We start from the raw sequence: 71,222 nt of genomic DNA, 5'->3' as shown, positions 1-71,222 counted from the left end.
TTACTCCCAGGAGGCTCGGTGCATGTTTCACCTTGTCTTTTTGAATTGAGAACCTCATCAAAAACTTCCTTGAGAGGTCTTCAAAACTGGTGATCGATCTTGGGGGAAGGCTGTCGAACCACTTCATCGCTGCTTTTGATAAGGTGGTCGGAAAAGCCTTGCATCGAGTAGCGTCGGAAGCATCAGCTAAGTACATCCGACTTTTAAAGTTGCTTAGGTGGTGCTTTGGATCCGTAGTTCCATCGTAGAGGTCCATATCGGGGCTTTTGAAGTTTCTCGGAACTTTTGCCCTCATTATGTCCTCGCTGAAAGGATCTTCTTCACCTAAGAGTGACTCTTCTTGGTCGTCGCGGGAATTGTGACTCTTGAGGGAGGATTCCAGCTTTGAGAGTTTCCTTTCTAACTCTTTTCGCCGTTCCATCTCCTCTTTTAGGTACTTCTCTGTTTCCCTTTGTTTCTCCCGCTCTTGTTCTAACTGCTCCAGACGGCTGTGGACTAACCCCATTAGCTCAGTTATGTGGGATGGTCCGCCTTTTTCCGATTCTCGCTCGTCTGAGGGGTTTGCCTTCGGGTTTTTTACCCCGGAGGTGCCTTCTTTCGGCTGATCGTTAATCTCTTGGTGGAGGGTTAAGTCCGCATTGTTATTACCTGCGTCCAGATTCTCTTCTTCGGAATCTGTTTCCGCATGGACTTCTTCGTGGAATCTATCCGCCATCAATGGGTGATCTCTCGGGTCCCCGGCAACGGCGCCAATGTTACGGTGGGTAACCGGAGATTAATTGAATGGATAGCGTTGGTTGGCCCAATGTGTGAAGGAAGAAGTTTCCGTTGAGTAGGCAGCTCGGGAGACTCCGTCCGACTTACGTTCACAAGTGAATGGGGAGTGGTACCTGCAAAGACACTCCGATGCCTAAGTTAGCAAGGGTGTGAGCAGGTCTAGAGAGTATTGGGCTTAGAGATACCTGAGGAGTGTCAGTGTACTTATAGTGGTGAGCCAATAACCACCGTTGGAGTAGTGCCATATCTTTAGGATATTAACCGTCCCATTATCTTAGGGAGGTTAAGATACGGTTTTACGAAGTGGTTAGAGAGATTTTAGGGGCGGTTACTCATTTAAATGAGTGTTTATCTGCCAGCTAATCTCATGTCCGACTTCTTTAGAGTAAGTCGTGGTGAACACCGACTTCTTATGGGAAGGTCGGTGTTCAGCTAGGCTTAATCTATTGGATCAGGCCTTTTGGTTGGACCTCGGCCCTTAACATTGGGCAAGGGTATGAACAATATTATTTGTCCATATATTATTTATTATGTTATTATTGCAAAATACACCAAATTAATCTTTTTAATAATTTTAAAAAATAACATATATATTTAAATATTTTATTCTCTTAAATATTAAAAAAATAATTAAAAAAATAAATTAAAATTCTCAATCACTGCTCATCGTTTATTATTTCTTATCCAAACATTTTTAAAGTGGTACCGACTACCGAGGCTTCTATAATTAATTAATTATAACTTCTATAATTACTAATAATTAGCCAATAGCCACGCTACTAGAAAAGAAAAGGAAAAAAAAAAATTAGAAACACTTGTATAATTTTCTTATTTTGTCAGTAAAATGAAATTTAAAATCGGAAAATAAAACAACAATAATTTTATCGGGCCTGCTACACATACAAGCAACCAAGCAAACAAGTTGGCCCAGCCCAAACACCAAACACGCGCATCAAAGACAGATAAAAATGCCGCGTCCAACTCACGCGCTGAGCAATCGAACGGTTACGTATGGGAGACTCTTCCACTTCTTCCACTTCTTCCATTTCTCAACGCACGTTCAAAACAAAGAAACCCTCTCATTTTCGAGCGAAAATCAACTTTCAAAATATACAAATCGTAGTTCGAAAACTTCATCGAAACACCATCAACCTCTCTGTGAAGAAGAATCTGAAGAAAAAACACACGAAGAATACTCAAGGTAAGTGCATTAAAGTACTGTATATTTCACTTTTCTTCTACGTCGTTCTGCTACGGTTTACTGTTACTGTTGCTTCTTTGCTATACGTCGTTCTTCTGAGTTATACGTCGTTCTTCTAAGTTCTACGTCGTTTACGTTGTTATTCTAAGTTCTCCTGCTATTTTTGTTGATTTTTGGGGGTTTATTCCGTACATTCGGGGGTGTAAACTGCTTAAGCTTGTAATGTGGCTTTATATTGAAGCATGGCTGAGTGATATCTGTCTGATATCTATATGGATGTATCTGAATAATATCTATGGGTGTATCTCACTGTAATGAATGGGTGTATATTGTTTGACATTGTTGGGTGTATCTGAATAATATCTATGGGTGTATCTCACTGTTATGAATGGGTGTATCTTGCGAATATCTGGCAGTCTTGACTCATATATGGCTGTATCTTACTGTTATCAATGGGTGTATCTTAATTGTTATCAATGGGTGTATCTGGGTCATATATATATGGGTGTATATTACTGATGCCTTTGGGTGTATTTTTATTTTCAGAGAAAATGGCAGCAGCAAACCAAACCAAAGACCTCAAATGTGCCACACATCTCCTGAATGATAAGTTCAGGAACATGACTGAGGAGAAGAAGGCCATTGTCAGGGATCTTGGATTCGGTGGGTTGATGCACATCCCACCACTGAGGGTGGATCACCAACTCTTGAGAGAGTTGGCAAAAAACTTCAAAATTGGGGAGAACAAACTGAGGACAGGGTATGGTTCTTTCCATATAACCCCAAAAAAAATTGGTGATGCGCTTGGCATCAATGCAACAGGTAATTAGCTCAAAATTATAGATATATATTAAGTTGTTGCTTGGGTGTATATTAACCTGATGCTTGGGTGTATCTGAACTGACTTGGATGCTTTGTTGTTTTCCTTTTTGTAGGAAATCTGTTTCCTGAGAAAGTTGACTACAAGAAACTTTCTGAATCTGACAAAATAATTTATAAAAGATTCCAGGGTAAGACCCTCAAAAGTCTTACCGATGAGATGATGCAAATCGGCGTTGGCAACGAAGAGGAACGCCTGATGTTCAAGAGGATATTCATCCTCTACATACAGATGGCGTTCCTTTTGCCAACGACGATAAACAAAATATCGCCGGTGCACCTGGTCCCGATTTTTGAGATGGAGGGCATAGAGGACAGAAACTGGGGGGGGCATGTCTTGACCTTTTTGATGAGGGGCATAAAAGACTACCAGGAGAAGAAGAAGAAGGCAATCAATGGCTGCCTCTTCGCCCTCATGGTAATCTACTTTCACCTCTCAAAAAACAAACGCAACAACAGGGGTGAAAGACCACCAAAGCCATGGATTGCCAACTGGAGTAAGGAGCAGTTGGTGAAAAGAATGAATGAAGAGAGAGAGGAAACTTTGGTGAGTAATCATAATAACTTGGTGTACTTTATTTACCCGAATGGTGCTAACTAAAATATCTCATGTTTCAGGGGATTCTGAATTTGGCAGAGACAAAAGAAAAAATGAGAAAAAAGAAAAAAAACAAAAAGAAGAGGAAATAAAAAAAACAAAAAAAAGGAAGGCGAGCTCAACATCGTCTTCGGAGACAGAAACTACCGAGAGTGACACTTCTACCTCTGAGTCTGAGGCTGAAGAAGACTCGGAGGATTCGGGAATTAAACACCCCGGCAAAAAGGGGAAAAAGTAAGTACAATACTTGGGTGTAATTTCTTTATTGGGTTTGGGTGTATTTTGTTTGTCGACGTTGGGTGTATATAGTTTATTAAGCAGGGTGTGTTTCGTTTTGCTGTTTTGTTCTAAATGAGAATTGTTTGCTTTACAGAATGGACTCAAGAAAAAGAAAGCAGAGGGAAGAGGAGTCAGATTCTGATTCAGAATCTGAATCTGAATCAAGTGACGAGTAATGTCCTGAAATTATTACTCCTTTCTTTTGGCTTTGTTATAAAGATTTCGTGTATTAACTGAGGTGTCTTTTATTGACTTATAGGAGCGAAGAATCATCTCCTGCGGAGAAGGAGAAGGAAAAGAAAGAAACAAAAACAACTCCAAAAGAGTAAGCACTTCTTCATTAATATTCTGTGATAAAATTAATTTTTTAATTCTGATTGGTACTGTTTTTTTTCTCCACCCAGAACACCACAAAAAAAGAAAAAAGTAGTTGTTGAGGATTCACCTCCTGAAGAAGATCAATACTTTGACGGGTACAGTACCTCGTAAGCTATACTACGGTGTATCATCGTAATTATCTTTGTTAACGTCTTATTTTATGAATGTAGTGAGACATATGAAATATCGAGTGACGAACTCGATGAATTGCTAGGGGTAAACGTTCAAAAATCTGCTGCAGAGGGGTATGTCTTGCTGTGCTGTGTATTTGAGATTTTGGTGTCTTTTGTTTGCTAATAATTGTATCTTGTTTCGCAGGGACAACCAGGCTGACCTGCGATCGACAGAAGGTCGCAATGTGTCCTCTGAAACGTAAGAAGCTTTATTACTTAATAAATTCTTGTTATCGTGATTTGGATGAATTCTGTGAAACAATATGGGTGTATCTTTATAACTAAGTTGGATGTATATTTGTTTTGAATAACATGAAATCTGTTTAGACTACCGGCTGTCAACTTGGGAAGTGATGATACTTCCTCTCAGAGACGCACAGAACAGAGCAGTGTAAACCAGCCGTCTCAGAGCATGTAATTTCTCTTTCAAATAACCGTTACTTTTCTTCTTCTAATAACTTCTACTTCTAATTCTGTATATATTTTTTTTAGAAAAAAAAGCCCTTTATTATTTTATTCAAGAGAAAAAAGGCAGCAAAAAAAAGCAAAAACTGCAACTATGTAAGTTCTCAAAAAACAAAGTCCGTCTCCTTTTTGAATTGTTCAGGTGTATTTGTTGACCTTCTTTGGGTGTATTTTAGGTTGACTCCGGATGATCCGAATGCGATGGTTGTTAGGGAACAAACGCCGTCGGAAGCGCTTGCAATGTGAGTTATCCAAGAATATTTCAACCTTATAACCTTATTATTTTCAAATACGTTGTTAACCTTTCATTTTTATTCTTGTTTAGAGTCCCGATCCAATTTTTTGTGCCGCCATCCCAGCAAACAACCACTGAGGCAGATTCCGAACCAACCCCTATGCTACAGATTGAAGGGGCTAGAGAAACGTAAGAAAATAGTATTGGGTGTATATTTATTTAGGGTTTGGGTGTATATTTGCTATGAGTTTGGGTGTATACTCTTCCTGATCGATTTTGTGCAACTGTGCAGCACTCCTGAAACCCCCAAACAACATCAAGAAACAACACCCAAGCTTCCCCCAGCTCCAACAAAAATGTAAGTTAATTAGACTAGAATCAATCTTCGCTTGTCATCCGTATATTCTTACTCTTTTTCTTATACATAATGATGCAGTCATCCAGACGCCGAGGAAGCTGCTGCCCTGTTGATGATGGCACGGACAGCAAGCTATGTTCCTAAAACAGATCCGGGGATGCCATCATTCAGCCTCGGATTGACAGATTCAAGCCAGGAGGGGGCGTCGACGCAGGAGACAGAAAGGGAAAAATCTCCAGGAACTGCAACTATGCTAGAACAATTGGACAGTTTGGTCCAAAAGATAGCAGCCAGTGCGTCAAAGGGAAAAGACGAAAGTCCGCAAATTCGGAGGGAGACTGGGGGAGAAAGTTCTGCTAAGTTTGAAACACCGGGGAGAACAAATCAAATTCCGGATGATATGAAAGAAAAGTGCTACATCTGGGGGACGAGAATGAAGGAGGATGCAAAGGGAAACACTAACGAGTTTGAGGAGATATGCACTCTGACTGGCCAAGGAGAATACATTTTGATGAGAACACACCTTGCATCCCTCAAGGCAAAAAGTGATATAGAAAGTCAGGTAATTTTAGACTAACATTAATGTTTTTACACCAAAGTCAACTGCAATATTTATTAATTTAAAATTGATTTCTAGATTGTATCTGCCATCTGCCTCATCCTAAACCAGAAAAAGGAAAAGAGGTTTCATGCACAAATATACTGTCTCCCCCCAGATATTGTGGTAAGTGTTACTTCTACTAACTTTGGGTGTATTTTATGAATGGGTTTGGGTGTATTTTTTTAGCTTAGATTGGGTGTAACTTGTTTATGTTCATGTTTTCATTTCTTGTATTGCAAATCTTGCAGAACATGGCACTTGGTGATCACCCAAACGGGGAATTCATATCTCCGACAACGGACAACGAATTCAGGGTGGAAGCCTACCCCAATTTCATTCCCTTCATAGATAGGAAGAAATTAAGTTCACATCCATATGTAAGTTTTTGTTTCGTAAATTTGTTAGTACGCTTATTTACTTATACGCCAGATAAAATAACAGACTGTTGAAATGTGGCAATCCGTCAGATTTTTGCTCCTGTTTGCCACTGGGGACATTGGTGGTTGTGGCTAATAAATACAAGAACGCGGAAATGTCAAATACTTGACCCCCTACACAAAAAAGCTCCAAGCGATGAGAGAAAGAAGCTTAATAAATTCACTGTAAGTTGCCTCTGTCTTCTTTACTTTAATAGATAGGTCTATTTTGAAATTTGAGTTGGGTGTATATTCCATATTCAATTGGGTGTATCTTGCCCATTGATTCGGGTGTATTATTGACTTCTTTTGGTATTTAAGGGATATGTATTTTCGAGATTGATAGCATATGCTGGCGGGAAACCTCTCGAGAAAGGCGAGAAGGAGAAGGAAATAAAAGCCCCATATGTTAAAATTTCAGGCCAAAAAACAAGGTATAGATTTGTGACTCTGAACCTTAAACTTTACTAAATGAGATTTGTAATTTATTTTCTTCGTTTTCAGCTATGACTGCGCTATTTACGTAATGAAGTGGCTTGAGTTAATAGAGCCGGAAAACATTAAAAAGGGGAAGTATGAATGGGATAACTGGACACAGGTAACTGTCTTTAGAACTATATAACTCTGAATTACTTTACTGAATTAATATTTCTGTTTAAACATAACATACTTTTTAATTGTAGGAGGAGGTGGACCACTACAGAGTAGAATATGCTTCGAGGATACTTTTCAGTGAGTTGAATATACAGAGAGATCAGGCAATTAGAGAGAGTAGTGCTATAAGGCTGTCGAAGCCATCCTCTGTATTATTGAGTCCGTTTTGTCAGATTAATTCTGAGGATATAGAAACTGGGTAGCTTGTAAATTGAACAAAAGATGTAAATGTTTGCCATTCAATTTATTCAATGTATATTTTTTACCATAGTTAAACTATCTGTGCTGCTAAACTGTCTGTGATGTATTCAAAAACTGTATTACAGGTGGTAAAACATAAAGAAAAAATTCAAGGCATACGCATATTATAAATTGTTACACCCAACGATAGTCTAATAATACACCCGAGGTTGAGTAAAAATATACACCCAATTGTCTGTGCTGTATTCAAAATGAATGAATTACATCTACTAAAATATGAAAAAAAAACATCAACTGAAATATACGCCCATAACCTGTGAATTTTTACAGCTCTTGTTCTATATGTATCTATATATGTGTCTATATGTAAATTGTCTATTAACAAAAAATACACCCAAAGGTAACAGGAATTTTACACCCATTCTCCCTATAACTATACACCCAAAGAGTTATCCCCTGCTGCTGGTACCCTGAATTGATAATTTATAACTTGTCCCTGGTATTGGCTGCTACTTGAATGCGGCGCTGATGCAGCATCAAACAGGTTTATCTGAATATAACACTCACGCATTAGCTAAAACAATTAACTAGAAAAATAAACTCAATCGCCACAGATTTAAAGAACATTACATTTACCTCGCTTAAAACTTTTGTCTTCTTCTTCTTTGTGGCATTTGCAATCTGTTTCTCCAGCTTTGAACCTAGCCTGTTTTTTGGACGTCCTCTTGTTCGAATCCTTGGCGGGCTTTGAAGCTCGTTAACGGATTCCAAGTTGGCGTCTTCGTGGGATAAAGAGGATGTCCCATTCCTTTTGGCTTTTACTGCTTCCATCTCGGCCATGACGTTGTCGTACGCACGGTGCAGAATTGCAGTCAGCTCCTCCGATTCGGATGCAAATTCACAGATATTTTGCGAACGGAAAACAAGTTGGTCGAACCTCTTGCTTCTTGGCTCAATTAGTGGCTCGTCGTGGCTGCTCTTGATGTGTGTGTGTCGCCTCTTTACCTTCTTGCTCCATCGTTCCAGTATGTACCTAGGGGACACTTGGCTTACTTGTTCGAAGCTTAACACGCTTAGTGCGTGACGGCACAGTATCCCTCTCGACTCGAATAATAAACATTGGCATTTTACCTCGGCTGCAACTGAGTCGTAGGTAACCGCGAACTTGTCCAATATTGAGCTGGAAACTTGTTCTCCAACTTCGTATACTGAATAGCCTAGAGCAGAATTCTTTAATCTGGTGATGCAATTCGCCTTTGCTCTGAATTGGGCTTGGACTTCCCTAAACTTTGCTTGGGTGTACGCATCTTGAAACTGAGTTTCGATGGGGGATTTGGTTGCACATGGTATGACCGTATGAAAATCTGCAGCATCTGATTCTCTCTCTGCTTGCTCCCTGCTTCCGAGGCAATTATCGTACTGTTTGACGAACTGAATGAGCGAGCTGTTCCGGGTGATGTACTTGTTAAAAAATGAATGCATGCTCTCGCTCCTTTGTGTGCTTCTCATCCCTGCCCAGAAGTGGTGGTCCAGATAGACAGGAACCCATATGTGACGGTCTTCGTACAGATCTGCATAATACACCCAAACACACACATTAAAATACACCCGAGAGTCAGTACAATTTACACCTCTGCTGCAGATTTTAAAAACACATTACCTGAGAGCCACTTGTTGTCGGCAAGACCAAAATTCACCAGAAAATCGTTCCAATTCCTATCGAACGAGTCTTTGTTGTGAGAGTTCCAAACAACATGGCTCATTTCTTGTTCGATATCGGCGTGTCCCTTGTACCCGTTTAATTTGCTTGGAATCTTCTTCATGATGTGCCAAATACACCAGCGGTGAACTGTTGTTGGCATACAGGCCTCTAGAGCCCTTTTCATTGATGCGCACTGATCGGTGAGAAACCCTTTCGGAGCGTTTCCTCCCATGCAACGAAGCCAGCATTGAAATAACCATTTGAATGATTCAATTTCTTCGTTCTTCATCAAAGAGCATCCGAGAAGTGTTGACTGGCCGTGGTGATTCACCCCAACAAAAGAACCACAGACCAAATTATACCTGAAACGAATTGCCATGGTCCAGAATGCAAAATCATTAGGTACACCCGAACAAAATGCTAAGAATACACCCAATGACACGGCCAATATACACCTCTGCTGCAGATTAGTAAAAATAAATTAATTTAGCATCATAAAAAGGGACAGTTTGTTACCTGTTTGTATTGTAGGTGGTGTCGAATGAAATGACGTCTCCGAAATACTCACAGGCCGCTCTGCTTCTTGCGTCGGCCCAAAAGGCGAGCTTAATCGATTGATCCTCCTCGAGTTGGAGCTCGAAAAAGAAATTCGGATTCTTCTCTTTCATCCTTAACAAATATTTCCCGAATTCCTTTGCATCTTCTTGTTCGGAAACATTCCGCACTTCCCTGGTAATGTAATTCCTCACGTCCTTTTCGATGAAATTTAACTCGCGGTGACCCCCGGCAGCCGCAACAAATGATTGGTAGGTTTTGCTTGGTCTGATACCGGCCTCGTCGTTATTCTCTATCGTACGACGAATGGACATGCTTAGTTCCCTGTGCTGTTTGAGCATCTCTGCTTTGCTTGGACAACAGGGGTGTGAATGATCCAGCACAACCTTTGAAATGATCCAAGCACCGACATCCTTCAATGTGTGTATATAAATTCTTGCAGGACAGTTTAAACCGGCTGTCGGATTGGTCTTCTCGGTTGGAGATATTTTAGATTTCCATTTTCCCTCTCTGCTACATGTAATCAGTTGATTCTTAATCTCGTTTCCCTTCCTATTTGTGCAACGAACTTTTGTAGAGAAACCTGCAGCCTTGGCGTAGTTCCTGTAAAATTTTCCGGCATCTTCAAGGGTCCTAAAGGTCATTCCGACCTTCGGAACAAGCTCGTCATCAACAACAGAGAGAGGCTGCACAATAAACCGTGTCAGAACTGTGAATACACCCATAGATATGATACAAAATACACCCAATCATGTCTTATATGATACACCCGAACCGAAACAACTCAACCACAGAATGACCTTTAAAGCCATAAACTGTGAATACACAGACTGCAGAATACATCATCTCAAAAACTAAAAACACACACAATCATGTCTCATATAATACATATAATACAACTGAACAACAACAACTCAATTAAAAATAACAAAAAACCAGTAAAGTGTATATACACCCCACACTAATAGCTAAAATACACCCAAAGCAGATATAGATCTACACCCGAGCGTCTGCTATAAATTCCAGTTAGTTAAACAATGTTCAGCAATTTTTAAACTACACAGTGCTATACAAATTACTGTAAATCAAACCTCAGGAACTTCGTTAGATTCAAATTCATAATCCACATCGCCTGGATTCAGCGCAGAATCTGAGCTTGAAGGATCCATTATCTTCAAAACGAGTTCGAACTTTGATTTCAGAAAACAACAAATCAACAGAGAAAACGAAGCTCGAGTTGCAGAGAGAGAAAAAGAGAACGTAAGCGAAGAACATACCAGTGAGAAAAGAAGAGGAAAAGATCGATGGAGAAGAACGAGCGAAAACGCGCGAGAAGAAGAACAAGCAAATCTCAAAATAACGAAAACGAAGAAGGAAACAAATATTTTAAATTTGGAAGTTAGATATACGCGGCATATTATATAGCGCGTGTAATCAACGTGGCTGGAGAAGCGAGTATTTTAAATTTATCATTTAATAAACTTGTAAAGCATACAAGCCCTAATGGCTTGTATGCAGAGCTTTTCCGTAATTTTATTGTTAGTGATGGTACGAATGGTACCTATTGTCTCTGCCACTATAACTTTATCTATCTCCATGGAGCTTCAGTGCCTCACAGTTCAGAACAACCATCGCCGCCCTGAAACCCTAACCCTAAGACAATATGGGATCAATCAGCATCCTTCTCGTCGGAAAAGTCCTTCCATATCTCGAACAAGAGCTCGACAAGCGCTACAACCTCTTCCGCGCTATCGATCCATCGCAGAGGGCCGCCGTGCTCCGCGACCATGCCTCCTCCATACGCGCCGTCGTAGCCAGCTCCAGCGGCGGACCCGATGCGGCGCTCATCGAGGCGCTGCCCAAGCTGGAGATTGTTTCGAGCTTCAGCGTCGGCGTGGATAGGATCGATCTCCAGAAGTGCAAGGAGAAAGGGGTTAGGGTTACGAACACTCCCGATGTTTTGACCGATGAGGTTGCGGATTTGACGATCGGGTTGATTCTTGCGGTACTGAGGCGGATCTGCGAGTGCGATCGATACGTGAGGAGCGGGAATTGGAAAAAAGGTGACTACAAGTTGACTACTAAGGTAAACGAAGAACACTCAACACTGTGCTTCATTTCCCTTTTTTTGCATTTACCATTGATGAAATGTGATTGTTCTTTTGCATTTAACTTGAAACTTGAGTAAAAACCACTAGGTTAATATTGAATCAGACAATTTAGCTCCGGTGAGTGAAATATGAAAAATCCAGTGAAATTGTCCATAAAAACGTGGATTGAGTTTTCTATTGAATTATTAGGTAGAGACTTAAGCTTATAGTGCTGTATTTTAAGATACACTAACTCCCCTGGTTCAGAGTTCAAACTTCAAACACCAGACTCTTGTTTTATTTTTTCCCCCGCTTGGCTTGTCTCTTCATCCTGGTTTGCGTCTTTAGTAACTGCTGTTTCAATTCATCAAGCTGCTTAGCCCTTTCAATCAGGATCTGATTTACCTCTTCCAGTGTTGATGGAAGCAAATCCCCCTTCTGCAAAGTAGGAGGCGTTATAATTTTAGACCTGAAATTCAGCCCACTTAATCACTTGGGTCATTGTTTAGGCTTCCCATAAGTGAAGCACCCCAATAAGCTTCCAAAAACTTGTTCGCCTCTTTGGTGTGGCATTCCATTTCCATTTGAGGATTGTAGGCTGTGCTGTGCTTCAAAGTAGTCTCAGCCAACCTAGACATCTTTGAAATGATAGATTTGGGGAACTCATGTAGTGATACTACATCCTTGGCACTAAAAGAGTGAGACATCATATTCCGCGAGCCTATCTCTACCTCTACGAGGAGGATATCAACCCCCATCGCATGCTTTCCGTTGAAGTCCATAGAGATATTAGTCCAACTTGAGACGGAATGGAGAGGGGATGCTAGAGGCCTCCAGGTGAAAGTGTTTTGATACTTGTTTCTTTTGACAAGTATCACAGCCCCAGGCATATTACTGAATTGTCCTCTTAATGCCTTCCCTAAACAACCCTCCAGAGATTTGTTTGTGGCTTTGTGCTACTAGTATTTCATACTTGGAAATAAAAGTATTTAACTAATGGAATAAGTTTAGTCTCACAAAAGGGTCTACAATTCTTCATTCTTTGAAACGGTTGCTGTTTGTTGTCCTACATGGTTTTCAGTTTCTTTCTCTTGGTATGTCTCAAAGTATTTGCATATGGCCGAAAGGCAAAAGACAAAAGTTCAAGTGAAGTTTAGCCTTGGAAAATTTGAGAATACTAACTAAGAATTTTATTTTATTTTTGTAAGCAAACGGGGTTAACTCCCAGAAAGAGAGAGCAAAAAAATTACACATCTCGGTGTAAGGTAGCCCCACTAAAATCATCCCCTAAAATTTATCTGAGCACTACAGGGGTGGGGTTGTCAACAAAGTGAAACCCTGGGTGCATAGTGATACTCTCCTTTGCCTTCCAATCTGCTTAATGAGAGACCCAATAAAGGAAGAAGCCCAATAAAGAATTTTGAGGGGTAGGGGTGAAAAACTTAATCCACATCATTAACTGTGAGCCCAAAAGCTTAGTCCAATTATAAAAGAATTCCTCTCGAGACAAAAAAAAAAAAACATGTTTACTCTGTCTGACCCAAAGAAAAAGAGAGCCATAAAACGAAAAAGGATAAAAAAACCCTAAATCTTCAAGCTGCAGCGCCGCCTAACACGAGCTATGCTTCGTGGCGGGGCTATTAAACGTGTAACTTTGAAGTGTTCTGTTATTATAAGTTTATAACTCCTTCATTAATGATTATCGTCATCTCTGTTTATCGTCATCTCTGTTAAAGAAACCAATTTGCTTCTCTCTCTCTCTCTCTCTCTCTCTCTCTCTCTCTCAAACACACACACACACACACACATATGTAGATGACAATATGTAAACATTTAAACGTTACTAGTTTGTTTGTTTTCCATTTTGAAGTGAAATAATGAATAGAAGGTGCTGTGATGATGATATGAAATAATCTCGTTAATCTGAGATTTCTTTTGCTATGAGGAGAACAATTCTATCCATTCATTCTTCTGAGCACCTTTTATTCTGTTATTCTTCATATACTGTTCTCTCCGTCTCCATTAATCTCATCATTCTCATGTATATGTAAACAGTTATATCTTACTTGTTTGTTATTTACTTACATTTTTGAATTGAAACTATAAATAGGAGAAGGTGCTGTGATGATGAGATAAAATAATCTCGTTAATCTGAGATTTCTTTTGCCATGAGGATAATTTTTCTCATCCATTCATTTTTTTGTCTGAGCACCTTAAACAGACTGCCTAACAATTTGTACTATTCATAGCGATCTTAGAGAACAAGACCCGAGCGATCTATCATCATCACATTATAATTTGTTTTATACGTGCACACATACTCTTTTGGGATCCCATTTACTTTTGCAATGGCAAATTTATATTTATTTGTATAATATTACACTTGCAGTTCTCTGGCAAAACCCTCGGCATTCTTGGGTTGGGAAGAATTGGCGCAGCAGTTGCCAAGAGAGCTGAAGGATTCGACTGTTCAATATGTTATTACTCCAGAAATGAAAAACCAGATTCGAAGTACAAGTACTATCCAAGTGTTGTTGAGTTAGCCTCCAACTGTGATGTACTGGTTGTTGCCTGCCCTCTTACGCCGGAAACCCATCACATAATCAACCGGGAGGTGATAAATGCTCTCGGTCCAAAGGGTGTTCTGATCAACATTGGGCGAGGCAAGCACGTTGATGAGCCGGAGCTTGTGTCTGCACTGCTTGAAGGTCGCCTAGGAGGAGCTGGGCTAGATGTGTTCGAGAAAGAGCCTCATGTCCCCGAAGAGCTGTTTGGGCTTGAAAATGTTGTTTTGCTGCCTCATGTTGGAAGCGCCACAGTTGAAACTCGGACTGCAATGGCTGACCTTGTCCTTGACAATCTGGAGGCTCACTTCCTCGGAAAGCCCCTCTTAACCCCATTGGTTTAATTTGATGCCATCTATTGAACTATCAAAATAACTTTGATGCGCCTTCATTTGGCTACAATAATTTTTTCAGACGTTAAACATTGATGATTGTGGGAGCATTGTTGAGCGTATTGCTTGTTACTTCGGGCTGTATGCTCGAGTTTGTTAAGATCGTAGCAATAGAATTCGGAATTCCACTTAGGACTCACTGGTATCTTTTTTATCTTTTATTTCCTGGCTTTTACATACCTTTTTTCTGGTCCAATTATGGGAAAATATTAAATGCTTTTGAATTCAATTTTAGTGTTTGAAACAAAAATAATTAAATTAGTTTAAATAGAATTCTATTTAATTTTATTGTTTTTTTTAAATCAATTTCAATTTAAATAGATCTAATTTAAAATTTCATTCTATTGGGATTTTATTTAAAATTTAAAATATCTTTATAATAAATTACTTCTTTTTTAACCTTCTCTTAAATGCTTTTAACCTTTTAACACAGACTGCTCTTTTCTTTCACTACTTTTGTTCCTTTTCTTTTCTTTTAATTCACTCAATATAATGTATATATATTTTTTGGAAAGTCTACCATCTAAAAAAAAAAGTATTAGATTTTATGTTTAACCACTATTTCTGAACAAGTGAAGTTGTGTCAATCATGACAATAATAAAAAATACACAATTACAATAATAAAAAATACACAATTTTATTTTATTTTAGTGATATTAATTAGTTGTTATAATTTATTGTTTAATAACTAGCTTTTTTTTTTTACTTGCTAGATCGATAGACCTCAATAGTTTATGTTTATTTTTTTGTTATTGGTTGTCATTATAATCAACCACGACAAACTATTTAATTTTTTAATTAATAACAATGTTTTCTAAATTTAATATTTTTAAATTAATACAATTTTTGTTTTTTTAAAAAGGATGAACATATTTTAGTTGAAAAGAAATTTAGTTAAAAAATATAAATTTTTAAATTATTTTATATGATTTAATAAATATGATGTATTAATAAAAGATAAAATTATCTACTATAAAATTTTAATTTATTTGATAAATATTTTAAACAATAAAAATTAATTTAATTTTATAATTTTATTAATTCATTTCAAATACTAAAATTCAATTCTATACCATTAAAAATACTTAAACAAGCTGTGAAAGTTGAAACACATCTAAACACCATTTTCGTAACACATTTAACAGGGTCTAAATTAGAGGCAACCATTTTCAGCTTAAACGTCTTATCTGGGGACTTATTTTCCCAGAAATTATTGGATACAAGTAAAATCTTGTGATCTTATCAAAGGTGTCACCATACATGTTGTTTCTAACATGAATTTGCAAATGTAGTTACAAATTGGGCGTTAATTCTGATATCAACAATCACTTTAATACAACTAGACTGAATTTATTGAAAATCAAAGGGATATTCGCTCTCAAACAAAGATCTCAAGGAAAGAAAAACAACCTCAAGATTTGAAGAAAGAAAGACATTGACGTTGCGGCTACAGTTTACAAAACACCAATTTCTTAGTAACGGAGAATTAAGAGAATCTGGCCATAATGAAAACAAAAAACCAGGGCTATCCAGAACAAAAACCGAAGGAAATTTCAACTTTTCAGCGTTTCATACATAGCCTTCAGTTAAAGTAGGTTTCTTCTCTTCTTCTTCACAGTTTTTCTTCTTATTCTTCTTTGCATCATCGTCAATTCCCAAACCTTGCAATTCATCAATGCAAGGTTCTTCTTCACCTTCCCCCAATTTATCTCCTTCTCCAACCACAATGTCGTCCACAACCTCCTCCACTTCGCAGCTGCTACCACCAGAGACTTTCACCTCATCGCCGCCTTCTTCGCATCCTTTCTCAACGGCACATGCTCCGGGCGGCTCGTTCTCCGGCTCGATCCCAATCACGGCATCGGAGGTTCCCTCGGCTGCGGCTGGCCACGGGTCGTTGACGCAATCTCCGGCAGTCTCGCCATCGTCATCGGAGAAAATCGCGGCGGCGGACTTCACGGCAGCGGCTGCTTTGAGGAATGCTTGGTGGATGGATTCAGGCGGAAGAGCACAATCTTCGAGGCCTGCATCTTCGAGGCGTGGGGGTAGGATCTGGTGCAGTAACCCGTGTTGTTCTTTGGTTGACTCCATTGGAAAATCAGGCTCCAATTCCGAATTAGATTTTTTGTGATTAATTTTGTGAAATGAAACCCTATTTGCTAAATCTCAGGGAGGAAGCGGTTGCTATATTAGGCTCCGGAATGTGGCGGTGAATGGCGATGCTGCTTCTGTGACCATCGAGAAACTTCCATGGGCTTCGTGAATTTGAGCTTTCTGCTGATTTTTTATTTGATTTTTTTTTTTTTGTGCATATCAGGTGGCCTACAATTCACCAGCATCTGCCCCTACTAAAAAAATGTGAGGAGTAAAATTTTTTTTATTAATATTAGTTAACACTTTAAGTTAATATTTTATTTTTATATTATTAAAATTTAAATTTTAAATTTTAATATAAAAATATTTGTATTGGTCAGATATTGAAAAAAAAAAAGGTTGTTGGTTAAATATGACTAAAAAAGACAATTGCTCCAAAGCTTATCTAAATTTAGAGGGTAAATGCATAGTGTAAAATGTTAATTGTGTTGTGTTGTGAATGTGAGCATGTGATTATTGCGATTGGTTATAAAACTAAAAGTCTCATAATGGAATCCATTAGGACACTTTGTAATCTTCGGAGGAAGGAATATCCTGCACAATTTGGAATCTTCCATTTGAATATCAAATGAGGGAACCTTGAAAATTGGAGGAGTGTAAGACAAAAAATAACATGTAGTGATGTATAATGCACAATATGATGATTACTTAGAAGATTAAACGTGCCATAGAATTATATTATTTTACTAATCATATCATAAAACCAACAAAGAACTAAATAGTGGTAGAGACACTATTGGAGGACAAACTTGAATATTATACCAATAAATAATTCATGTAAAACATTCTTTATTTTGTTTATAAGTTAATATATTTGCTCAGTTTTCTCTAATTATTCTTCAACCACCCTTCATCATTTTCTTATCTAATTACAGCCAAATTAACCTTGAATTGAGAAGTTCTCTATTCTGAGTTGTAAATTTGTAATGCAACTAGATACTCAATTTGAATTCGAAACCTCTTGTTAATACTTGAATTGAGAAGTTCTCTATTCTGAGTTGTTTGTAATGCAACTAGATACTCAATTTGAATTCGAAACCTCTTGTTAATAGCTCAGCCAACATTTTCCCAAGTTTGAATGAAAGAGAATGATTGTGCAAAACACTTACATCAAAATTAAAATATTTCACTTCAATATGATAACTCAACAATACACAAATAATATTCAGTATACATGACAGAGAATTTGTTCCTGGTTTTACATTGCTAATGTTGTTTTAGCTGACTAATAATGAATTTGTCAATGTCTTGTACTATGGCACCAAGCAAAGCTGATCCAGATTGAACATTCTACTCTTAACATTCACAGCCTGTGGATCTCTGCTGTCGACCACCACCACCAACATCGATCGAGTCAGGGAGGTACCTGATATAATCAACACAATACACCATACTTAAGTCTTGTGATGATTAAAGTAAGTTGTTTATCTTAAAGGGAAGTGGAATCATAAATCATTTCACCTTCAAATGTACAAGACCCTACAAATCATTAACTAGTAAATATTGAATTTGACAATGCGATATAGCTCTCTTGAATTTTAGGAGGGTTATAACCTTAATGACAAAGATTAGTTTCGAGAAAGCACGGGAGAAGTTCCCGAGGGTGGATATCCAGCCCAATAGGAAATGAAAACAGAAAAATGAATCAATGAACACTCACATTTCTTCTTCAGGTTCGTTCTTGAGTGCATTCTTGGCTATACACTGGAAAGCAGCTTCAACATTAAATCCTTCTTTTGCAGAGGTCTCAAAGTACGGAATGTTTCCCTTGGAAGCACACCATGCCTTTGCTTTCTTCTCAGAGATCTGAAACGAGAAAGACATCATAATAGAGGAACTTACAAATGGGAAGTTTTTGGGAAAATTGCACAGAACTTTTCATAGGAGGCAATAAGTGATAATAATGACAGGAGTAACTTACAACTCGGCTGTTTCCACCATCGACATCTATTTTGTTCCCCAAGACAACAAATGGGAAGTTTTCAGGATCAGATGGACTAGCCTGAAAATGAAATCATTTACTTGAGCTTCTCAATGTTCTTTAACAAAGGGAAGGGCACAACATCAGAGAATGATAAAAGGTCACCTGAATAAGAAACTCTTCTCGCCAGTGATTAAGGTTCTCAAAAGATTTCATGACATTTACATCATATACAAGGACACAACAGTCTGCACCCCGATAGAAAGCCACACCGAGACTCTGAAAGCGCTCTTGACCAGCAGTGTCCCAAATCTATAAGTAAAACGAGATCATCTCAATCTTAAATGATTATATTTATACCTTACCATATTCTTCGAACAAATAGAGGCAGAAATTGAACTTATATCCCGTAGAAAGTACCAGGCACTTGCCAAATTATTATCATAAACCATTCACAATTGTCATCATTTCTTATATCATAGAGATTAACCTCACCACAAGAAACAAAGAATTTCAAGAAAACAGAATATTTCATCTGCTTTCTATTATTTTCTTTAGAATGAGACTGTAAAGATCATCCATCAAAACTCTAATGAACAGAATGGTTAATAACAAGAACAGTTTAAAACATGCTCTAGCTATGTTCAGCAAGATATTACAGAGATATTACAAAATAAAGCGATGATCAGTGTGAAAACTAATTCGGATAATAAACAATCCGATAGTGAAATAGATCAATACAAGAATTGTTTTTCATCTGAAAGGGATTCTTCACCTGCAATGTGAACAACCTATCTTCAAACTGAACTTCCTTGGTTAGAAAATCCGCACCAATGGTAGCCTTATACTGATTACTAAACTTTCGATTCACATACCTACATGCAGAGATGAGAAACGAAAATCATGATCTTGATAATGCAAATCAAACAAACCAGCATTCATCAAGCCATTGCTAAATGTACTATAACAAAATTCTTATGAAAGAAAATGAGTTTCGAGCATACTGATTCATCAATGATGTTTTGCCAACCCTGCCAAAATGAAGGGGAAAAAACAAAACAAAAACCAAATAAATTATCATCAGCAAACAGAGATTGTATGAATAACACAACAAACAATTGCATCTGACTGATATAGTAACCTTTCAAGCATTTGCACGCAAAGACATAATATTAAACTAAGCCCTCTCAGAATATTGCAAAACTATTGAATCATAACAGATTTTTGCTTTCATGTAACACATGTTTTGTAAGAAAGTTCTATGTTTTCAAGAATCCAAGAAACTTTCATACAATTCAAGTCTCATTTCTTCCTCCTCCAATCTTCAGCATCTCATAAACTATATCTTTCATAGTTTTTGCTAACAAACCAAGAAGAAAAAAAATAAACTTTTTCTTAAAAATATACACTTCAAAGAAAAATGCACCACCCCTTTTCAGTTTTTCCTTTCTGGGTATGATATAAAATAAACCAAAATTTAATTAATTAAAAAAGAATTCAAATTTCATATATATACACAAAAAAAAACATGCATTACCCGCTATCGCCAAGGATTATGACCTTTAACAACATGCGCCGTCTTGATGCCATGGATCGAAATACAATCTGTGGAACTTTGTATTCAGCTGGAAAAAAAAATGAGAATTTGGAACACAGAGATTGAGATGTGTTTTGTGTTTGTGGAACAAGAGTTTTTGAAAGACAGGTGGAAGAGAGGAACAGGAATAGAAATTTCAATTTCAATTATAATTACAATTACAATTACTGAATGAAGATGAATAAATAAACTAAACAAAGGGTGACAGCTAAGATAAGAAATAAGAAGAATGCTGTGAGATTGTTTATCGACTCTCTTCTTTTACCAAAATGCCCAAACTTTCCTAATTTAACCTTTTTTATGATTTTTCTGATATCTCTTAACTCATCAGGTCAAAAGCTAATTTGTCATTTAACTGTAATCACATTTGTACTCTTTATTTATACTAATCACATGGCAAGATATGTTGTTCTTAAATCTTAATAATAAAGGAATTAATTAATTAAATGTTCATAGAAGGGCCAACAAAGCATCAAAGGGTGTGCCTTTTTTTTAAGATTGTGATGAAATAAGATCAAATGTTCCATTAGTAGTGATAGGATGCAGGATTGGCATACTAAGAATAGCTTTAATAAATGACTGTAAAACTATAACATAACACTATAAACTACATCATATAACATTAATGAAATCAACTATATAGACCAAGTGACATTATCATATTAAATATTCAACCCAAAGTTTAGTAGTTCAATTTTCTCTCTCTCCATTATGTGAATGACATCGAGTTAAGCCCCACTTTGGTCCCTGAGATTGACGAGTTGCACCGATTTAGTCCTCCAGATCCCAATTGCACCAAATTAGTCCCCCAGATTCGAAAAAATGCACCACGTTAGTCCTTTCCCTATTTTCCGTCACCGGAGGTCTGACGCCGTTAGTGAGTTGGCAAATTTTGCCACGCTGGACACGGTGGAAACGGCGTCGTTTGTATATTGGCGCTAAAATCCCCTTCGAGCGACGTCGTTTCTATGCGATGGAAAACAAAACGTTGGCCTCTCCCTCGTTGTTCTTCACTCTTCGTCTTCAACCCTTCCATGACTGACACAGAGAAAAAACGTCTCTCTTCCGTTACTCACTAAAATCAGGAACGAGTAAGCAATAGGATTCCGGAGACTGCTTGATCACAAGAAAACATTGAACAGTTGTCTGAGGAGGTACTTTGCTGCAACAAGGAGCTTCTGTTTCGTCACCGAGGTTAGTGAAGAATTTAAAAATTTATTTTTTCAAATTTTAGGGAATGCGTTGATGGTTGTTGATCATAGTTTATTGCTTTGTATGTTGTTTTTCCCTAAGGTTTGTAGTGGAATTTGGGGTAGGGTTTTATTTGGATGTTGTCTGCAACTGTTTTTTTGGGGTTTGTCTTCATGCTCTGTTCTGATGGTGGATAAATTTTTTTTATTTTGATATATGTTTCTATAATGTATGAATGTAGTTGATGAGAAAAGTATGTTAAAGGGATCATTGTGTGGAACTGTTGCTGAAAAGAAATTTTTGTTAATCATGCAGATGGATGTGCACTTAGATATAATGTTCCACCATGGGGAAAAGTTTCAGAAAGATGAAAAAGGGATGACCATATATTCTCCTGATAAGAAGGCATGCGTTAGGGACATTGATGTAGATACTTTAGATGTTTTTTGGGTGAGAAATTATTATAAGGAACTAGGATATGATAGGATAGGAGAATGTTGGTGGCATGTGCCAGGGAGGAGTTTAGAAATTGGGTTAAGAGCTCTGAATTGTGATGATGAGCTGAGAGAGATGTGTTTCATGGGTGAAAAGAATGAGGGGCTGATTGATGTTTACTTTGAGCATGCAGTTTCAACACCAGAAATTCTTGAGGAAAATGAGATTGTGGAGTATGTTGAGGGTGACCATGATGATTTGAGAGAGGTTAGTGATGAAGCTGACCATGAACCCCTACAAGATGAAACCCCAAACCCAGCTAATAAACCCACTACCCCTGCTGATGAGACTCCATTCACCAAGAACACTGAACCAATGCATAATACCTCACCACCCAAGACCACAGAACCAACAGATCCTGGTGCTAATAACCCAACAACCCAAAACAGTAATCCTACTACCACACCCAACTCTAATCCTAGCCAAGCTACTACTGCAGAGCCTGTTACCACTACTCCTCCAGTTCCCCCAAAACTGAAACCCAATTCAAATGTCAACCCAAACCTGAAAGCCAATACTACATCATCACATAAGGCCACTGCCAACCCGAAGAATGCCTCTAAGCCCAAGCCCAAGCCCAACAAGAATTCTGTGTCTAAGCCCAAACTAAAGCCAAAGTCCAAAATCAGAGCTAAAGCCTATTGCACAAGGTCTGCTTCACAAGTGAGGACTAGGAAGCAATATGAGAAGAAAAAAGAAGTGCTGAGGTTGTCTTCTTCTGAAGATGAACACACCACAGAGGACAGTTCATATGATCCTGGGAGAGATGATAGCTCAACTGATGATGATGTTGTTAAAAAATGTGAGACCAAGAGGAGAGAGCCTGGCTCGAAGCATGCACCTGCTGAGGGACTAGCAAAGTCTAAGAGGAAGTTTCTTAACGATGATGACGCATTGGTGGTGGATGATGAGGAGTGTGATGTGGAGTTGAGTTTCTTAGAAGTGCCTGTGACCGGAGATGAAAATCTGGACAACTCATATGATCCTGGAGCAGAGTCTGATGGTGCCAACTCTTGGCACTCTGAGGAAATGAAGACTCCTCCTCCTTCGGATGAAGAATTTTCTGAAGAAGAGCCAGATGATGTATTCCCAGTATTTAGAGATGGTATTCGATTCGGGGATTTAAAACTTGAGGTGGGGATGAAATTTAATACAAAGTGGGAGTTCAGAGAGGCAGTGAGAGAGTTTACAATTCAAGAAGGTAGGAGGATTCAGTTTATTAAGAACGATGCTGTGAGATGCAGGGCTGTTTGTAAAGCTGAGGATTGCAAGTGGGTGGTATATGCATCACGAGATCACGAGGAGACATGTTGGCAGATAAAAACCTTCAATGACGACCACACATGTGCTAGAGAGGCCTCCAACCGAGCTGCAAATAGGAACTGGTTGACTAGCAAGTTAGTGAAGAAGGTTAGGAAATATCCTAACTTCAGACAATGTGAGGCAGCTGTATACTTCAAGTCCAAGTGTGATCTTGTGCTGAATAGGAATTCAATTTCTAGAGCCTTGGCAGACGCTAGAGCTGTGGTGTATGGGGATGAGAAGGCCCAGTATGCAATGGTAAGGGACTATGGAGAAACCCTATTGAAGTGTAATCCGGGGTCAACAGTTAGAATAGGGACCATCCCCCAACCAGATGGAAATGTGATCTTTCAGAGGATGTATGTATGTCTTAGTGGGTGCAAGAATGGTTTTAAGGCCGGGTGCAGGCGACTGATTGGTTTAGATGGTGCGTTCCTTAAAACTCAAACTGGAGGCCAGATTCTATCCGCTGTGGGACAGGACGCAAATCATCACATCTATGTTATAGCATGGGCAATTGTGGATGTCGAGAACACGGAGAACTGGAGGTGGTTTCTGGAGCTACTCCATGAGGACCTTGGAGACTATAAAGAAAACAAATGGTGCTTCATGAGCGACATGCAGAAGGTAAATATAAATGGCTATTGTATGCCCTTTCCTAGTAGGTTGTAGTATTAGAATTGGTATAGCATATTGCTAGTTAAAGTAAGTACCTTGAACTGAATTGTATTGCTGTGAACTGAATGAAAAACTGTTTGTGTATAGTATGCTGTGAACTGAATTGTATGCTGTAAACTGAGTTGTATAGAGCTGTGAACTGAATGACTTTAATGTTGTATACTGTTTGAGTATGATGTGAACTATGCTGTTAGGGACTGTTATGTATCACGAGATTTGTAAGTAAGGGACTATTATGTATCACGAGAATTGTATCTGTTTCACATGCAGGGCTTGCTTTCTGCAGTCCAGGAGGTCATGCCTCATGTCCACCATAGGTTCTGCGTGTGGCACCTATGGAGAAATTTTAACAAGCAGTGGAAGGATTTAGAGTTAAGGGGTTTACTTTGGGAATGCGCACGATCAACAACTTATCAAGATTTCTCTGACAATATGAAGAAGATTAAGAAAATTAATGAAGATGCGTGGAGTTACCTGAACAAGTGGCCTATGGAGTCCTGGACAAAGTCAGCATTTAGTCATGCTCCTAAACTGGATAATATCTGCAATAACGCTTGCGAGGTCTTTAATGCAAGAATTAAGGAAGCAAGGGCCAAGCCAATCATCACGCTACTTGAGGAGGTCAGAATGTTTGTTTTGAGAACAATCGCTAAAAACAAAGTTAAGTTGGCTAAGCATGTAGGAAAGCTACCACCAGTGGTTCAAAGTAGGTTGGACAAGATCAGGAAGGAGTCTAAAAGTTGGATGCCAATCTGGACAGGGGATGATGAGTATGAGAAGTTTGAAGTTCATGGTCATCCAACTAACATGGTAGTGGATTTGGGCAAGCGACTCTACACATGTCAATTTTGGATGCTAACAGGTAATTACATACTTTAGTAACCAAGAGAACTTTGTTAAATACTTTAATGACACATTACTTTGTTAATTCCTTCAGGAATGCCCTGTGTGCATGCGTGTGCAGCCCTCGCAAGGGTGAATAAGAGGCCTGAAGATTTCTGCCATAAGTGGCTCACCATGGACGCATATAGAGACACCTATGCACATTACATAAATCCATTGCCTGGACAATCTCTTTGGGAAAAATCTGACCAGAATAGACCACAAGCTCCAAAGAAAAAGAAGAAGCCAGGACCAATAACAAAGAAAAGGAGAAAGGATGCAGATGAGGGTAATGAGGGAAGCAAGAAGTCTAAGGTAACTGGGACTCTAAAGAGACAACTAAAACCGTTTACATGCAAATACTGTCTACAAAAGGGGCACACAAAGAGGGGTTGTCCAAAAAAGAGAGCAGCTGATATTGCTCAAGCTCTTGCTGATGCAGCTGCAGCTGCTGCTAAGACAAAGCCCACTGAACAAGCACATACTGAAGCTCCTCCAGATGCACCTGCTCCGGCTCCTCCAGAAGCACCATCTCAAGCTGCTCCAGAAGCCCCTGCTCAGCCACCTGCACCAGTTGAGATCGACCTCTCCCAGCAAAACTACTCCGATGCACAACAGTCCCAACATAGTCAAGAGGTAGTTGCATTTAGTTTCACAACTCATACTCAAAATTGATGTTCACGTTAAATTGAATTTATGTCCTACTGAAACAGGATCCACCTGCGAGGCCATCCAAGTTGCAGACAAGAAGGAGGTCCTCCACACCACCATCAGCTCGATTACTGTGGATCCACTACAAGGAGCAAGCTCAGCCACATCTTCAAGACTGGCCAACTTCCTCAAATTTGTCCCAACACCTGGCTTCAAGCCACCAAGGAAGAAGAAATAAAGATGTACCTGATCCTGTTTTTGCCTATTTTGGATGAAACTTGGCTGCTTTTTGTAAATGATGCTTTTTGTTTTGTGGCCTGAATTTATGGCAGTAGACTTTTAGTATATTTGAATTGAATATGACAATGATGGCACTCTGTGTCCTTTGGCTAAGGTGTTTTTTGTCTTAAGAGTTGTCACTAATATGGCAGGATTATTGTTACTTTTGTTAAAACTTATTGATATGGAGATTGTTATTGTTACAATTTCTTCCAGCTTCAATTATGCTACTTCACATGCATTTTTTTGCAATTTCTTTCAGCAATTTCATTGAATGACAGAAAACAACTATGACATCTGAGAAGAAACATTTTAGTTTCTTCTAATACACTTCCACCCTGAATACAGAAACACAAACCCATCTTCAAGCTTTAACTACCAACATAAAACCCACAACAAAAACTACAAACAAAGCCAAACCTAAAATGTACATTTTTTGGGTTCTAACTTCAGCTTCTATCTTCCCAATTCTCCAAGCCAAATCCACCCTAACTTGGTCACCATCCACGGTAGACATTACCCTTCCTCTCAGGTCTTCTTCTCCAATGTCAGCTCAGACAAACAAACCACACCACCTCTTACCATTAACATTGTAGTTAGGGCACCCAAAGAATGGCTTGTTAGGGTTAGCCTCTGTTGTGGACCACCGAAGAACAGGGCGGCACCCACACCCACACCACTGCGGAACAACCGAGACTCTACTTCGACTGGAACTCCTACTGTTGGACCGCATGGAACTCTGGCTCCCACTTGCAATCATGCTGGTAAACTTGGAAGGGAGCAGGAGACGAAGAACCAGAGAGAAACGGGTAGAAGAAGAAGATGATGGGGTGACATGATGAACTTAGGTTTTAAAAGGGGGATAAGGACTAAATTGGAGCAATTCAAACTTTAGGCCACGTCATATAACTATTACTGTGTCCAGCGTGGCAAAATTTGCCAAGTCACTAACGGCGTCAGACCTTCGGTGACGGAAAATAGGGAAAGGACTAACGTGGTGCATTTTTTCGAATCTGAGGGACTAATTTGGTGCAATTGGGATCTGGAGGACTAAATCGGTGCAACTCGTCAATCTCAGGGACCAAAGTGGGGCTTAACTCGAATGACATCGTATATTCTATGGTTTATTCTTATACGTTCTTTATTACATAAAGAGTATTATATTCTTTGTCAATTAAACAAAACAAAATTTATTTTCTATTTATTATATTTTATATAAAAAAATTAAATTTAAAATTTAAAATTTAATATTTACAATTTACCGTTTAGAATTTATAGTTTAAAGTGCTTTATTTTTTACCTTTAGTAACAATTTAATTTTTAAAAATGGCTGTGCTCCTTACTTTTTCTCAAAGTATAATAATAATAATAATAATAATAATAATAATAATAATAATAATAATAATAAAATTAAAATGGTCTAATAATTAGTTTATTAGTCTGTTTAAGTAATTGTAAGAAGTTCAAATTCTATCTTATGCATATAGAAATTTATTGGTCAATAACAAATTCTTAAATAGAATCTGATTCGCAACAAATTAGTCCTTAACCTACTGTTGTAGTTGTAGGGATATCCTAAAAACCCAAAATAAATAAATAAATAATATTGATAACGATGACGATGATGCTGTTTAAACTTTAAATATTTAAATTTGCTTAACTGCGCTTATAGAGTTATTGAAAGCCACACAACCATTACTCCCAATACCAAAAAGCACGAAACGTTACATTCAAATATGGTTCTCCTTGCTGTCATGAATCAATAACTCTTCCTGTCATAAACTGGAGATATCATACAATATCATGCTATCTATATAATTACAGAAAGACCGTGAAATAATTGCCTTAATCAACAATCCTTAATACCCTCCAAGTCTAATATGATGCATAATCACAAAGTTAACCAAATAAATACAGAATCATCTCTACATATCCTTGGTTCTTTTGAATCACAATGTTAGCCTTCCCAGTAAGTAAACGTTAGTAGCATAAAAGTGTGAATCAAATTAAAGCTTACAAAATAATTCAGCATTCATACTTGAGAAACAAGTTAGACAGCAAAACCATTAAAGAAAAAGAATGAAGCAACATTGGCTGCTGCATATTATGAGCACAAGCAAGCCATTGCATACTTCTCTCTACCTGCAAAATCTACCAACACATATGTACCAACAATGCTCGTCGATGCGAGCGGGACATAATATCTGGATTAAATCCTTTCCGTCTCTTGTGTGTTTTGCAGGCCTGAACTGGTTGAAGCAGATGGATGTTGACCGTACTCGCTGCTTGGTCCACTGTACTCGCTAGTGCCATGCTCTTGGCTTTCAAGTGCCAGCTTCCTGAACTTCTTTAGGTCTTCATTGTATTGACCGGCGTCATAGTTTAAACTCTCAAAGGAACCAAAAACTCTGCTGTGCCCCGGTGTGCCCCCCTCGTATAGATCCTCTAGAGAAATATTTCCTTCTAGAGCTCGAACAACCTGCTTAACACAATTTTATCATTGTTATGCCAAACAATTAGAAGTCAGCTTCAAAATCATTTAAGAATAATAGATCACAAATTTCTTATAAACACATCTTTTGACTAGGTAAACTCACCTGGCTCATTCGAGGCCGGCGCCTGGCTGAATGGCGCACACACGTTGCGGCACATGCAGTCATTCGAGTCAGCTCTTCACGATCATAATTTGTCTGCAACCTTGGATCTAGAAGTCCACTAAAATTTCCAATTTCCAAAGCTTGGGAAAGTAAGGGCCTTGCCTATAATATACACAATAATTTAGTACATAGTTACAATTGGACAGTTCCTCTCATTCTTCACACAAGTTCAATACAACATTTGGTATTGGAAACCAGTTATCTAGGACCAAGTTAGAAAGCTAATATGAACTAGATAACCAATAGATAGGAACCAATCCGATTTTTTTATGCAAGATACTTTCAACTTCAAAATTGGACTCACGTGCAAGCATATGGTGCGTTTGGTTACATTTTAATTTTCTATTTTCATTATTAATGTTTTTGTTTTCAGGATTTTGTGAAGAAAAAAGAGAAAACATGACACCGAGAATGAAAACAGAATGAAAATACAAATCAAATGCACCCTAGTTTTCCAAGTTCCTAACCACCCTCAATTAATATGGTTTTTATCAAGATTGCCAATGTGACTGAGAAAAGGGGTAAAAAAGCATCCAAAATGAACAGATAAAAGGATGAGAGATGTATATAAAACACTGGAGACCCAAATATAGCAATCAACTTCACTCCTCTCACAAAGAGGATCGGACACAGGAAAGTTAGACACCTATCATAAATACTATGTTTTCAAGTCTAAAGCTATGCAAATTATAATACTAACATATAAACATCCATGCAGTACAGTACACTACACACCCATTCAACCATGCTGTCATCTGTGAAAGATTCAGTTTTATCAACAGGTTTTCGACCGGTAATCAACTCCAAAAGCACAACACCATAGGAGAAAACATCTGACTTCTCTGTGAGTTTCCCACTTGCAGCATATTCAGGAGCCAGGTATCTGTTGAATGAATTTGGAAATTCACTGAGATAATTCTAGAACAGCAAATATAAAATGTAAAAGTAAAATCAACCTAACTTACGTCCAAATTAAGAAATATAAATATATAATACATAAATTAAAAACCCTCCTAACCAGATTCAAGAGAAAAGAATACAAATGGTGATGAATCATACCCAAAGGTTCCCATCACTCGAGTAGAGACATGGGTATCTGTGTCTGTTGAAAATTTGGCTAGTCCAAAATCTGCAACCTGAAGGGACGATAAGGGAATATTATATTATTACATACACGATATGCTTGGATATGGAAGTGCCAAATGAGATGATGAACAAATTTGTAGTTCATTTAACTATTCAATTATTCATTATACTCCATTTTAAGTCCCTTCTACTTAGGGAAATTTTGAGGTCTAAGGAAGACGGAAGCTTCCATCTTTTCCTATTGCAGAAACCATTTTTAAGAGGGAGTGGGATATAGTTTCCAGTTAATCCGCCTGTTCCTCTTGTTCACCATTAAAACGAGAGGACCTTTTATCCATTGGCTTTATTTGCATCCTATATCATACGTAGCTTTATAAATCATAAATATGTTATGTTGTCATTAGAAGAACAAGTATAGCCTGCCTCAATGGCACAGGCACATGAACAAGAAAACAAGGTTTCTTTAATTTTAAAACATTAAGAATTTGAATTTCCATTTATATGTCAAGGAATGCAGTTCAAAGGTTATAAAGTTTACCTTTGCCTCAAAACTATCATCAATAAGGATGTTAGATGCTTTAATGTCCCGATGTATGATTTTAGGGTGACCTAAAAAGATATTAGAATGATAGAAGTAAATTTTGAAGTTAGTATCACGAATAAATAATTTTTGCCAGATTTTAAGCAGAAACTTATTTTCCAAGTAAGGTAAACTCACAATCCTCATGCAGGTATGCCAATCCCTTTGCAGCTCCAACTGCAATCTTCATCCTCGTTGACCAGTCCATAGTCGGTCTGTCCTTTGCTGGAATGATATTCGTATAATACCAAAAATTATTAATAGTGACGTGCGCGTAAGTTTATCACACTTTAAACAAGACAGTGTAGTCCTAAACCTCAATTACCAATCCAATCTATTTAAACTCAACTCCACAAAATTTTTTAACCACAATTCTGCATACGAAAACAATTTTATTACACACAGAAGCTATACTACTCAAAATATGCGTACACTTGAAGTTCATCACATTTATTAGAGAATGATTGGAGTAAATCCTATGTATAGGAAGAAAAGGGAAATTGCATACCATATAGGTGAAAATTAAATTTTGTCCTTCATTCTACATTATCTATGTATGCATCATGCATCATTCTTCATAAATCAAAAGTGCTAATATATGTGGGGGGAAGAGGAGATAAAGATTTAACTTTGGAGCAACGAATGGAAAATATCTTACCATGCAAATGAAACTCAAGTGTTTTATTTGGCACAAACTCATAAACAAGCATCCTTTGGCCACCTGAGACGCAATATCCAACTAGGGAAACAAGATGCCTGTGATGGACACGGCTAATGACCTCGACTTCAGCATGAAACTCACGCTCCCCCTGTTTACTCTCGGATTTCAGCTGCTTAACAGCAACAGTTTTTCCATTTGGAAGAACTCCTTTGTGGACATAGCCAAAACCACCTTGACCAAGAAGATTTGAGCCGGAGAACCCTTCTGTTGCCATTGCTAACTCATCATATGTAAAAGTACTCTGAGATAGAGGCAAGGACATGCCAGAAGACTGAGACATGTATGGCCGCTCAGACCCAATACCACTGCTGGTAGCTGAAGAATATGTGGGAAGACTACCAGCAGATGATGACTTTTGGTGATTTGCCACAACCCCAGGGGGTTTCGGAGGCAGCCCTCCTTTACCATCTGTAGAAGGAGAAGGAGTACTTTGCCATTGCTGAGGTAAGCCACTACCCTGGTCAACTGAAGTAAATTCGCATCAATAATTAGTTCTAGTGTGCTAATCAATAATCAATAATTCTATACAAACACAAAACCACATTTCAAGCAAACTTTTTCTTTTGATTCTAAACTGTGAAACACTAAACCTAAGTTACCCTACTATAAAGTTAAAGTTATCACAATACTACTCCCACCAGTTTCAAATAACTGTCCATTTAAACAAACCAGTACAATAAAAGTTCAATGTAGGTTTGATGTATCTGGATACAACCATAGTTTCTCAATCTAAGATTATATATTTCAATATTTGAGGAGCACAGATGTCAATCCACTTGAACTAACTATACATTTGGTCATTCAATGAAAATTTAGGTCATCCAAACCATAAAGTAGCAAAGAAAAGTAACAAGTAACCAATGCTGTATACGAGAAAATCATCAAACTTTCTGAATGCACCAGAACCAGCACAGTTGACTAGGATTTTTCAGATTATTTATCATAATCAACAAATCTAAGTTACTCTTCTCTGATGCACTAAGGAAAACGACAATTGAAATTGACACAAACTAGTGTATATTATTTTGACTAATATTTTTGGTTAAGAGGGGGAAAAAGGCCTCACCTTTTGGTTGAGGAAGAGCACCATAGTAGTTGCTCTTCTCAAAACCCTGATTCCTCTTCCTCTTCGCCCTCCTGTAGAAAAAGACGAAAATGCCCCCAATAATAAGCATCGCCGTCGAACCCAAAACCGCCCCTATTATGATTCCGGTCAATGTCCCCTTCGCCAACCCACCGGAATCCGCCGGAGTCAATGGCATAAACGGAGTAGAGTTCACCGAGGTAGGAGCGGTGGATACGAGCGCCGGCGACGGCGGGGAGGCGGTGACATTGGTCGTCGGGGTGGATGCAACCGGAGACGGCGGAGATGCGGCAGACGGAGAAGGAGGAGATGCGGCGGTGGAGTTAGTTCCCGGAGGAGTCTCCGGCGCCGGAGACGACATTTCCGACGAAGCTTCCGGCGAGAACAATAAGATGAAGTAAACCAAAAAAAAAAGGTTTTGAAAGTGTTCAAAAAGAAAAAGAAGAAACAGTAGGGATAAAAAGAAAGTGTGAGAAAGTGAAAGGAAGAAAAAAAGAGGGTAAGAAAGAGATTGGGAATTGGGATTTAGGAGAATGGAGGAAAAAGGAAACAAATTTAGTTCACGAAATTATGATAATCACATCACATGGGAATGGGGATTGGATTTGAGAGAGAGAGAGAGGCTTTGGAAGGTGGTGAATGATGATGGTGTTGGGTGGACCCTATTATGAATGTGATGTTTCGTTCTTACTACTACGTTGTTGTTACTGAGTCACTGACTCGGCGTTGAGTGAGTGAGTGACTCGGTCGCTGCAATTTAAGGACAGACAGTGGGAACACCGGAGCAATGTTCTGCGTACGGAAGATTCTTCTGCGGCTTCAACTGTTTCGAGGATTCAATCTTGTCTTCTAAGAAAAATAAAAATAGGTGGATTCTATGGTGTAGAAGGAGAGAATCTTCTACACCTATATATATGTGTTATTAATAGAAAAAGATGCCAAGTGTCTAAAAAGAGAAAATTTACAAGACAATACTTGCTATTATTTTAATAAGTTGTAAAGTTTTTTTTGTTTTTTTTTTTTTGCTACTTCTTAAAACACGTGAAAAAATTTAGTAACTAAATATAATAAATATTTATTAATTAGTGACTATAAAAATAATATTAGACTTTTTTTGTGAATTCTATTTATTTTGGGTAATGATTACGATTTAAAAGATTAAAACATTTTCATAAATAATAGTAAACAATATAAAATTTGCAATATACGTAAATACAATCAAATTCAATACTTGATATAGTCACAAAAAAAAATTCAATACTTAATACGTGAAATAATTAAATTCATCTCAAAATTAAAAATTAACACATAATAAATTAAAAATAATTAATTATTTATTTATCAACTTAAAAATCAAAATACAATATAAAATACTGTTTAATATTTAAAATAGATAAATTTAAATTTAAATTAATATTCAAATCATATATATTAATTAAAAATTATATTTACGTATATCACAAATTTTATATTATTTACTAGAACTATTATTTATGAAAATGTTTTAACCTTTTAAACCGTAATCATATTGTTTTTTTAAATATATATTACTTTCTCAAATTTTTTAACCAAATTATTACTCTTTTTATATTTCTAATAAATTTTGATAGTTATTTTAAATAATTATTTAATTTAATTAGTATTTTAAAATAAATTTTGTTCATTATTATTCTAAAAAATGTATCTAATTATTATAGAAATTTTTTTATGTATTTCTTGTGAACATTTTAGAAGGAGACTTTTTTTTCTCATACATATAAAAAATACTTTTTTCTATAAATCTTGTAATTTATAAAATTTAGGTCTGTATTTTTAATTTTTATTTATAAATATGGTTTGATCCAAAATAAATAAAATTTTACAAAAACAAAAAAATTCAAATAAAGGTCTAATATTAATTTTATAATCACTAATTAAATAAACATTTATTATATTTAACTATTAAATTTCTTCATGTACATCAAAAAAAAATTAAAAACATTTTACAACTTAATAAAATAATGATAGATATTGTTTTTAAATTTTCTCTCTCTGGACACTTGGCATCTTTTGCTATTGACAACACATATATATAGGTGTAGAAGATTCTCTCCTTCTACACCATAAAATCCACCATAAAAATAAAACGAATACATTTTAAACACGACTTGACCATTTGTCTAACATCTGTTTTTATTTTATTTAATCGTATCTTAATAATAAATAAATTTTTTTTAAACATATTTAAATAAATATTATCATTACGTGTCAACATATTCAATCTTATTATTAATATGTATTTTTAAAATAAATTTAAAAATAAATAATATATATTAAAATATTATTATAATTTATCTTAAAAATATTTTATATATATATATATATATATATATATATTCCTGTCTTTTATTAAATTTTAAAATTTGTGTATCTTTATCCCAATCCATCATAGTGTCTTCCTCAATTGGCATATTTATAGACTCGATAGCTAATTAAGAATGTAATTGTCGTTATCCTAATAATTTAATTATATCCTTTTTATAGTTATTCACTTATCATAAAAATTAATTAATTTTAGAATTTAACATTTAAAATTGTTAATTAAAAAAAATATGGTTCTTAGTTTTTGAAAATTAGAATGAGATTTTTTTTGGTGACTCATTAAAATGAGATTTGATTTGGTAAAATTTTTATTTTTTAAAAATAATTTAAAAAAATTTATTTTAAAATAATAATTTTTAAATATTACAATATTTTATTTAATAAATTAAATTAAAAATAATTTTAAATAAATAGAAGCAAAAATAATTGTATTTGGTAAAAAAAATTTAAAGTTTAAATTTTTTATAATAAACATAAATATAAAAATTAAATTTAAAAATTAATTAATATATGAAAGTATATTAAATTTTTTAATTGTGATAAGTATAAATTAATTTTAAAAAAATCACTTTTTAAATACTTTAAAAAACATTTTTATTTTTAAAAAACTGTAAATAGAATTACATATATAATTTTTTTAATTTATTAAATACAAAATAAAATTTTTTTGTAACTTCAAATAATGTTATCAAACTAAGTTTGAATCGATTTATTCAATTAAGCTAACTTAAAATCACACATTTAATTGGTCTAATTTAGACAAAAAATTCACGCATAAAAAGAATTAGTCTTTTTAATAGTAATAGAAATATTACTCATGATATTTTACCAAACAAAGTGTATCAGATAAGTTCTTAAACACTGGTGTCGTTTCAATTGCTTCTTCTTGCGTTTTGGTTTTCTTTTCCGAGCGCATGCATGCTGTAGGAATCCTCTTTTAGCGGGAAGATATATATAAATATTAAATTTAAAAATAAAAAGTAACGAAAAAGAAGGAAAGTGTGCAAAGGCCAAAGGGAAAGAGAGCGTGAAAGACAACGTTGAGAGCACGTGCTCCGTGTATATGCATCTTAGAATCTTATAACTTATACAGAAGATTCGCTTTATTTTTTAATTTTATTTTCTCTCCATTCTTCTATTTATTTATTATTTTTTATAAAAGAACAAACAGGTCTTGGACCGATCCGCAAACATTCAAGTCTTCCATAATTTAAAAATACATTTAAATTTTTTATTTTTTTAAAATTTGGATATATCAATTTTTCATATTTATTTACCAACAAAAAAATTAAAGCATAACTTCTGTTGTGCTGACTTAATTGATACGGATGTACAGATAAAATAATTTTTAAAATTAGATAAATTGAACTTAAAAATCAATGTATCCACATTTTTAAAAAATTAAAAATTTTAATATATTTTTAAATTCTCAAAATATTAAATATGCAAATTTTGTAAATACTTCGTTTTCATGAAGGATATCAACTTGAAGTATTTTGAGTTGGGTAGGATTTTCAATTTTGAGTTTAAATTATATAGTTTCTTAAATAGTATATTATTTAACCAAATTAGTGATAAATAATCAACTTTTTATACTTCAGCTCTTCTTTGCATTTCTAGAACTCTAGAAGCAACTTTTTATCCTTCAGCTAATATTTTTATATTATATGATGTTACTTTTGTGTTCAAATATTTTATTTTGATATAAGTGCTCCATATCTTTTTTGGTTTTTTACAGTATCTCTTAATCCGGCAAGCCAAGAACTAATATTTAAAGATTTGTCATTGATCAATAGGTTGCTGCATACATAATACAGAATTCGAAGTCCAAATACTTACTTAAGCGGACTAGTGAACTAAGCACTAGACCAACCTTAAAAACTTTTCTATTTTACAAAATATAATTTCCAAACAGCATACATTTTTTTTGGACCTGCACAGCAAACTTATTTAAGCATTGGATTGATTTGATTGAGCCCAAAAACTTTTTGAATTATCATGGGCCAGGTTTAGGTTTACCCCAAAATATTGGATCCAATTCCAAAAGTCAGGCCTAGTTTATAGATAGGGGAAAATAGTAGGGGAAAATATACTGACAAGTGACAATAATGTTTTTTATACATAAAACTATAAAAGAATTAAATATTATATCAGTTGTTATATATTTATATATAAATATATATTATTTAATTTATTTTAATATATATTTTTTATTATAGTATATATTTTATATGAATAATTGATTTAATAACTGATTTTTTTATATACAAAATATATTTGTAATATGATTGATGCATGTAAAGAGTATACTTGGAGATTTAACTAGTAGAAATAGCATAACTATTTTTTTAAAATTAAAAAAAAAATGATAAAATTATAAGAGAGTCATCGAATGAAATTGAAAGTTTTTCCATCTTATAGTATATTTTACTTTTCATTTCATTTGAAGAATGATTCTTCTTCTTTTTCAATCACATTGAAATTTTCATACCTTCAACATTTATTATTATTATTATTATTATTATTATTATTATTATTTCTGGATTTCAAAAAATATAGAAAAAAGAAAATGACTATCCTGGTTTTAAAATAATAATTAAAGAAGAAGAAAGCTATGGTTGAAATCAATTTGTGGATTAACCCAAACAAAAAAAGAGGGAAAAAAAAAAAAGAAATCAATTTGTCGTGTGTCCAAAAGTTCATGGTGGAAAAGTATGATTGAAAGATATTGAATTTAATAATGAAATGGATAGCTCAGCTACTACTAAACTAATGATGAGTGATGACCTAGCATGTTAAAAATATAATCATTAGAAGCAATTAGATTGGTTTCTAGGGTACTCTTAATCATTTTGTTAAAATATTGATTAGTAGAAATTAACCTAGACAAAAGTGTTTATATCAACCTGCTGCTTTATTTGTTGACGAATGCTACACAATTAGAATCATGTGATGGCAGTTAGACTCAGGGTGTTTAACCATTTGAAAATAATAAAAAAAAACCCTTAATTATCTATGTGATTGAATTAAAAAATATTAACATTTTAATTTGTGTCTTATTTTTAGTATATGTAAATTGCAGCAGCTCATTTTCATTTATTTTTAACATGTAAGAGTTGCAATAATACATGATTTTACGTTGAGTTTAAAACATGATTATAGAAAATTATATCATTAAAATTAATAATAGTTAAAACAGCTCTAACTAAAATCATTACGTTTTGATAAATTATTTGAGATAATTTAACAATTTCTTCATTTAACTCTTCAACTACAAGAGACCTAGTTAATTTAACCCAACCCTAAAAGTTTTAAAAAACAAAACTACACTAAGTTAGTTGTTAGTTTTAAAGAGTATAATAAGACCAAAACTAAATTCCTTAAAAAAAATGTCTTTTACATTAATTTTGTAGAGTTTGATCTCACATTATATAAAACCTTTCTTAAAATATTCGTTTTAATTTCACTTATATATATATATATATATATATATATAAAATATAGAATCGTGGATTATAATATTTTCACAATATTTTTAAATTCAGTAAATTAAAGATTAATTTGTCTTGAATTTAGATTTTATTTAAAAATTTATTATTAAATAATAAATTACTATATATACAAAGTGAAATTCAAATTCCAAAATTTTGGTTAAGCGAAATTAATAAAGCACTCATATCATTGGAGTATCTCAAATTTAATTCTCAAATATCAATATAAGAATAATTATCAAAATCAGTCCTCGAATATTTTAAAAACAGATATTTTAGTCACTGAAAAGGTTAATATACATATCAATCTCCCACGTTTTTTTCTGTTGACTAAAATAGTATCTATACCAGTTTCCGACGTGATTTACTAACAAAAAATGCTGAGTTGACACGTTAATTATCACATGTGATTGTTAAATGTCCACGTGTGCAAGGAAGACAAAACCATTCCTAAGAAGGCGTAGGATTTCTCTATGAGGTCCTTAATTTGGGAGTACACATCTTGCAAATAGCAAGGCAAGTGGCTTCTTTGGCAAGGAGACGATCGTTAGAGATGAAGGAAACCAGTCTGGTGATTTGTGCTTTGACATCTCGTTGATGGCGATATAGATCAGGGTTTAAGTTTACAGCAATTTTGAACAATACAGACTGTAAATTTATGCTGAACACCGCAGATTAAGCAGAAGATAAGAGAATCAATACTAAATTACCAGCTTCAAGAAAAACGATACCATTTATTTTTATCCTTTTTGAATCGCCTTACGCAATTAAAAAAGTTGAGGATTTAACAATTAGTCAGTTCGATTTCAAGGCTTAAGAAATAACATGCTTGAAGGAGAATGTGTTTTAAAGAGTAGAAGAAGAAAGAAAAAAACTATGCTTGAATAAGCAGATCACATTCCCTTCAATGTGACATTGCAAAAAATGTTTGGTTGCCAAGAAAGTTAGATGATAAATTGTAAAAAATGTACGAAAGAAAATATGTCTCTATCCATGTTGATTAGAAGAAGACGAACTTTTTTTAACGTTAATATTTTAATTACCTCTAATTAACGTGCTAATTCAACATTTTTTGTTAATGAGTCATGCTAAAAATTAGTCGAAAGATTATTTTGAAAAAAATGATAAGAATTATATGTATATTAATTAAAAAAATTAAAATATCCACTTATAAAAGTTTTGGAGACTAATTTAAATAATTATTTTTAATATAATTAAGTTTTGTATGGTATGACTAGTCCAAGGATATATTTATACTTCAAATCAAAAAGCCCCCAGCAAAGATTAAAAAACAGAAGAATCACACGTCAAATCTTGAGTGTGTGTGATTAGAAACTAGAAACTGCAGAGAGCCAAAGAGAAAAACTGACTCACACACACAATGAGAAAAATGAGAGAAAATTAAACGCACGCTACCACCACCTTCATAACCGTCACCGTAACCATTTTCAAGCACAAGCAAAACCAATTTACCTAACGGTCATACCCATACCCTTACCATTACCCTTCTTTCTATTCATTCAAATCCCAATCCAATCCCTTTTTTTTATTCCCAATTTGTTTCCTTTATTGAGCTCCAATTCCTCATAAATCTTTTCTTTTTCATTTCATCGCGATCCCCAAGAATTCATCTTACGGGAGCGCCAAATTCTTCGAAGCAGAAAAAAAATGAAGCTCCTTTGGTTCCGATTGATCTGAATTGGGGCTTTTCTTCTTCTTCTTTCTCTTTAACCCAGTTTTGTGGCGCGTTTGGGTATTGAGAAATTCGAGGAATGGCGAACCAGGTGACAGTGAGGGACCTCGCGGAAGAAGCCAAGAAGAGGATTGTCATCTTGCTCGTCTCTGTCGTTGGACTCTCCTATCTCATGTCCCGTGAGTTTTTTCACACTTCAATTTTTATCTCATCGCAAAAAATAAAAGAAAAAAAAATCGATTTTTATGTTGTTATAGTTCGTTTGGGTCCTCAATCGGTGTAGGGTGTGTTATATCAATTCGATTTTTTTTTAATATATATAATTTATTTGAGCTGAAGTTAAACATTGAGATTGTTCATTTATTTGTATATGCTTTTTGGATTATGTTGAATGGTTAGATTAGCCCCTCATTTAAGTTCAACAGCTTCCTTGATTGTTCTGCTAATGAAGTATTTTCATGCATATTAACACTACAATGTTGCCACCTTTGCAAGAACGGTGGGTTCAAGGTGATATTGTTATGATATGACAGTTAGCATGTATTGCATTTTCATTTGGATTTAATTTCGATACATAGTAAATCGGTTGATCATGTATTGTCATGTTATTAGAAATCCTTTACTTTTGCAGTAACTACCCTATAGTCAATTATACGATGGATTGCAATTGGTTGGTAGTGTCAGCTATATTAGCTGACAATGTATCAAAATTAAGGGGGTATATAAGGTGACGCGGTTTGGGAAATATTTAATGTGAGTGGATTTGGGAGATTTGCAGTGGGTAAACTTCTGTTTTACTCCACTTCTCTAGGGTTGAGTTGATATTGTACTAGTATGGATATAGAGGTGGTATGACAAAATATTTTAAGAACAGAGGTATGTGTATGGCCTTATGGAATATTAAAGTAACGGCATGATAATATTATAAAGATTCTCATATTGTTCTTCATCCACTGATTATGATGCTAATAAATGTTCTAACTCCAATAAATATGATGTTTATAAATGACATAACTCCAGTTTATTCATTATAAGTCTATAACATAGTGTTTCGCTTTGCATAAACCGTTGAAATCCTCTGTCAGTTTTGCTGGTAGTATGATACCATACAAATTGACATAGGAATATAGTATTGAAGTCTGAAAAGTTGAAAGCAATTAGGATTAGCTCTCACTGTAGCAGTGAACCTAGAATGCAGTAAGTAGAAACTCAAGAATTTACCTAGTCACAACCTTATGCGTTAACATGGGAGACCTGAGACCCTTTATATATATATATATATATATATATATATATAAAATAGTTGGGTCAAACTGAAAAACCTTATAAACTTTTCAAATCCATATCATGCAACAACAGAATATAATTCTACCATTATTACCTTGAAAGTACCTTAAATAATGAACTGCCTAAAATAGGTACTATGAAGATCTCACCAGTCTCATTAAATCCAGTATAATTTTACAAAATAAAATTCTTTCACCCTACCCCCCTTCTAGACCCTGGATATACCTTTACAATTTGATTTATGCTGAAATATATGGTTTGTTTCTTTGTGACATTTCCACATTATGTGTCTCTCGGTGCTTGATTCTGTTTAGGAGAGACAAGACAAGGGATATATTGTGTTAAAATATTTAACACAAGTGGAAGCAGAATAAATTATAGTGCTGAGACTACATCATGCTTAATATAGGGATATGTGATGAATCTAGAAAGAAGTTGGGGTTGCACAAGGATTTCGCATTTGGTAAAACTGTAAAAGGGAGAGGCAACAATGCTAGTTTGATTTAGTTTTATTCAGAAGCTTTACATTTTTCTAAACTATGAATGAAAGCCTAAGGCAAAATGTTATAGCTCATTTAATGTCCCCAAATTATTTGATCATTTAGTGAAACCAAACCAGCCCTACAAGTTGAAAACTCCTGCTTGCGTTCATCTGTGGCTAGAAAATATTGTTGCTATCTACTTATGTCACACAACTTTATGTCCTTGCAGTTAGTTTAATTTTTTTTGCCTTTATTTCAGTGACAAGCTCCACAGTTTGGGTCAACTTGCCAGTTGCAGCCTCCTTGATCATCTTTCTCAGGTATTTATCATTAGATTTTGAAATGAAGAGAAAAACAGCAGCATACAACAATAAAGCAGGCTCCACCAATGTTCAGTCTTCAAAGAAGCCCGTTGAAAGTTCTAAAGTTGTTGCAAAATTTGAGTGGAGAAAAAAGGTGAATTCTCCTGTTGTTGAAGACGCAATTGATCACTTTACCCGGCATCTAGTTTCTGAGTGGGTGACGGATCTGTGGTACTCTCGCATAACACCAGACAAAGAGGCTCCCGAGGAGTTAGTACAACTAATAAATGGTGTTCTTGGGGAAATTTCAGGACGCATGAGAAATATAAATCTAATTGATCTCTTGATAAGGTTCTTAGTTTAAGTTTTTGCCTATGATTTTTTTATTTTTTTTAAATTTGTTTAGGATTACAGATTGATGGGTTGGGGAATTAATTTTTTTTTTGGTTCAGGGATCTGATAAATCTCATTTGCACACACTTGGAGCTGTTTCGTGCTGCCAACTCAAAGATTCAAAAAATGCATAAAGGTCCATTGACAATTGAAAGTCGAGATATGGAACTAAAAATTGTATTGGCTTCTGAGAATAAATTGCATCCTGCTCTATTTTCTGCTGAAGCTGAGCATAAGGTTTTTTTTTTCCGTGTTGATTTATGCACATTTACTGAATAATAATAATGATGCTGAGAATATAGTTGTCATCCTTGGTCCATTATTTGGTTCTTGTATTTTCTAATTTGGGTTATATAATGCTGCATGTGTTTCCTAATGTGCAGGTTTTGCAGCATCTGATGAATGGCCTCATGTCTGTCACTTTCAAGTCCGAGGATCTGCAGTGTTCTTTCTTTCGATGTACTGTCAGGGAACTCCTTTCATGCACTGTCATGCGGCCTGTCCTAAATTTAGCCAATCCAAGGTTGATATATTTCTTCTTCTTCTTTACTTCATTTTTGACTTATGTTGTTCTCATTTTTTTATTCATGTAGCCGACCCCACTTAGTGGGACAAGGCTTTGTTGTTGTTGTTGTTGTTGTTGTTGTTCTCATTTATCCTGCTATCTGCTGGCAGATTTATTAATGAAAGAATTGAAAATGTAGTAATCAATAAGACCAAGATTAATCCGGGGGTTGCTGTAGCTCAAGATGCATCTCAGACTAATGCAGATGAATTACAGACTTCGTGTGACCATTTCTCTGACTGTTTAGATCCTTCTGTTAGTGGTGTGGAGCTTGTGCAGTTGAAAAATGGTCCTCCCAAGAATGCAGGGTCATCTGCAAAGAATAAAGCATACGATAATACTAAAGATCCATTGCTTTCAGTTGATGCTCGGTCTTCTCGTTCATGGAGCTCATTGCCTGGAAATGCCCAAATTAATTTGGAACAAGGTATTCAACGCCATCGTTCTGGTGGAGAGTGGGGAGATATCTTAGATGTTATCTCTCGAAGAAAGACCGAAGCCCTTGCTCCAGAACATTTTGAAAACATGTGGACGAAAGGGAAAAATTACAACCAAAAGGATGATGAGAACCAGCCAATTGGCCGTCCACAGCTTCCTGTAGCAGGACAATCACGAAGGGTAGATCATATGAAGGCAAAATCTGGAACCCAAGGAAAAGGCACTAATTCAAAGATGATTCCACCTAAAGGAAGCCAAATTAATTCTGGATACAGCAGTCAGTTAACTGGTGAACATACACCCTTTCATGCAGACAAGAATGGATCAGCTTCTTCTACAGTCCCTTCATATAAAGATGATGAGCATGAGCGCATCCATATGCAAGTTGGTGACTCCGGGAGCACTTCTTCTTATACTTCTGAAGATGATGATCCTAACACTGTCACTGGTCTTGATTCCCCTGTAACTAAGGTTTGGGATGGAAAGACTAATAGAAACCAGGCAGTTTCCTATGTTCATCACCCACTTGAAAATTTTGATAATCATGGTACCAAGAAGAGGAATAAAAGCCATTCTCGCTATCCTAAATTACGTAGAACCCAGTCTGGAAGTAAAAGGTCTAGATCAAGTGATCATGACCCAAATACATGGGAGGAAGTTGAGAGGACAAGCTTTTTGTCTGGAGATGGTCAAGATATACTTAGTGTTTCAAAACACACTAATTCTGATGATTCCAGTGATGATGCTGATACTGAAAGTTTGGGTAGAATTTATAGTGGAGCAGCAGCTTCATCTTCTGCATCCTCTATTTCAAAAGCAGAATCTTGTAGTTTGGTTGTTAATCCCCGTAAAAGCTCCTCAGCCATAGGTTCCTTTTTCAAGTTGAGATGTGAGGTACTTGTGGTGGTGCTTTGTGATTCCTTAAAACAATAATTGATAAAGTTCATATATTATTATGCTTGTATCTGAAAATGAATGCTAATTTACTCCTGAAGGTCTTAGGTGCAAATATTGTGAAGAGTGGCTCAAAATCGTTTGCTGTTTATTGCATATTGGTTACAGATGTAAATAACAACAGTTGGTCAATTAAAAGAAGGTGCAAAAGCTTCTACTGTCTTTCATTCAAGTTTTTAATACTATTTTCAATCTAATAATCTTCACAGTATCTAGTTTTACTTATTTATTTCTTTCTTTAATTTGGCTGATGTTATTTCTTACTTTTAAGGTTTCGGCATTTTGAGGAGCTACATCGACGCCTGAAAGAGTTTCCTGAGTATAATCTTCATTTGCCTCCAAAACATTTTCTGTCAACAGGTTTAGATGTACCAGTCATTCTAGAGCGGTGTGAATGGCTGGATAAATATTTGAAGGTCATTTTTCCTCACCTTTGTTGTTATGTGTTTAATACTCACATTTCTTCTGTTTCTTCCACTATGCAATACTGTGCCATTAATTAATGAAAAAAATTAGAGAAATTTTGTGGCCCTGGTGTCTGAATTAAATTAATACATTTTTGTTTGTGTAAATAATTATTTCTTTGGCAAATTAGTAGGTTTGCGTTATTAATGAATTGGCTATTTTGTTAATTTATCAACTTCAATCCCAATTATTACAAACCATATATGCTATTAAGTACTATTAAGTAAAGGCATCCATAGGACTTCATAAGATGCACACCTAACACAAGCATATTAGGCTTGAAGTACATATAATGTGCACAAGTGTATTTTTATTTCAACCTTATTTACGAGAATAAGATTATCAAAGATCAAACTTTAGAGCACCAAGTCAAAAATGCTTCGTAACCAGGTCATATCATCTCACATAAGGATAGGCTATTTGATAAAGGCATTCCTGACCTATATAAATGAACTTGCTTTTCCTAACGAATAATTATCTGGCTTTTTTACGTGATTCAACTGGAACTATGAACAATTTTGTTATAAGCTGGATATATGTACTTCTCTGTTATGTGAGGTACTACCTTTTGCATCTTTAGCTTTATTATGATGTTATTTTTTGTCATTGTTTAAAATTTTCATCAACTATGCCAATATTTTGCTGACTCTTGGATTTTGCCCTTCAGGAACTCGTGCAGCTACCAACAGTTTCTGAATCAATTGAAGTATGGGACTTTCTGAGTGTTGACTCTCAGGTCTGGTTTCCAGCACTTTTTTCTCTTCAGCAGGATTTTGTTTTTTCAATTATCTAACTTATCTCTTAATATATATATAATACCGCAGACATACATATTCACAAATTCATTTTCAATCACAGAAACGCTACCAGGTGATTCATGGTTGATGAAAATTATTAATATATATGATTTTTTTCCTCCTCCTTCCTGTTGACATGTATTGCATTACTGTGTTTATGGAACTGTTCTAGTTGGACTCCATGCTAAGCCATCTGAGAAGACTAAAAGCTCTTCCAACTTCGCTGAACCTGCAAGTGACGTTTTTGCCACTCGAAGAGAGAATTATAGTGCTGACAGCAAAGAGGCTATTCTGCGAACAAGAAATAATGCTGCGGTTGATGGATTGAAATCAAAAGCAAATGGTGTGCCTCTTTCTCTACCAAAAAGGAATGCCCAGGAACCTATAAAGCCAGTTGACAAGTCTGGAAGTAATGCAGATATTGTTCCATCAAAGACTGTTTCTTCTCTCAATAACGTGCAGAAGGCGGTGAAAAGAGATGGTTCAGAGGTGTCTGATGTGCAGCATGCTACTTCTGATGGTTTTCCAACAGAGGTTATGTAGACCAAATCTGAATCTTTGGTTCTAGATTTACTTTTATTGCCTAATTTTAGGTGTAGATGAGCAACATAATATTTTGTTTTTCTTCTCATTGTATTAGTTAAAAGGCACATTCTTGTATTTGGTTGTTAATGTTGTTCTAGATTATCATATGAATGTTGGCTTCTACATTCTGAATCAATATACTTTTTACATGCAGTGGGTACCACCAAATTTGAGTGTACCAATATTGGATCTGGTTGATGTTATCTTCCAGCTTCAAGATGGTGGATGGATTAGGTAATTCGCAAAATCTTAGCTATTTTACCTTGAACATGTGATGTTTGATTTAAGTTCCATTTGTTATGCTCATATATGCTTAAACATTTTCTGTGTGTACGTTACAGGCGGAAGGCATTTTGGGTTGCTAAGCAAGTCTTACAACTAGGAATGGGTGATGCCTTTGATGATTGGTTGATAGAGAAAATCCAGCTTCTCCGAAAGGGATCAGTGGTTGCTTCTGGAGTCAGCCGAGTTGAACAGGTAATCTTCCAACCAGTTTGTTTTTCCCAACATATGTGAGGTTCTGCGAGCTATCCTAGTCATTTACATTTCTTTCAGTTTGTTGAAATCTATGTTTCTGTTATCAATGATATAACCCTGATAGTCTTTCCGGAAATAAGAATTCAAATTTGTATGACGGGTAAATACTATGTGTCTCTGTACAACAATTAGAATAGTGTATGTACTGATGAGGTATTTTGGTTTCAACTGTAATAGATACTTTGGCCTGATGGAATATTCTTAACCAAGCACCCAAATAGACGACCACCACCATCTCCTGCTAAAACATCTGAGAGTTCACCTCCTGGCCAAAAACCTGCAGAAGTATCTCCGAGGATTACTGATGAGCAGCAAAAGGAGGCAGATCGACGTGCAAAGTTTGTATATGAGCTTATGATTGGTAATACCCGCTATACCATTCTCATTTGTCTTCATCATAGTTATAATAATACTTCTGTCCATAATTCTATCAAAAAATGAAAGTCTTACTCCTGCCTTCTCTCTGCAGATAATGCACCACCAGCAATTGTAGGTCTTGTAGGTCGGAAGGAGTATGTACAGTGTGTTAGAGATCTATATTTTTTCCTTCAGGTAATGTCTGTCTAATATGTTAACGTTGTTCAAAGAAGCTTAATTGTGTTCACCTATTGATCATCCGGTGTGATGTGTCTACGCGCTAATTGTTAGACTTTTCCCTGTGCAAGAATCTGTGCAATATTTTGATGTTTTGGGTGCATGACACATTATTTTGTGCAGTCATCTGTGTGCTTGAAGCAGCTGGCTTTTGACCTCCTTGAGCTGCTCCTGTTGCAAGCATTTCCAGAACTAGATGATGTATTCAAGAAAGTGCATGAAGAAAAGCATAGATTTGGGGAATTCATATCACCAAAGTGAATAGTATAATTTTGCATGAGGTCCGGAGACACAATTGTACATGGAGATATTATGCTTGTGCCTTGTTCTTTTCTTTTATTCTCCTGAAAAAAGAAAAAAAAGGTGAATTTTCTGGTGACCCTATTTGTCTTTGCAACCCATCATCTATCTTTTTCTGCAAGTTGATGAGTTGAAGGCAATTTTCCCGTTCATAACTTCGGTTTTGTAATTAGTATTGGCGTCTTGAGGAAACAAAACTGTAAATTTTGAGAATAATGCAATCATTGTAAGTTTTTTTTTTTCTTTCGGGCTTGAAATTTCTCAACGCAAGCTGCTGTCTGGTGACCGATGACAGGTATAAAGCACTTACACAAGATATAGCAGCATAGTTAAGTTATTCTCTTCCCTCTATCGGTCACTCAGCTAAATACAATTATCTCTAATTCTCTATAATTATTATTTTTATAATAGGTGACCTGTTTAATTGAAAAATTTTCAAATATACTTTTAGTCATTTTTAACCGTTGATCTTAATTAAGGGTGATCTTAATTAGGGGTTTTTATGGCCCGTACTGAACAGGATTTAGTTAGTTCAAATAATTCTAATACTTTATAAGGCCAATTTTAAAATTATAATTTTATAAGTTTTATATAACATCATTAAAATATTACTATTAAAGATTAAAATTTAATAAATATTATATAACATTTATATCAAAATAAATTATTTTAAAATAAAAATAACATTATATAATATAAAAATATAACACTATTATAAAACATAACTTCACCCAACCAATCCGAGTCAATTCGACAAAATCTTTTGGTTCCAGACTCTTGAATGCCCTATATTCAATATTGCAATTAAAAAAATTATAAATTCTTTTTAAAAAAAAAAGTAAACTACATTTACATGGTAATATTACATACAATAGTTTATTCTTTGGGGCTAAAATCTTAGTTTACTATGTAAACTCCAAAAGGAGCCAAGTTTATCTACCATTTACCAAGAACACCCAAAAGCCTAAACTCATTTATCGCTTTCCTTTCTTCTCTAGGTAATACGATTGGATTTCATATATTAACTTGGTTGCTGTGCATTTGGACTTAAGTTTCTAACTTTCTATGCCTAGTGGCCTGAGCTTGTTACAACCAGGTTCTCATTTCTTATATTAAAACCTATGTTGGCTGCTTTAACTAGAGAAAAAACAAGTCAAGCAAAGTAACTAGTGCAGAGGAAAAATATTAGCAGCAAATATAACTCCGAGACACATAGCTCCACATGAAATAATTCAATTACACAAATATGCAAAGACATATTACTACAAAATCTAATTATAGATTAGCCACATTCAACATTAGAGAATTTACATTATATGAATCCGCATTGAATCAATCAGTAATCACTTAGACACTTAAGAAAGAGTGATCAACACAGTGGAAAAGCGAGGCCTGCGGGAGAAACTACTATGCATGTGTAAGATCAAAGCAGATAAATCAACACAGCTTTACCATACTTCAGAGCAAAAATTTGGATGTAAAAAACTCTCATTAAACAAACAAAAAGTCTTACAGTATTGATATGTTGAAGAATTATAAAGGTAGAATGAAATCAAAATTGATAAGTAATGTCTCAATGAACTTTGCCTCAATATATAAAATTCTTGCAATCCTATAAATTGAGTAAAAGAAACAATCTTTCAAAGCCTTAGGCAGTAGCAGCAGCTCCCCTCTTCCTTGGTGCAGCTTCTGTGCCTGATCATAAGTAATAACAATAACCTTTAGAGTCACGCATAAAATACAGTTTAATAAATACTAATAGCATGTCATATAATTCCTCCCAAACTAATAATCATAATCATCAATGACAAATTGACAATAATAATAGAACTGTTTAATGGAACAATAAAAATGGGAATTTAACAAATAAAAGAAAATGAGTACCTTCTCTGAAGCCACTCTTGAACCTGCGGGGGACGTGGCGCAAGTACCTCATCCTACCGGTTCCGGTGGTCTTTCTCCTAATGGCCTTCACACTCCAGTTATCTAAATCCCAAAATTTTAACTATTACAATTACAATTTGAGGTAGTAATTAAAATTACAATATAAGTTGCAGACAAAAAATTGAATTTTTATTTTAAAAAGAAGTTGATACATTTTCTCTTGCGGGCAGCAGGGAAGGCGCAAGCGGAGCACCGACTCTTCTGGAGATGGAAGCTGCGGCGGCCGCACCTCACACAGAGCGTGTGAGTCTTGTTCCTTCTCTTTCCGAAGCTCCCTGTTCCCTTCCCCTGCACTCACTCATTCAATTTTCCATTCAGATCCAAATTCACAGAGAGAGAGAGAGAGAGAGAGAGAGAGAGAGAAGAGAGTTACCATTGAAGCAGATGCAGAAGAAACCCTAACCCTAGAATGTGGCTGGAAGAGAAACGGCGAAAAGAAAGGTTGTTTCTTATATTAATATATGGGAGTTGACGATGACGACAATGAAGTGAATACTGCGAAATACAGTGTCAGTATTGGTTAGTTTGGCATCAATTTTAGGGTTGAGGGTATTATGGTAACTATACACATGGTTCATATTGTCAATGGGCTTTTCTATGGGCTGGCGCTTCATCTGGCCCAACTCATTTATTTATGAGATAGAATAAATTATAAGAGCAGAAAACTACAGTCCAACAAAAAAAAAAAGCTGATTACTTAATAATGAAACAATAGCCTTAACTCAACTGCTATTTGGTAAAAAAATTGCTAACTACACTATTATTGAAAAAAAATAACAATTAACAATAATACCTATATCTATAAATAAATGGGTTATGATAGGTAACAAATAATTTTTTTGAACAACATGAACAACCACCAATCAAATAAAAACATATTACACCTCCAAATTACCCATCTAAATCATAATATTAGAATAACTATCTGCACACTTAATGAAATGAACATCCAATATATCTATTGTTCACATTATTTAATATTTTCATTATCTACCTATACTTTTCCTAAATAATATGATAAAAGACTTATAGAAATGAGTTTAGATATAGACATTATAAGTATTATCAGTTATCAACTTATCATCGAGAGTAAATTATTATTTTGTCTCCTAAAAAATTTAATTTTTAATAAAATATTCTTTTAAAAAATTATAGTTTGACTCTCTAATGATAATCTCAGGTTTACAGAATACACATTTTTTTCATAAATAGCAAATGATTTATATATTTGATTCAATTTTTTGTATGATTGAGAAAAGACACACAAAAAAATCAAGTAAAAGGTTAATCTTTAAAACTGTTTTCAATTTGTTTTTAAAATTTTTTGCATTCAAGTAAAAGAATTACAAAAAATTTCACTCACTGTAAAATCATTAAATTTAAAAGATAAAAAGTTTTTTTTATGCAGATTTCCAAAATATATATCTCATCAAAATCTAATTATCAATAATAATGATAAAATCACTAAATCTTTTGAGCTTGAAATCACTTTATTAAAAAGTGAATCTTTTGAGCTTAAAATAGTAGTTTACTCTCATTAAAATTCGTATCATAAAAATCTATATAGTGAAAGATGTCATACAAACCCAACGATGGAAAATGTTGTATTTATAATTAATTATTCTATATTCATTTTTTTTTTGAGTTTAACTATCATAAATAAAATATTTCTAAAAGGAGAGAGAAATAAATTATGGTATTATAAGAGGTTATGAAAGTATGTAACACTTAATATTTATGAAAAGTTAACAAAACTATATATTAGTGAGTTTAATAACTACTATAACAAATTTGCTGTTAAATGTGATTGCTAGGTTGATATTGTTGGTAATTGCATGACTAATATTTTCTATTAATCTGATTCGATTGTGTACGAAGCAAAAAAAGGCTAACTTTATTAAACTTGTGCAGTTCGGCGGTTAACTTAATTGTTGTTATTATGCAGGAGATTTTTTTAACATGTCAAGCGATGAGGATGTATTGGGAATTGGCAAGAATATTGCCTTCAGCGGCAAGCAATCAGTTTCGAGGATATTACCTCTTATATACTATGTACTCCTTATGTATTTCTATTATATAAAAAATATTTGTTGAGTTATTACCCTTATTAATTTCTTATTTCTTATGTACTCTCACTATATAAAAAAATTACAAATAAAAAAATAATCTAAGTAATAAGGAGCTCTTCTGAAAAGGAAGGGTTCTATCCGGAATTCCCTTCCAACGAACAGGATAACGAATAAGAAGAGAAGCCATATGAGGATCCAGAAAGATGGAGAGAGTTATTAAAGACAGGAAAGAACTTGATCCCCAACTTCCAAACCTGCTAATGTCTGATTTATTCTTTCTGGTTTTAGCCAAGTGGAGTAACCCCACTATTGCTGATCGTGAGATTTTGATTCAGGAAACTAAGAAATTGACAGATGTTCCGGTTCTATTTATTGGAATCAATGTCCATGACTTTCCAGATTTTGAGACACTCTTTCAGGATCATCTGATTGCACCTCCGTGCACGGTGCTCTTACGAGGATCGCGCTGTGTTGAACATTATGACTATATTGGTACCTCTACTGCTGACATTGCTAGATTTACCAACATAAGGATTGAGGCTGCAAATAGTGATTAATTGGATATCACAAGAAAAAATTGTCAACAATTTCAATTGCCCTAAGTGGCAAGCAACTAGCTTCGAGAGGTATTATCCCTTATATATTATCTATTCCTTATGTACTCCCACTGTATAAAACATATTTGTTGAGTTATTATCTTTATGTATTCCTTATGTGCTCTCACTATATAAAAAAAATTACAAATAAAAAAAAATCTAGGTAAAAGATTAATTTTTAGAACTTTTTTCAATTTGTTTTTAAAATTTTTGCCATTCAAGTAAAAGAATTACAAAAAATTTCACTTACTGTGAAATCATTAAATTTAAAAAATAAAAAGTTTTTTTACGCAGATTTGTAAAATATATCTCATCAAAATCTGATTATTTATAATAATGATAAAATCATTTTATCAAAAAATAAATCTTTTGAGCTCAAAATAGTAGTTAGTCTCTCATTAAAATTCCTATCGCGAAAACCTATATAGTGAAAGATGTCATACAAATCCAATGATGGAAAATGTATTTATAATTAATTATTCTATGTTCAATTTTTTTTTTTTTGAGTTTAACTATCATAGATAAAATATTTCTAAAAGGAGAGAGAAATAAATTATGGTATTATGAGAGGTTATGAAAGTATGTAACTCTTAATATTTATGAAAAGTTAACAAAACTATATATTAGTGAGTTTAATAACTACTATAACAAATTAACAATTAAATTAGTGAAACCTAATAGTATATATGAAAGGTCATAACATGAAGTTTGGAACCGCATGGCATGTATGAAAAGTTAGCGATGGTACACACCCGAATAAGAATAAGAACAATTTACATCTTCATTTACTTTTCATAAAAATGATTCCTACCTTTTATTTATTTAATTCTTATTGTTATCAAATTAAATAACTTTACTTTTGCATATATTTTATACAATGTGATAACATACCATAGAAAGAATCAAGTAAAAAAATGTCTAGTTACTTTTCTTAACAAATCACCTTTTAAAGTCGCATACATAAGAGTATATTTAAGATCAAGAATTATTCCCACTTTGCTTATTAAAAAGATGGCTAAGTCAATAACTCTAGCAAAGATTTCCTTGCTTTTCCTTTCGATTTCTGGTTCATCATCCTTCATATCTCATACCTTTTGTTCTATTATTCATTGAAAACTTAATATATTCTAATTAAATCTAGCATATTGATCTTCTTTAACAACTATGTTACGTTGTTGCATTATTTTGCAGTTGTTTCAAGGAGAAATGAAGTGGCTGAAGCAAAGACATGTGTAGAAGTGTTGATGGAATCACATTGCATAATATCCAATGAACCTTGCATAAAGTTATGCTTGGATCAATTTGGCCCCAAATCCTCTGGTCATTGTAGTTTCCCTATTTGTGTATGCTCCTATGAATGTACTGAATATGATTAATTACTAGAATATACCTTATGCCTATAACTGCATTTGCAATTATAAATGGAGACGATAAGATATTTTCAAATAATTTTGATTGAAAGTGTTTGGGAGTAATGAAATTCTATCGAAGAAATTAAACAATAATTGCAAGTGGAATCTGAGTGATTTTTTTTTTTGTGCGTATATGTGTGTACTTTGCATGATTCTTATATATTATTTATAAACATTAGAAACACAACATAATTGAAATTTCAATGTATATACCAAAATTATTAATAATGGACAAAACTAACCTACCATTATAGGAGCTCAGTTTCCGATAAATTTAAAACGGTGACTTAGGGCTCTTTATCATTGTTTAGGGTATCTAAAGTTAAAAAAAAAACAATTATTTTTTATTTTAAAAATAACAAAAGATTATTAGTAAAAGGTGGAGTGTTTTTAATGTCCCTTGAATTGATCAAACTCTAATTTTACAATATTCTCTAGAAGTGTCAATAAGAATGAGAGATTAAAGTATGTCTAAGTTTAAAGTTGGAAGAAAGCACTTTTATGAAAAAACAGCTTAAGTGATATTGGTAGATCATCAGCTGGAGCTACCTCGAAGAGAAAGAAAAAGAAAAGAACAAAAATACTCTTTTAATGATGGCAAATGCTACCATGATGTTGAGGTGCTATTGTTAAAGTCGGGAGGAATTCAAAAAGATTATTTCTTCGATTTCCTTTGTAAAAGGTACGTGTAAACTGAATTTGGTTTTAAACTATATCTATTATAATCTTCTTTAATACTTTTGTCATGCTCTGTTCATCATCATCGAAACAGAAACTTAAAGCTAAGATGCTAGTAATTTATCTAGCTTGATGAAGTAAAAAATGAATATAGAGACAAAAGCTACTTTGAATGCTAACTTGTTGCAACATTCACTTTTAATAGGACACAATACTATTTCGAGCAAGAAAATAGACTCATATGATGCAAGTATGAAAGTGATGTTGGACCTGAATATATGCTAGGTTGAGAGCTGAAATTAGCAATTGATGCAAGAGCATGTAAAATTAGTAGGTTAATTATATTAGTTAATTGTAATAAGGGAATACAAGTTTCATATTGTTTAGGATAGTGAACTTTATGTTATGTATTAGTCCTACAGCGTTCAAGTTATGAAAATTTTTTTTTCACCGGTATAAATAATTCATGTATCTTTTAAAATTTATTTGAATATGAAATAAACTGTGTGCTTATTTTTCTCTGGGCTCTATGAGAGTGAGTAAGAAGTGGATTTATGGCTATTTTCAATTTTCACCATAGTAGAATTGTTAACCTCGCCAAAATTGGTGACCTAAGTAACGTCTGCATCAACAACCTATTATTAGTTAGATGTCAAATAAACAGAATCTATTATTTTTGTTGTTGTGCAGCTCTGCAGGAGATTTTGGTAAGATATCAAGTGATTTAAAAAATGATTTGAGGATCAAGAAAGACATCTCAGTCACAACTTTTGGACTTGTTAATGTCCAATTCTACTTTCTAGTTTTAGCCAAGCGGTATTAATGGTTTTTTTTATTAGTTCTGATTTTATATTTTTTTATTTTTAAATTGATAATTATATTATTCGAGTATGTCTAAAACGAGCACAATCATTAGATTTGATTAGATAAAAATCAAAGGCTACTATGAAAAAAGAGTATTGATGGACTCTAATAAATACAGAATATCCTAGTACATAAATAAATATTTTAAATGACAATATTTTAATATACAATATTTTAAATAATAACAGAATCTTTTATTCTTAAATAATTAAATATAAAATATATAAATACAAAAATATTAGTATTCTTTATTCAATAAGATTAATTATTATGCAAGAAATTCTTATGATATTAAAAAATTATATTAAAATAAATTTTAAACTGTAACATAAAAATATAAAATAATTAAAATTTTATTTTATATTACTTGACAAATAATTATATTATTATATTCAAAATTTATTAATTAAATAATTTTGTTAAAGATATTATTATATAAAATAATTTTTCATCAAAATATTTCAAAAATATAATTTATTTAAAATATTATATATAATACTTGAAAATATTAACCTTTTTTAATTTTTTCAATTTTTTTTAGAAAAGAATAAATAATATAGTTCTAAAAATATGCCTATTATATTACATATTACTTATATTAGTAAGATCTAAACTAATCAAACTTATGTAATTAAAAATATAAACATATAAATACAAAAAAAATAAAAGTATTTCTAAAATATTATGACATTGGTAAGACCTAAACTAAACATATAGGTCTTACTTATATTAGTAAGACCAGTGGCGGAACTTGAAACAAAATTTTGAGGGGGCAGATAGAAAATAATTGTCAAAACACTTTTGATATGGACCCATTTAAGATAAGCTTGTCTAATCTCATCTCTCTGATTTGGATGATATTGCCAAATTTTAAAGCCGTTTGTCAGAGTCTCGTTCCAAAAAATTAAGGTCAAACTCATCCGATGTAACTTTTTGAACTTTTGAATGTTGTATCTCACTTTCTTCGTGATTCATTAAAGTAGAAGAACTATTTACAGATGTTGATATTGTAAAAGTTATATGTTCTCCTTAAATATTAACCTTCCTCTTAAAAAATGCATCAATTCTTTGATTTTTTATTATTATTTTATATAAAAATTGGAATATATATCCTATAGAATATGTAAATAAGAAGTTAGAAGGGCAAATATTAAAATTTATTATATTTATTGAATTTTTTATCAATTTATACAAATACAATAATATTAATACTTATTGAATATTCTATTATTTTTTATCATATAAAAAATTAAATTAAATAAATAGTAAAATATAAAATAATATTAAATTAAATAAATAAAAAATATGTAATTTTTTATATTTGAACTTAAAGGTAGAGAGAGTGTTGTTTATTGAACTTATTGGGTACTTTAAATCATAGTAAAGTATGTAAGCCAATTGAACTATTTTTTTATCTTTTGAAAAAATATTACTAATTTTTTTTATAAAAGTTTGGGGGGGGGGGCCATGGCCACCCCTTGTCTAAACTAAGCTCCACCACTGAGTAAGACCTAAACTAATCAAGCTTACGTAATTAAAAATATAAAACATATAAATACAAAAAAATATTTTGGAAATATTATGACATTTGTACACTAATTTTTCATATATATATATATATATATATATATATATATATATATATATATATATATATATATATATATATAGTAAATTCTATTCTATTTTTTATATTTTAACACATAAATTATCCTTTATGACATGTCACTTTTTAATTGGTTATTATGTTAACTATGATTAAGCTATTTTGTACTTAAAAAATTATTTAAAAGAATAAATGTATAATTTGATAAAATACTAAAAACTGAAGAAAAAGTCTAGGGAGCCAATGGCCTAAGCGTACAATGTGTACAATGGAGGTTTAAGAAGTATTAGAGATATGACCATTAATGTTATATTGTCCTGTCAGGTTACGCTTTTGGGATGAGTGGTTTCAGATATGGTATTAGAGTTCTAGATTTGAAAGGTCAAGAGTTCGATCTTTGGTGAACCCCAAAATAAGTTTAATTTTTTATTGAGATGTTTATTATCCTTGGTATCCGGATGGTTATCCTTGGTATCGGATGGTTATTCTAGCTAGTATGGTGATGTTCATTTTATTCATGAACTAAAAATTTAGTCCATTGTACACATTGTACACTTAAGCCATTGGCTCCCTAGCACTACCCAAAACTGAATCTTTACTCAACCTCGTTGTTTCTCTCACTGATTACTCTTCTGTGTTGATTTCAATTTGTAGTGAATCTGCGATTAGTTAAAGAGAATAGTGTATTTGATTGTGCTGCTATTTTGTAGTTGTCTTTTGCTCTTCAGTTCACATAATTTTGTAACGATCTAATTTTCTGTACGCCTAGGACATACCGGAAACTAAGCGCTAGGCGTACAGAAAATTGGGTCTTTACAATTTCGTGTCACATATAAATTTTCGATTATCATGATGCATTAATCTATGATTTAGGGTTGTGATAACTATTGCATATATTAAAGTGATGCTTGAATTAGATATGCATTTGATCCAGTCGTCTATTATTAGAATTTAAATTGGACTATATCAATTAGTTCAAAGCCGTTCTTTAGAATGGCTATGGATCATTGGATCGTAGACAAGATCCGTTTCATTAGATATTCAAAGATACTTGCATCTTTACTCTCCGTCTTGCTTTGAGTTACAGTGTGCTTTCAACGCGTTTTGAGTGATGAAGAACAGTGGAAGGGAGAAAATATACTTCACTCAATACTGAAGGTACTTTTCAATGGAAGGGTGGAACGAATTTAAGTAATAATGATTTGGTAAAAGAATATAAATTTATTTTTTAATATTTACAAAAATTATATAATTATCTATCTTAAAAAAATATTTAATTATAAAATGGTCCTACTTTAGTTAAGATGTTAATTTTTATTGAGTTAAATTAACTCAAATTAAAATTAAACATCTAATTAAATATGTCATGTCATAGAAGCTAATTTACATGTTATTTTACAGGAAATTGGGTAAAATTCACCTATATATATAAATTTGGTCGAGTTAGAGAATAAAAAATTTAACTAAAACAATAAAAAAATACTTGAAAATAATAAAAATAAAAAGATCTTATTATAAATATATAATTTTAAATATTATATATATGAAACTTTAAATGTTAATTTTAATAAATAAAAAATATTTATTTTTTGTATTTATATGTTTTATATTTTTAATTACGTAAATTTGATTAGTTTAGGTCTTAATAATATAAATAAATATATAATGTGATAAGCATGTATTTAGAATTATATTATTTTTATTCCATTTTTCTATAAAAAAATAAAAAAATAAAAAGGTTAATATTTTCAAGTATTATATATAATATTTTAAATAAATTATATTTTTGAAATATTTTGATGAAAAATTATTTTATATAATAATATCTTTAACAAAATTAGTTAATTAATAAATTTTGAATATAATAATCTAATTATTTGTCAAGTAATATAAAATAAAATTTTAATTATTTTATATTTTTATGTTACAGTTTAAAATTTTATTTTAATATAATTTTTTAATATTATAAAAATTTCATGCATAATAATTAATCTTATTGAATAATGAATACTCATATTTTGTATTTATATATTTTATATTTAATTATTTAAAAATAAAAGATTCTATTACCATTTAAAGTATTGTGTATTAAAGTATTGTCATTTAAAACATTTATTTATGTACTAAAATATTCTGTATTTATTAGAGTCCGCTCTTCTTTCATATTAGCCTTTAATTTTCATTTAATCAAATTTAATGGTCTATATAAATGTGGCGGTGGCATATCTAATAAGCACATCATGATTGTATTTGTTATACAATACATTTAAAAGATTTATTAAAAAAATATTAATATAATAAATTAAAACAAATTAAAAAAGATATTGTATCAACATTTTTAGAAAAGCAGATTTCTAAAAAATAAATTATTGACCAATTTAATGTTAAAACTACGTTTTGTCTAAAGAAGATGACAAATAGATCTTAACTAATTTGAATTTAGAAACAATTAAATCTCTATTCAACCTTAAACGTTATTTTATTTAAATAATAACAAACAAATAGATTCTAACTAATTTGAATTTAGAGATAATTAAACCTCTAGCTTAAGACTATTTTTTTGTGAGAGATCGCATCTTTCGACAAAGCAGTCGAAGAAAGAACCGAATTAGTAGTTCACCCGTACATGATTTTGTTTTCACCATCTTAGGAAGGCCAAAATTGGTATATACGATTATTATCGATTGAATCAGAAACAATTATAACGAATGGTTTTATTTGATAAACTAATCTCAATACAATTGACATATTCCCATGTTAAATATGGTGTTACATAGCACTTACACCTAAACTAGAAATTACACTGGCAGTTTTGTAAAATCATACTCGTATAAAACTTATATTATTATATAACATTTCATGATAAATACATATTCTAACAAAAGCAAAAGACGATTGGTATTCATCTCTGTATGGTTCAGTTAGATTCATAAAGAACCTAATTAAAAAACATTAAATTGAAGACACAGTCTATAAATAAAATACCAAAAACAAGGCACCACACTAATGATAATAAAGTTATGGATTCAAGAGACTGTAGGATATTCTTAACCAAAAAGGTAGCTAAAATGCAAACTATCCTTAAAGAGATTGTAGGCTTGGCTTAAATAACCGCATTTCAGATGAGCAACTTGGAAGACCAAAGTGCGAGGGTGAAACTAAGCTTTCATGATAGATGTGAAAGATCCTTGAGCCTTCACCCCGAGACAAAGGACGGTGTTCAGTCATGCCATCACTGGAGCTGTCAATATTAGGAAACTCTATGCTGCCATCATTTAAGTTACATAAAACAAACTTGCCACTTGGAGATTTCGCCAGTAGAACATCATTTTTCAACATGTACATAGGCAGTAATACATAACATGAACCAGGATTAACGAGTAGCGGGTGGTGGGGGATTATTGCCAATTTAGTCCAAGAACGAGGAACTCCATACTCCTTCATCAACCAGAGAGTCCAATGAGTTTTCTTAGTCTCATAACAAACAGCAAGACAACCCCTCAAGATACCCAATCGTGGAAACACAAACTCCTCATCATCTGAATCCCTACTGGGAGCGGAAAACTGACTATAAGTCTCTTTCACCAAGTCAACGGAAAGAACTGCCACAGAACTACTAAGACGGCTGCGAACAAGCCAATTAAGAGTGCCAGTGCCACTTACAAAAAGCCCTACCAAACCCACCACAGAATCCTTGCTATCGGAGTCATGTAGTCTATATGGGAAATCCTGAATTGTTCTCCATTTAGATTTTGGGCCGAATGTGAAAATTCTGGTGACAGATTCACCTGATTTCTTAATCACAATCCCGAAAAGCTTATACTTGTCGTTCACATGATCATAACCGAATCCACAATAGTGGAAGATACCACCAATTTCAAGCGGCGGAGATGTGAATCCGGTGCAGGGGTTCCACAGCAAGGCACGATCCTCAAGCTCTTCATCATGCAAGCACAGCAATCCATGACAAGAGCCAATGATGCTACGGTAGCATCGTCCCTCATAGGCAACTACTTTAGTGGGTTCATGGGGAGGGTTCTCGAACACAGATCGGACGGAGAAAGTTCCGATTGTGGGGTATGAGTCGCTTGAGCTATAATAGGCAATACGCGGGTAGGTCAAGGCTGGATCCACCGCCATTGAACGTCGAAGGTGGTCCTTGGCAAATTGGGAACTGGAAATTAGGGTTCTCCATGAACTGCACACGCTGTTCCTTAATCGAACAAGAGAACTTGCCGGAATCCTCAGCAGGATTTCCTCTATGAGCTCGTCCAGAAGGATAGGCGGTGGTTTTGTGCTGGTACAGCGGAGCAGTTCCGGCCACCCCTCGGTGGTTGTGACAACCCTCCCCTTCCTCGCAACAGTATCATCCTCATCAGGAATGGGACCCCTCTTCATACGTACGAGGAAAACAACGAAATCCTTCTCTACAACAAAACTCCACAATACAGCAGGAATAAGAAATCATAAACAATATAATTCTAACAATTCTACTCTCAGTGGCATTGCCATTTAAAGTACAAGATAAAACATACATTGAAATTCTATGAGAAGAAAAACAGAGGACTCAACGTTTTCAGTTAAAATTGAAAAAAAAAAGAAAAGGTAAAATAGAGGGTTTACCTACAGGAAGACGATGGCGGAGTAAGAGACCAAGAGGGGCAGAAGACAGAGGAAGCAAAAGGTCGGCGTGAAGGTGAGACAGAGGAGGAGGAAGACGGCGGTCAGCTGGGAGCTTCGGATGGAGACGACAAAGGATGAAGATGACGAGGGAAGGCGGAAGGGGGCACGGGGCTGCTGCAACTTCTTGGATGAAAATTTGGAGGTTCAGATTTATGAATCTATCCGATAACCAGTTATCGTGTTTCGTGTCTCTCGCGCATGTACTTTTCTCCTAAATCCTAATATATATAGGGCTTGTTTGGGTTAGCTTTTAAAAAAAGATCTTTTTTGAGTTATCTTTTTTTAAAAGATCTTATAGAGAAGTAAAAGTAATTTTATGTTTGAATATCTCATATTAAAAGATTTTTTTATTTATCAATTATGTTTGGGTATAACAATATAAAATTACTTTTTTGTTTATTTATTACATAAAAAACATCTTTTTTTAAAAAAAAAATCTTTTAAAAAAAGATATAAATTACAGCTTCTCAAAAAAGATCTTTTTTTTATTTTACTAGTACTTTTACTTTTACTATTAGAAATTTGCCAAATACGTTAAAAAAAAATAATTTAAGTGAGCATTGCAATTGGCAACAAGAACAATAATTTTTTTTTTGTAAATTTGTGATTATTAATTAGTGTCTGATTGTGTGAAAATTTTAGATTTGACTTGACTTGGAAAAATTTTTTTGAAAAAAAAAGATTTATCCCTTTGATTTAACCAAACCAACACAATTTGAATATGAAGTGCAATTTTTCCTTCCCTTTGGTTTTGATTGAATCAAAACTTTGCACCAAATATAACAAAACCATATCATCTGTTTAATTTTTTCTTAACAAATTTTCTTAACAATGCTGCATAATTTGGCACCCCCAGTAAGTATATTTTTGCTGATGATGAGTCAACTGAAACAATTGACAAGTGTCCATCCAGCATCAATGTTGAGAAAGTTAAAACTAACAGGCAAGCTCTAATGGAACTCCTGTTCATTCCGAGAGCTCTTCAGTATCTCAATGGAATTATCCTCTTTGAGAAAACTATGTCTTGTTAGCTTAATATGTGTTAAAATAGTTTGTTATGATGATGACTTGATTTTCACTTTGTCATGCTTAGTTTCTATATTTTCTGTTGCATGTCTGTCTGACTTTTTAGCTAATGATCATGAATAGAACCAGCTAGGTTTGGTAATAATTAGTCATGTAGTTTCACCTATTTAGTATTTTATTTGCTGGCATTTATGACTGTGTTTTATGTGATTATTTGATTGATGGATCTTATGTAAAACTAACTGTATTATGCTGGTTTTTGTTCAATAAAGTGTTAGATAATTAGCATATCTTAAATTCTTAATTGGATTAAAAGTAACTAGGAATCGAATAATTTAAATCAGGCTTAACTGTTTTTTTTTATTCCTTGACTTATTTTTTATGTGAATCAAGAGCAGCTCTGATATACCACTTATCAAAGAAGCTTACACAAAAACTTCCATTCAAGTTACATGGACTTGCTGTTAAATCAACTTTCCATCCATCTCGTTCTATTTTCTTTATTTGTACAAAACAGTGTGTTCGTGTGTATGATTTATTGAAGAGAAAGCTCATAAAGAAGCTAGATGCTGGACTTTGTGAAGCCTCACTATTGCGGTTCATCCTGGAGGTATGATTGTTTATTTATTTATTTATGAGTAAACTACCATTTCTACCCACGAAAATTGAAAACGCTGACACATCTACTCATAAAAAAGGAAATTACCATTTGTACCCTTAAAACATGAGTTCCATATAACAAAATTATCCAAACACTAAAAAATCACATAGAAACCCTAAATTACCCTTATCATCATCCGCATCATCCACCCCTCCTTCTCTCCTTCCCTATCTCGTCCTCGCCTGAGCCAAACTTTGAGTTCAAAGGCACCACCATCTCATTTCCTTCATCACTACCATCACCACCACTATACCTCCATTATCATCTTCTTCACATTAAGCAACAACAATAACAATAGAAAAGCAAATTGTCTCAGACCACCGCACCACCACCGGCGACCACCAAGCTATTGCCCCCTCACCCAATTTCCTCTCTTCTTCCTCTCTCTCGCCCCTTCTCACCCCTATTCCCTTCTCTGCTCCTCTGCGTAACCACCGCCACAGCACTCAACAGTCGCTGGCACCGTAAAGTCCCACCCAACCTCCACTTGCTGCCGCCGCGTCCTTTCCCCTTTTCTTTTCTCCTCCACCCTTTCCCTCTCTCTTTTTTCTTCTTCTCCTCACCTCACCTCCGCGAGCCTAGGCCACTGTCGCCTTCTGTTTTTGCCGTCTTTCGCAACCCTAGCGCTGCCACCGCTGCCTGATCGCTACCGTTGTCCCAACCTGTGCTAGCCCTCTATCTCTCGCTGACACAGAGCTCCAGTCCCTGTCTAGTCTGCAAACCCAGAGACCACTGGACCTACATCACACAATCATTCGAAGAAGTAAGAGAGAGAGAGAGAGAGAGAGAGAGAGAGAGAAACAAAACACAGAAGGGAAAAGAGAGAAAGAGAGAGAGAAAGGAGTTGGCAGAGTTGACAGACTCTGGCGGCGACGACGAACTCAGAAAATGGAAGGAGAGAGAGAAAGGATGGGGTTAGTGGTGGTGGTGGTGGAGGAAAAAAGATGGTAAAGATGATGACAAGGGTAATTTGGGATTTTTATGTGATTTTTTAGTGTTTGGATAATTTTGTTATATGAAACTCATGTTTTATGGGTACAAATAGTAATTTTCTTTTCTTTTGAGTAGATGTGTCAGTGTTTTCAACTTTCGTGGGTACAAATGATAGTTTACTTTTTATTTATTGATAACAAAAGAGAGAATTTTATTAGTTTATAGAAGAAATAGTACACAGGAGTTGAGGAAAAGATATCCTCCCTAAGCCATAAATATAAAATAAAAAGGAAAGCTATAGAAATTAGTGAACTGTAGCTGCCCAATCTTATAATGTCCAAGAGGGAAAGTCCTCTGAAAAGTCATTAATATGCTTTGCACTAGATAGACACTAAATGCCTAATTCTATCCTAAATAATAACATTTATTATTTTTGTTGCCAATTGCAATGCTCAGTTAAAGCAATGTATTTTCTTTTTCACCCTTAAAATAAATATTGCAGTGCGAAGATAGTAGAAAAATCTCCAAATTCACAAAAATTACCATAGAAAAAGCAATAAAACAAAATAAAGTAAAATAAAACCTGAGTAGTTCACAGGGGCAGAGACGAAGCACAACAATGCAGAGAGACCGGAAAGTATGGTGTGGCAGCGGTAGAAGGAGTGGTGGCGGTGCTGAGTGCAAGAAGCAACAACGACAGTGGTAGCTACAGAAGAAACGTGACAAGAACATGAACATTAGTGGAAAAACTCTAGCAGAGACATCTCTTTCATCTCTGAAACTATGATTAAAATGAAACTTGAGTAATTTGCAGGGGCAGAGACGAACACAACAACGCAGAGAGATCGAAAAATGTGGTGTGGTGGCAGTAAAAGGAGTAGTGGTGATGCTGAGTGCAAGCAGCGACGGTAGTAGCTGCAGAGATGTGACAAAAACACAAAGATTAGGAAAAAAGCTATAGCAGAGACATCTCTTTCATTTCTGAAATTATGATTAAAAAGAAAGGAAAAAGGTGTAAAAAACAAAACTAGAAAGACAAAGTTTTAATTGTCAGTTTTTTTAAAAATAAAAAAATAGGAATCAATTTATAAATACTTTTAAATAGGTTAATGGTACTCCCAAATGAAATGAAGAGTAAGAAATCCATAGCCAAAAATAATTGATAGCTGAATTCGGTTCAAATATTTCAAATAATATGTTTGTCTTAAACATATTCAAAATTGGGACAATTTATTTCAAATCCTTCTATATATAATAGTCTGAAGTCCTGAAACTAATTTATCATAATTTTCTAGTATTAAAAATGCCATAAATTTCTTACTCTTATTTTTATGTGAAAGTATGCCATCACCAAAATATTTATAAAATAAACTCTATTTTTTATTTTTGAAAAAATAAATAATTAAATATTTGTCTCTTTAATTTTTTTGTTTTTCACATTCATCCTATTTCTTTTGTTCTGAATTAAAAAAAAAAAAAGACTAGAGCTCTGCTAGGATTTTTACCCCTTCCTATCAACGTCGTTCCTTGTTCCTCCCTTTTTGCGGTAGCTCACTCTCTGATATTTTCTCTGCGTCGTGCTCTTCTCTGATCCTCTCCATCCACGCGGTTGCTCGTTCTCTTTTGCGCCATGCTTGTTCTCCGATTCTCGACGCCACAATACGCTACCGCCGCCGCCGCTACACTCCGGTCCACCACTTTATTATTTTCTGTCGCCTCTCTGTTCCTCAGCGACTTTGATCTCCGTCCTTCTCTCTCCACCTCTACCTCTGCGACCTACTTCTTTAAAGTTCCATTTTATTTTATATTTATATTTATTTTTATTTTACTTTATTTTTTTCTATGAAAATTTTATGTGAATTGGAATGCTCTTCATTGCCAGAGTATGCCTTCTGAGAATTGTGCAAATGTTAGTTAGAATAGATGTTGCATTGGTCCATGATTGTCCTCTGTATGCATGGTTTGCATGGCTGTTTCTTTGAGAGAGTTTAGGGGGTTAGCAAAGAAAGTGTGTATTAGACAATGATGTAGGATTGGTTACAAATATGGAGCTGTACATTTCTCAGTTATGGATTGGTACATTTGACAGTAAACTTTTTCAAGTGCTTATGATTATATGTTTTTTTATTAATTAATAGCTTCAACTGTTGTTTCCTAAGACATCAAGCACAACCTTCAATGACTTATGTAACACTATAATTACCCTAAGCCTTACCTCTAGCCATAAAGTAAAGGTTAATCAAGGGTTGCAACAATTCTAAGGCTTACACACACGCACGCGCACACACACACACTCACACACACACACACACACACACAACACACACACGCGCGCACACGCGCGCACACACACACACACACACACACATATAGAGAAGGAAATAGTGTATTCTAGAAGCCCGATGAAGGATTAAGCTCAAAGACAGAGTTACAAAAGCGCGAAATATTCACACGAAACTAACGCGTAAGATACAAGATATAAATGCAAAGGAATGGAACATATATAGATATAATAGTATTGTAATCATAGGGAACTAGCCGCAGCTTGCGGAGTTTAAGCCGACTAGTATATACAGAAAAATACAGAATTTTAAAGTTAAAACAGCTTATACAACTTATCTCTCAAATAAGCCTCTAAGGATATAAAGTTAAATATACAAAAGGTGAGAGAATACTACGACAAAAGTAAAATAGAAACATACAAGGAAGGAACCATACTCCGCTCTGTCACCATGTCTGTAATTTCACCAAGGTGAATCACAACCTGCATCTGAAAAATAACAACAAAGTATGGAATGAGAATTGAAGGTTCTCGGTATGGTAACAGTACCCAATGATGTAAGATGTAAGGCTCTGAGATGCCGAAGGCAATTCTAGAACTTCACATCAGATATTGATATTCAAGTGATGAGCGGATAATTTATACGCTTTTTGACATTGTTTTTAGTATGATTTAGTTAGTTTTTAGTATATTTTTATTAGTTTTTAATTAAAAATCACATTTCTGGACTTTACTATGAGTTTGTGTGTTTCTCTGTGATTTCAGGTGATTTCTGGCTGAAATCGAGGGACTTGAGCAAAAATCTGATTCAGAGGCTGAAGAAGGACTGTAGATACTGTTGGATTCTGACCTCCCTGCACTCGAAATAGATTTTCTGGAGCTACAGTCACATCAGTCACCAATTCAGCAACAAATAATAAGATTAACTCCTATACAGCAGCATCAACCAATAACCTTATGGATCTCTCAAAAATAATTAATCAAAATCATTTACTTGTTAATTACTATAATAATCACTAATCAAATGACATGAATCAGCAAACAAGTATGTAATCAGTGGCTAACACTCATAGGCAAGCTACAATTTATCACATTTAAAATAATCATCAAATGCTTCATAATCACCATGATCAGTCCACAAGCTCAGCAAACAAGTCTATAAAATTAGAAATCACATATAATCTAAGAGACGTATTCACTTAATAACATATAAACAAGAAGATTCTACCTGAGTGAAGCTCAAATGTATTTTTCATACAACCAGTTATACTAAGTATAGAACCTTAGCACTCAATCTGGTTAACATCCAAATGTTAATATCAACTATGGAAATTTCAATGATCTTGGACAAAGACAACTTTCTCAAAGAAACTCATACTATGGATTTAGTTTCTTTAAAATCAATTATATATCTATCATCCGTATTATAGTTAGCAAACTTATTTAACATTTGTTTAACTAGAAACTAAATAAACACACATTTCAAACGGATTATAACAATTAAAGATCGAACAGAACCTCAAACAATATAATGATTTAATGTCTTAAAGTAGATAAAAGTGGGGCTAAATATCAATTCATATTATGACTCAAAACATTCTATTTCCATGAAAAATTTCACTAACTTTAAATCTATTAGAGAATAAGTCGAGATTGGGTACAAAGGGAAGGAAAAGAGTCACAAGAAGCGGCAGGAAAGGAAAAGAGTAGCAAGAAGCGGCTGAAAAGGGAAAATAGTGGCAAGAAGCGGCAGAGGTCATATGTTACAACCAGATGACAATGACGACATAAAGGACAAGAATGACAATCCTATAGGTCTCTGATAGTGCCACAATTTGTACAAATAGGCGCGCTTCTATTTATACAATTGTGATCCTACCATAGGACACTTGCTCCATATTACACAGATTAAACCTAAGCTCTGATACCACTCTGTCACGACCCAAAATGAGTCATGACCGGCGCTCAGGAAAATAATCCTATAGCAAGCCTAACATAGTCAAATATAAATTCAATAAGCAAGTACAAATATTTTACAAGTTCTAAAATAAATAGTTATATATTTTTAACAAAAAAATTAAAATAACTAAGAATGGTTGGTCCTGCCTGTGACATATGGAGCATATACTTCTAGGAATTCGACAAAGCATAGGTACTCATTGCAGACCATTACTCTTGAATAGAAAGTCTCACACAGTCAAATATTTATTCCTGAAAAATATTTTTAGAAAAAAACGGGGTGAGTTTTGCAATTCAGTGACCAGACAATACATCTATAATCGACATGAGACTATACAAACATTATCATCAAAGTAATTTTAATTAGAAAGTAATAGTTGATAATAATAATAATAATAAGTGAATCAATAAGGGAGTTCTCATACCGAAATCAAATCAAAAGTCCACACCTGGGCGGCTCCACCTCTATGGGTAGCCCTTTCCTCTTGTGTGTCCTAACAGAATAACAGATCTAACGTGTGGCCTACACGTTAGGCTAGCAACACCCCTGCTAGCTGGAGTCTGAGTTAGATGCATCTAAGTTAACGTCATAACCGCCGTTAACTACGGTTTCTAATACGAGCCTCCCAAACCAATTCCAAACATATAATTTTAAATACAACAAATATTTGATCTTTCAAATATATAGGTTATCGAATCAAATCAAATCAAATAATACTCTCTCATCAGAAATCTTTTTCAATCATACTTTTTTAATCATAAGAGATTTCAAATATATTTCACAATTTTTAAAGTAAGTGAGTACCAACAAATACTTCAAAAACAGATATTCAAGTAAAATCAACCATTCTGGAATAATGCAAAACTTCATCAAATATATATATAGTCTCATGTATAGTTTCGAAAGTATAAACTTCATAAAAATAAATTATTTAATTTTAATAAATCAATTATTCTAATCAATTTAAAATCGTTCAAAGCAAATATAATGAGTATAATTCAAAGATCATAATAGATATATGTCAAAATAATTATAGATGCATAATCAAACAATTATAAATGTAAAGCCTACTCACAACGTAGTCCCAAAGGACCGAAGATACCAAACCCAGAGTGCCAAATTCAAGGTAAGGAGAATTGAAGTTGAATGGAACGAATGAGCGTAGAATTTGAACCGGAGTAGCAATAAGATAGAGCTGGCTATAGTTCTCGATTGTTGAAACTATAATCCAAACGCGTCGACGGAACCTTTCCTCTCGACCCGAAACTGCAGCAGCCGCAACCTCAGCTCCAAACCACTTTCTCAGCAACCACAACGACTCGGACTCAAGGGAATCAAGTAGCGGTAGCACCGGGGGTGGTTCCGGCGACAACAGCGCCATACCCATTGACCAGAAACTCTGGCAGCGGCGACGGCAGAGGAACAGCGACCCCAGTGTGACTTCCCGGCGGCCAGAGGTGCGGTGGCGCTTGCGGCAGTGGCTAGCCACTCCAGCAACCCCTTGTACAAGCTCTCTTCCTCCGACAGCGACCCAGACGGTGATGACTCTCCACGGATGGCAACGGGCCTTCGGCGGCGGTGAGCTTGTCGCAGCAGCTCCCCTGACGGCCAACCCTCCAGCACGACGACAACAACACAAAGGCTTCCTTCTCTACTCGCGATCACCTCTTTCTCTTTCCTCCATCGCTGTTGATGATGGCGGCAATTGGCGGCAAGGTGTGGCGAGTTCGACGGCTCGGTGGGGAGGACAGCGGCAGGACAAGCAGCGGCGGTCCTCTCTTCTCCCTCGCAGCGCAGCTCTCCCTCCATTCTTCTCTTCTTTGTTCATGTGATTTGTGTGTGTGTGTTGTGAGTTAGGAAAGGGGGTTTGGGGAGGCTAACGGCTAGTGAGGGACTGAGGGTTGAGAGAGAGTGTTTTTGTGTGATTAGGGTTAGGGAAAAAGAAAGGAAGAATGGCCCACAATTTTGTTTTATTATATTTTTTTTGAGTTATTACATTCATCCCAGAATACAACCCTCATGAGTCATGACCATACACTATATTGGCCACAATATCACTTCCATCGCTTGAACATGTCATGCTTCCAACGCTTGCCAAATTTGCCATGCTTAAACTTTCCATGACCGCCGAACCCATGATAATGACCATAATGCCCATGAATCAAATGGTGAGCACCATACATAGCGGCCGCAGCAGCAGCACCCCCTGCTAACATTCCACCAACGCCACCAGGCCAGTGCCCTGTTACAACAAGAAGTCAGTACCCACCATGGCTTCATATTGAAATCAAATCATAAGCCTTCATCCGGAGAAGCAAAGATGCATTATCAACATAAGCACATTCCAGAAAACATTAGGTGAGAGTCCTATTAACAGTGGCAGAGCCAGAATCTTAAGTTGAGAGGCCACATGGTTCAAAAATTTTTTAAGTAACCAACAGCATCAAATGATCCAACTATCGCTCAACCATGTGGGATAAAGTATTTCATATGCAAACTATTTCACATAGAACACATATTGTAAAGTTTTTTATCTATTCACCCTAATCCTAATCAGTAGATCAGATGACAATAGCTTCAAGTTTCATTGATATGAGAAACAAAACATAAACAGAGAGAGCAAAATAGAACACAGTATTAAATTACATTATGGAAACATGAACTGGCATCCAATGAGGGAAGTTACAAAAAAAAATGCCAAAATGTGTAGTAGCCGCGTCGCTCGTGAGCATATATGAAGAATTCCTTTTCGGATCCACTTGGCTAGAACTTATACGGAAACTTGAGAAAGATCAAATAATCATTCAACAAGCTAGGCAAGATCAAATAATCAGACAACAACTATGATAATCAGTAACAAATTCAACTCTGATGAATTTTAGCAAAGAAAAAAAAATTAAACTCGGTGATTATTCAGCAACACAGCAATAAATTCAAGATTCAATCACTAACAAATTAATTGATTACCAATTCAACATCATCTCAAAATACAGGGAGAAGGGAATCTGGAAAAGGGAGAACAGGGGAAGTGATGATGCATGGACTTACCAAGGGTAACTGGGTGACGAAGAGGATCCGACCCCAGAAGAGGACGAGTGCTTGGCAAAAAAGAAGAGAGATGACAACGCACAGTCAGGTGTTCATCTCAGAAACCATCAAGTTAGTGATCATCTTCATTGGTTCCAGGGCAGTTGGTCAAGAGAGCATCCTTTGATTCATAATGAAGAAACATATAAAAATCAAAATTTAATTTATAGATAATTATGAGTTTCAAGAGTGTCAAAGTTTGGTTTTTAGTATTACCACAAAACAAATATACAAAAAGTAACTGTATGAGTTGTTTACTCACCTTGCATCCACAAAAGAGGCAATAATTGTGGTCATCCCTCAGTTTCATCAAAACTTCTTGCAAATCCTGAATCGATTACATGTATCACTATCACAGTCGCAACGAAATACGAACGCAGG

The 71,222-nt window shown here is 34.6% G+C and overlaps 7 protein-coding genes, 2 non-coding genes and 1 pseudogene across 9 annotated transcripts; 4 read left to right on the top strand and 6 right to left on the bottom strand.

The window, feature by feature from the left end:
- Window positions 1-11,055: 11,055 nt before the first annotated feature.
- Window positions 11,056-14,655, top strand: LOC130950664 (glyoxylate/hydroxypyruvate/pyruvate reductase 2KGR-like). Its single transcript, XM_057879221.1, has 2 exons — window positions 11,056-11,558; window positions 13,952-14,655. The coding sequence occupies exons 1-2, from the start codon at window positions 11,136-11,138 to the stop codon at window positions 14,468-14,470; spliced, it is 942 nt and encodes a 313-aa protein (XP_057735204.1). The 5' UTR covers window positions 11,056-11,135; the 3' UTR covers window positions 14,471-14,655.
- Window positions 13,452-13,539, top strand: LOC130953592 (small nucleolar RNA U30). Its single transcript, XR_009075762.1, has one exon. It is a non-coding gene; the product is annotated as a small nucleolar RNA U30 (small nucleolar RNA).
- LOC130953591 (small nucleolar RNA U30) lies at window positions 13,680-13,772 on the top strand. Its single transcript, XR_009075761.1, has one exon. It is a non-coding gene; the product is annotated as a small nucleolar RNA U30 (small nucleolar RNA).
- A 1,076-nt stretch (window positions 14,656-15,731) lies between the features above and the next one.
- On the bottom strand, window positions 15,732-16,872 carry LOC130948554 (uncharacterized). Its single transcript, XM_057877317.1, has one exon. The coding sequence runs from the start codon at window positions 16,608-16,610 to the stop codon at window positions 16,089-16,091; it is 522 nt and encodes a 173-aa protein (XP_057733300.1). The 5' UTR covers window positions 16,611-16,872; the 3' UTR covers window positions 15,732-16,088.
- An 847-nt stretch (window positions 16,873-17,719) lies between these two features.
- LOC130948553 (ras-related protein Rab7) lies at window positions 17,720-20,393 on the bottom strand. Its single transcript, XM_057877316.1, has 7 exons — window positions 20,132-20,393; window positions 19,599-19,625; window positions 19,370-19,469; window positions 18,760-18,906; window positions 18,595-18,675; window positions 18,334-18,479; window positions 17,720-18,039 (listed from the first exon to the last, which is right to left on the bottom strand). The coding sequence occupies exons 1-7, from the start codon at window positions 20,182-20,184 to the stop codon at window positions 17,970-17,972; spliced, it is 624 nt and encodes a 207-aa protein (XP_057733299.1). The 5' UTR covers window positions 20,185-20,393; the 3' UTR covers window positions 17,720-17,969.
- Window positions 20,394-27,437: 7,044 nt separating this feature from the next.
- LOC130948552 (proline-rich receptor-like protein kinase PERK15) lies at window positions 27,438-32,285 on the bottom strand. The gene is made up of 8 exons (XM_057877315.1): window positions 31,780-32,285; window positions 30,651-31,178; window positions 30,131-30,217; window positions 29,951-30,021; window positions 29,386-29,462; window positions 29,062-29,209; window positions 28,267-28,428; window positions 27,438-28,148 (listed from the first exon to the last, which is right to left on the bottom strand). Exons 1-8 carry the CDS (start codon window positions 32,156-32,158, stop codon window positions 27,879-27,881), a joined length of 1,722 nt encoding a protein of 573 aa, XP_057733298.1. The 5' UTR covers window positions 32,159-32,285; the 3' UTR covers window positions 27,438-27,878.
- A 6,687-nt stretch (window positions 32,286-38,972) lies between these two features.
- On the top strand, window positions 38,973-47,283 carry LOC130948830 (uncharacterized). Its single transcript, XM_057877702.1, has 15 exons — window positions 38,973-39,521; window positions 41,371-41,764; window positions 41,866-42,043; window positions 42,190-42,329; window positions 42,482-43,703; window positions 43,805-43,905; window positions 44,035-44,179; window positions 44,896-44,964; window positions 45,053-45,098; window positions 45,198-45,559; window positions 45,765-45,844; window positions 45,952-46,087; window positions 46,325-46,508; window positions 46,617-46,699; window positions 46,865-47,283. Exons 1-15 carry the CDS (start codon window positions 39,422-39,424, stop codon window positions 47,000-47,002), a joined length of 3,378 nt encoding a protein of 1,125 aa, XP_057733685.1. The 5' UTR covers window positions 38,973-39,421; the 3' UTR covers window positions 47,003-47,283.
- A 1,249-nt stretch (window positions 47,284-48,532) lies between these two features.
- On the bottom strand, window positions 48,533-49,499 carry LOC130951058 (60S ribosomal protein L37-3-like). The gene is made up of 4 exons (XM_057879669.1): window positions 49,359-49,499; window positions 49,138-49,273; window positions 48,926-49,027; window positions 48,533-48,736 (listed from the first exon to the last, which is right to left on the bottom strand). Exons 1-4 carry the CDS (start codon window positions 49,359-49,361, stop codon window positions 48,690-48,692), a joined length of 288 nt encoding a protein of 95 aa, XP_057735652.1. The 5' UTR covers window positions 49,362-49,499; the 3' UTR covers window positions 48,533-48,689.
- A 9,521-nt stretch (window positions 49,500-59,020) lies between these two features.
- LOC130947651 (F-box/kelch-repeat protein At3g23880-like) lies at window positions 59,021-61,075 on the bottom strand. The gene is made up of 2 exons (XM_057876360.1): window positions 60,834-61,075; window positions 59,021-60,637 (listed from the first exon to the last, which is right to left on the bottom strand). Exon 2 carries the CDS (start codon window positions 60,606-60,608, stop codon window positions 59,292-59,294), a length of 1,317 nt encoding a protein of 438 aa, XP_057732343.1. The 5' UTR covers window positions 60,609-60,637; window positions 60,834-61,075; the 3' UTR covers window positions 59,021-59,291.
- A 9,839-nt stretch (window positions 61,076-70,914) lies between these two features.
- The window catches only part of LOC130948416 (uncharacterized), a 1,863-nt pseudogene continuing 1,555 nt past the window's right edge, over window positions 70,915-71,222 (bottom strand).

This window comes from Arachis stenosperma, chromosome 9, assembly GCF_014773155.1.
Source record: "Arachis stenosperma cultivar V10309 chromosome 9, arast.V10309.gnm1.PFL2, whole genome shotgun sequence".
In the NCBI taxonomy this organism is placed as follows: domain Eukaryota; kingdom Viridiplantae; phylum Streptophyta; class Magnoliopsida; order Fabales; family Fabaceae; genus Arachis; species Arachis stenosperma.
Note: the sequence above shows the minus strand (reverse complement) of the source record. Positions and strands in the feature narration are given on the sequence as shown.

Excerpts from the sequence above, each read along its gene's own strand:
- LOC130950664 (XM_057879221.1), top strand. The coding sequence starts at position 11,136 with ATGGGATCAATCAGCATCCTTCTCGTCGGAAAAGTCCTTCCATATCTC. Across the intron at positions 11,559-13,951 it reads ACTACAAGTTGACTACTAAG|TTCTCTGGCAAAACCCTCGG; the intron begins GTAAACGAAGAA and ends TTACACTTGCAG.
- LOC130948554 (XM_057877317.1), bottom strand. The coding sequence starts at position 16,610 with ATGGAGTCAACCAAAGAACAACACGGGTTACTGCACCAGATCCTACCC.
- LOC130948553 (XM_057877316.1), bottom strand. The coding sequence starts at position 20,184 with ATGGCATCAAGACGGCGCATGTTGTTAAAGGTCATAATCCTTGGCGAT. Across the intron at positions 18,676-18,759 it reads GAGAAGAGTTTCTTATTCAG|GCTAGTCCATCTGATCCTGA; the intron begins GTGACCTTTTAT and ends TTTCATTTTCAG. Across the intron at positions 18,040-18,333 it reads AACGAACCTGAAGAAGAAAT|GTACCTCCCTGACTCGATCG; the intron begins GTGAGTGTTCAT and ends TGATTATATCAG.
- LOC130948552 (XM_057877315.1), bottom strand. The coding sequence starts at position 32,158 with ATGTCGTCTCCGGCGCCGGAGACTCCTCCGGGAACTAACTCCACCGCC. Across the intron at positions 29,463-29,950 it reads ATGATAGTTTTGAGGCAAAG|GTTGCAGATTTTGGACTAGC; the intron begins GTAAACTTTATA and ends TCGTCCCTTCAG. Across the intron at positions 28,149-28,266 it reads GCCGGCCTCGAATGAGCCAG|GTTGTTCGAGCTCTAGAAGG; the intron begins GTGAGTTTACCT and ends TGTGTTAAGCAG.
- LOC130948830 (XM_057877702.1), top strand. The coding sequence starts at position 39,422 with ATGGCGAACCAGGTGACAGTGAGGGACCTCGCGGAAGAAGCCAAGAAG. Across the intron at positions 42,330-42,481 it reads CTAAATTTAGCCAATCCAAG|ATTTATTAATGAAAGAATTG; the intron begins GTTGATATATTT and ends ATCTGCTGGCAG. Across the intron at positions 43,704-43,804 it reads TTTTCAAGTTGAGATGTGAG|GTCTTAGGTGCAAATATTGT; the intron begins GTACTTGTGGTG and ends TTACTCCTGAAG.
- LOC130951058 (XM_057879669.1), bottom strand. Across the intron at positions 49,028-49,137 it reads TGCTGCCCGCAAGAGAAAAT|ATAACTGGAGTGTGAAGGCC; the intron begins GTATCAACTTCT and ends TTTGGGATTTAG. Across the intron at positions 48,737-48,925 it reads CAAGAGTGGCTTCAGAGAAG|GCACAGAAGCTGCACCAAGG; the intron begins GTACTCATTTTC and ends ACTTATGATCAG.
- LOC130947651 (XM_057876360.1), bottom strand. The coding sequence starts at position 60,608 with ATGAAGAGGGGTCCCATTCCTGATGAGGATGATACTGTTGCGAGGAAG.